Here is a 53,871-nt window from a genome sequence, read left to right as displayed (position 1 = left end):
TTCCAGTCCCCTATAATGAAAAGGGCATCTTTTTGGGTGTTAGTTCTAGAAGATCTTGTAGGTCTTCATTAGAACTGTTCAACTTCAGCTTCTTCAGCATTACTAGTCAGGGCATAGACTTGGATTACTGATATTGAATGGTTTGTCTTGGAAATGAACAGAGATATAATATATATTTTAAGATGACAGGGTTAGTCAGAAGGTTCTCAAGAAGGAGAAATATGTCCACAAGCAGGATACATTGTTGTTATATTATCATTGGTACAGAGTTTAAGGCAGAACATATCCTTGAGCAAGATGAGTTGTTTTGTTGTGCAATCATCAGCTCTGGGCTTAAAGAACAAAATGTTTGTCCTTTTCTCCTCCTTGAGAACTCCAGACCCCTATCTCCTCCTCTGGGACCTCGGACTTCTTGTCAACCTACCTAGGAATTGATTCTCTCAGTTAGAGGGCTTAGGCCTCAGTGAGCTGAGGCATCTGGGGTAAAAGTTGTGGAAATGACCCTGAGCTGGGCCATGACGAGCTTGCCTGGGTATGAAAGACTGGAGCAGGGTCTGGCAGTTGAAAAGATGAGTGTGTATTGCCTTAGGTGAGCCTGTGGATGCAATTCGATGTCTGGAACACTGTAGCGTTGTTTATATTGATGGGATAGTTTCTGCAAATGTGAATCTCTGTTTCCTAGGCTTCCCTGGTGGCTCAGCTGGTAAAGAATCTCCCTGCAATGTGGGAGACCTGGGTTCGATCCCTGGGTTGGGAAGATCCCCTGGAGAAGGGAATGGCTACCCACTCCAGTATTCTTGCCTGGAGAATTCCATGGACTGTATACTCCATGGGGTCGCAAAGAGTTGGACACAACTGAGCAACTTTCACTTTCAAGGCAGTTTGTATTAAAGATTATATGCCACTGTTGGGAAGCAACAATAAATGGTCATGAATGGATGTGACCATGGGGACCTGTGAGAAGAACAGAGACTTGAGGTCTGTGTCTTTGTGTATTTCTATTAATGTCAGTAACTGAACATGACAGTATTTGTGAGATGTTTTTTCTGATAGGTTTTTCTTTTGTGTGTGTACCATGGTGATTGTGAAAATGGGACACTGTCCAGCTGGAATTGAAAAACAGTACAATGTTATCTAACTTGGCATGTTAGTTTTTTAGTTTGATTATCTACCAACCACTATATGTGCCTGGGAAATTATGACTGTGTGTTTTGATAGTGAATGACGTGACTGAGCAGGACAATAATCCAGTTTCATTACCTCGAAAATAGAATAGTGTCATTTCATCTTGTTGGAGAATCAAATTTAATATGCAGAAAAAGACTTGAAATTTATCTGCCAAAAGATTTGGGTATTTTATAATGAATCAAAGATGTTTTATGGGAAAGAATGCAAATCAGCATAACCTTGAAAAATAAAAAAGAAATCAAAGTAACAGCCAGTCACGGAATGGCTGAGGTAGGCTTCCACTCTTCTATGATGTTAAGGAAACTTGAGCAAATGATTTTGAAAACCATGGACTAAAGAAATAAATTCCCACTGGTAGGGGCAGGTAGATTTCAGCAGAGCCCAGAATTAGAGAATCAGATGTCCTATCTTATGGGTCAGATAAGAGATGGAATCTGTTTGAGACGATGTAATTAGTCAGTCAGAAAACTACTTGTTTTATTTCCAAAAATGATCATTGCATTTTAAAATATTCTAAATATACAAAATCTAGTTTCATTTCTTAGACAGGACCTATGCCAGTTGCAATGCTGAACCAAAATATATATAGTTTCTTCTGTCAGACTTTTTTTTCTTATCTGAAATGGTAGATAAAAATAGATGAACAGTTAATGGGTATAGTATTAGGGGAGAAGATAAAATTTCTCTCTTATTGTAATTCAGAATAAATGTCTAAGCATTCCTAAAAAAAAAAAAAAGTATTTTCTTTTCTGACCTTTTTTTGTTGGTTGGTGTGTTTCTCTTCCAAAACTCTCTCTTTTGCTTCACCCTAATTGGTTTCCTGGGTGTTCACTGGAAGGACTGATGCTAAAGCTGAAACTCCAATACTTTGGCCACCTCATGCGAAGAGTTGACTCATTGGAAAAGACTCTGATGCTGGGAGGGATTGGGGGCAGGAGGAGAAGGGGACGACAGAGGATGAGATGGCTGGATGGCATCACTGACTCGATGGACATGAGTTTGAGTAAACTCCGGGAGTTGGTGATGGACAGGGAGGCCTGGTGTGCTGCAATTCATGGGGTCGCAAAGAGTCGGACATGACTGAGCAACTGAACTGAACTGAACTGAATTGGTTTCATCAAAATTTTCACTGTCATCAAAATCAGCAGCATTGATTTCACTACATTGCTTTCACTGTTTTCATTTCACTGCAATGACAAATCCAGAAATGAAATATGCCCATTAGAAGAGGAATAGTTATGGAGTACCTATACAGCGGGAGAGAGCACAGCAGTGAAAATTACTGAATTTAACAAATATGATGAGCAAAGAGTTATATATATACAATATAATTTCATTCATAAAACTTTAAAAAGAGGCTAAACAAGTGATATTTTGTGCATAAGTGGTACATAATAAAAAACAAACATGATAAATTCAGGAATGTGGAAACTACAGGAAGACAGGAAGATGAAGAGATAAGTTGATAAAAGGTTTAAAGTTACTTTGTGTTTTCTATTTCTTGGGTTGTACTTACACAATTATATACTTTTAAAATATATTCATTAGTTATAAAGAATTTATGTGTGCTGAAATTTTAAACTTTCTGATATAGAAATTGAAGGCAACTGTGTTTGTATGGAGAAGGCAATGGCACCCCACTCCAGTACTCTTGCCTGGAAAATCCCATGGACGGAGGAGCCTGGTAGGCTGCAGTCCATGGGGTCACTAAGAGTTGGGCACGACAGAGCGACTTCACTTTCACTTTTCACTTTCATGCATTGGAGAAGGAAATGGCAACCGACTCCTGTGTTCTTGCCTGGAGAATCCCAGGGACGGGGGAGCCTGGTGGGCTGCTGTCTATGGGGTCGCACAGAGTCGGACATGACTGAAGCGACTTAGCAGCAGCAGTGTTTGTATATGTATGAGTGTATGAACAAGGGCAAAGTTATGTATGCCAGGTTTTTAACAATATTCTATGCCTGTTAAAAATGTCAAATACAGGACTTCCCTGGTGGGTAGTGGATAAGAATCTGCCTGCCAATGCAGGGTACATGGGTTCAATACTTGGTCCAAGAACAATCCACATGCTGTGGAGCAATTAAGCCTGCGCACCACAACTACTGTGCCTGAGTGCCCTAGAGCCTGTGCACCACAACAAGAGAAGCCATTGCAATGAGAAGCCAGTGCACCACAGGAGAGAAGCCCCTCCTCTCCACAACTAGAGAAAGCCCATGCAAAGCAACAAAGACCGAGCACAGCCAAAAATTAAAAAATAATTTAATAAAAATTTTTTAAATGTAAAATACATACATACACCTCCTACACCTCTTATTTACATGTATATGTGTCAGAAGAGACTGAGAGCTACTAAGAATCATTATAACAAGGCAATAGATGTCCAGGTGTTTTCACTTGATATTTTTATGCCCTACTTGAATTTTGGACAAAATCTATTTTAGGTAATTAAAGTATTGCCACCCATGCTTTGGGTCTTCCCTGGTGGCTCAGCCATAAAGAATCCCCCTGCCAATGCAGGAGATGTGGGTTCGATCCCTGGTCAGGAAGATCCCCTGGAGAAGGAGATGGCATCTCATGAACACAGGAACCTGGCAGGCTAGAGTCCATGAGGTTGCAAAGAGTTGGACACAACTTAGTGAGTAAACAACACCCATGCTTTCATTTTTAATTTGCATGGTATGTCTTTTTCCATACTTTCAGCCTCTCTGTGTCTAAATTTAAATTAAATCTCTTGTAGATAAAATATAGTTGGATCTTTTTTGTTTATTCTTTCAACAACTCTGTCTTTTGATAGGGAGGTTTAATCCATTGTTATCTAAAGTAATAATTAACAGGGAAGGACTTACTATTGTCATTTTGTTCATTGTTTTCTGTTTGTCTTACAGCTTTTTTGTCACTTTTCCCTTCTTGCTGTCTTCCTTTCTGTTTCATTGATTTGTGTGTGTGTGTGTAGCAATGTGGTCTGCTGTCTTTCTCATTTTCTTTTGTGTATCTTCTATATGCATATTCTTTCAGGTTACCATGATCTCACTGTGGATTACTTTGGATTCATCCTATTTTGAGTCTATATGGCTTCTTGAATCTTGATGTCATTTATTTTCCTGGATTTGGGAAGTTTGGGGTCATTATTTTTTTCTTTCTTTTTTTTTTAAATCCAGGTAACATTGGTTTATAACATTATGTTTCATGTGTATAACATTATATTTCTGTTTCTGTATGCACTTAGGCCTCCTTACCACCAAAAATTTAGCTTCCATCCATGACTTTACCATTGACCGCCTTTGGGGAAGTGAAGATATTGAGTAATAGTCTCTGAACTGAGAAGAAACTTTGAGACTGGAATATTAAGCAGGCCACTACATAAAGTGCAATTTTACATAAAGTTCATTGTGGTTAACTTACATACAGGCAGGAAAGATCTGGTGGATGGATGATCCAGAAGCATTCACAGCCACACTCCATGTCATCAAAAAGGGTGTGGGGTAATTTAAAGGAGTCAAAGCTAAAAATAGAATTTGACTACCAAGTAAAAAGTACACCCACACTGACAGGAATGGGAGATTTTTTTCCTCTCTCTGATGGGTCTCATGACCACTGACCATCGGCACCAGCAAAGCATTCATCTATTTGCCTACTAGATGAAGGCAAGGGTAAAAATTGATAGAGAACTTATCTGGCTTGGGTGCATTCCTTGTGAGGAGGCTAAAGTTCAGTCACTCAGAAGGGGAAGAGGGTAGGACTGTGAGTCTGAGAATGAGCTGACAAAATGGAGTCAGTGTGGTCAAGCCAGACACCCCTTTTAACCACTTCACCTTCTCCTACCCACCAACCTACTCCTTCCCCTCTGGCAACCACCACTCTGCTCTCTATGTCTACACATTTAGTTTGATTTGGCTTGTTCATTTGTTTTTTGATTCTTTTTTTTAATATCCCACAATATGCATGAAGCCATATGTTATTTGTCTTTCTCTGTCTGATTTATTTCACTTGGCATAATTCCCTCAAGGTCCATCCATGCAGTCTCAAAGGGCAGGATTTCACCTTTTTATGGCTCAATACTATTCCTGTGTATCTATGAATCTCCCACATCTTTGTCCATTCATCCATTAATAGGCACGTAGGTTGTTTCCATAATACTAAGATGAACATAGGGGTGCATATATCATTTCTGTTTCTTTTCTAAGGTTTCTAATGTTCTTATCCCTTCTTCCAGGGGGAAGGAGGAGAAGGGGACGACAGAGGATGAGATGGCTGGATGGCATCACCGACTCAATGGACGTGAGTTTGGGTGAACTCCTGGAGTTGGTGATGGACAAGGAGGCCTGGCGTGCTGCAATTCATGGGGTCGAAAAGAATCGGACATGGCTGAGAGACTGAACTGAACTGAACTGAATGTTCTTATCCCTTCATCCAATTTCCTAGAGGTTCCTCCATTTTAATTTCCTACCACCCTACTGAATACTTCACCTCTTCTGTCATGTTTCTAAGTCCCAGTAGTCTTTTTGGTCTTCTATCATTCTTTTGATAGCATACTACCCTTGCCTTATGCATGTAATAGAGTTTCATATCTCACCAACAATATTGCTCACAAATTGTAAAATTTTAGCTTACTTCTTTAATATCCTTTTTCTTCCATGTTATTTTTCCCTATCTGTTTGTCTTTGTCTTTGTTTCAGGATAGAATGCTTCTTCAAGTGCTTGCTGGTCCTCAGCTGATCCATTTTAAGGATGAGGCCTTAAAAAGCTAAATCAAGTTATATGTAGTAGGGCAAGAATAGTATCAAGTAGGTCTTCCACTGGAATTATTAATAGTTCCCTGTCATAGAGGACAATGCCAAGTGTCAACAGAAGTGATCCCTTTTTTCTTGGGTAGAGGAAAACATATTGGCTGCATTGAAAGACAATATGCAAAGAGAAAATACAAAGGCATATAGAAAATTAAACTAAATCACAAATCACATTGAAAAATAATACATTTTAGATGAGTCTACAGTTAAACTCAGTCACCGAATATTGAGTGCTTAAAAAGTGTTGAATGAGTGGTAGCTATTTGTAAAAGGACTATTTGGAGATTTTTATTTTACCACAAATAACAAGGCAGGTTCTGAAGATTTGAGTATCACAGCTGATGAGCACAAAGGGGCTGAAAGCTGGAAAACAAGCAGCCAGGAATGCACTGACATTCACTAGTTGCAAGTTGGGGTTGACAAAGCAAGTCATATAAAGTGATAAGATGGAGGAGAGAGAATAAAAGGAAACAAATGAGCTCACCAGAAGCAGGACACTGCGAATGGCAAAAGCCTCCTGGGATGCTCTGGGAGAGAGACTATTGTGGTAAATATACCGGACTCTCTGCTTATGTCTTTGCAGGAAGAGCACTATGGACCCACTGGCCCAACCCATGTTTACCAAAAACAACATATCAAGGAAAGGAAACAGGAATGCATAGATTGAGGTCAAAAATGAATCAGGCATTTTTGCAGAACACAATCCAAAACTTTGATTTTCTGTTATATTTGCAGTAATTATCTGGTGAGTCAGTTTCATGGGCACAACAACATTTATCAGGAGATGAACAATCCAACAGAGGAAACAGGCAGGTTTAACAAATTTTGGAGCTTCAAGTTTGAGTTTCACCCACTTGGAATTACTAGGGCTGATTGTGATAGCCTGGAAGCCACTCAAGAGGCAGGTGGTACAGAGGGAAACCCCCCGGGCCACTCTGTGAGTATAAAAGCTAACCTTACATTCAGCTTCTCCCAGGAAATGTTTCAAACCAAAAGCATCCAGTGTCTGAGGGATTCCCCTAGAGAAAAGGACCAGGGAGTTGGCTAAGGTCAATTGGTTGAGAATTACATTTGTGGGCCTCTGACTGTGTTTTGTGAACAAGGTCAACATATAAAAATAAAGGAGTGAAAAATTCCCTAACAGCCCAACTCCAGTCTGGAAGAGAAAGAGAATCCCCAATACCAACTCACCAGGAGCCATAATGTCAACATCCAGCAGCTTATTTTATTCAAAGCCAGATGGTCTAGAGGGAAAGATAAGATGTGTATTATTTTTCCTTCATGTGGCAAATTTTACCTTGATTCGTATTTTTAAAATCCTACTTCAGATTTGGGTATACATATATTGATTAAAACTATCTTGAAAGAATAAACTAGCTATTTTCCAAGTTGTAAATGATTTGCTACCATTTTATGTAGGGTATGTGGTTTTTCCAGTAGTCATGAACAGATGTGAGAGTTGGACCATAAAGAAGGCTGAGCACCAAAGAATTGATGCTTTCAGACTGTGGTGTCGGAGAAGACTCTTGAGAGTCCCTTGGACTGCAAGGAGATCAAACCAGTCCATCCTAAAGGAAATCAACCCTAAATAGTCATTGGAAGGATTGCTGCTGAAGCTGAAGCTCCAATACTTTGGTCACCTGATGTGAAGAGCTGACTCACTGGAAAAGACCCTGATGCTAGGAAAAGTTGAAGGCAAAAGAATGGGGCAGCAGAGGGTGAGATGATTGGATGACATCATTGACTCAATGGACAGCAGTTTCAGCAAATTCTGGGAGATAGTGAAGGACGGGGAAGCCTGGAGTGCTGCAGTCCATGGCATTGCAGAGTCTCACACAACTTAGCAATTGAAGAACAGCAATGTGGATATGTATTTATGAATGATGTTTGTCTAAACATAGGCTACACAGTGGCAGAAAATGGGCAGTTATGGCACCAATATGTCTCTTCTTTTTCCCATTCTGTGGTTTATAAATTTTAGATTAAATGCCAACTTCTGAACAATCTAGATTTTTTTTTTTTGGTTTCTTTTAAAAAATTAGAAAATGCTATAGTCATGGCCAGTGTTTTCCCATGAAAAATGGTAAATGGAGCTAGGTAATTTCACCTCTATTGACTGGAAAGGCATCCTCTAATTCATTGTAGCCTCCATGAAACAGACTTTATTTATTCATGTTAATGGCTTAACCTTGTAGGATTTTTTTTTTTTTCCACATCGTGCAGCATGTGGTATCTTAGTTCCCCAACTGGGGATCAAACCTGTTGCCCCTGCATTGGAAGCAAAGAGTCTTAACCACTAGACCACCAAGAAATTCCCTTAACCCTGTAGGATTTCAAACTGACAATTTCCTTTTTATAGTAAAAGGCTTTAGGAAATAGAACGACACAAGATGCAGTTTAACAGATATCTATCTGAAGAATGTCACTGAGTTCCCAAAATAAACAAAATATAGAGAATTTGAGTAACATGCTCAGCCTGCCTGATTTGATAGATTTAAAGGAATAATTTTAAACTGTGAAAAAAATATTTAATTAACTTATGTATTTTGCTTAATTTTGCTTAGGACAGTAGAGGGAACATAGCATGAAGATAAAAAAATAAATTAATAAAATAGAAATATAAGTAACTATACTTGATAAAAGTAGAAAAGATGTAAACAAGACTAATATTGGTAAATGTGGTCAAGAAAGATGATAATTTTAGAGAGAGACCTTTGATATTCTACACTGGTTGCTCCCTGTATAGTATTTCAAGGATATATATTGACCCAATATCCATAATATTAGATAATAATATCCTAGGTGGGGATTTCCCTGGTGGTCCAATGAGTGGCTAAGACTCTAGCTTCCAATGTAGGGGGCCCAGTTTCCATCCTTGGTCAGGAAACAACATCTCACATGCCAAAAGTAATTAAGAGTTCATATGTCACAGTTAAAAGATCCTGCATGCACTGTTTACAATAGCTAGGACATGGACGCAACCTAGATGTCCATCAGCAGATGAATGGATAAGAAAGTTGTGGTACATATACACAATGGAACATTACTCAGCTGTTAAAAAGAATGCATTTGAGTCAGTTCGAATGGGGTGGATGAAACTGGAGCCTATTATACAGAGTGAAGTAAGTCAGAAAGAAAAATACCAATATAGTATATTAACAAATATTTATGGAATTTAGAAAGATGGTAACGATGACCCTATATGAGAGACAGCAAAAGAGACACAGATGTAAAGAACAGTCTTTGGGACTCTGTGAGAGAAAGCGAGGGTGGGATGATTTGAGAACATAGCATTTAAAACATGTATATTACCATACGTGAAATAGATGACAAGTCCAAGTTCGATGCATGAAATAGGGCACTAAAAGCCAGTGCACTGGGACAACCCAGAGGGATGGAATGGGGAGGGAGGTGGGAGGGGAGTTCAGGACAGGGCGACACATGTACATGGCTGATTCATGTCAATGTATGGCAAAAACCACCACAATATTGTAAAGTAATTAGCCTCCAATTATAATAAATAAATTAATTTTAAAAATAAATAAAATAAAACATAAAAAAGAAAAAAAGATCCTGTATACCATAAGACCCAGTGCAGCCAAATAAATAATAACATAAATTGTTGTTGTTTAGTTGCTAAGTTGAGTCTGATTCTTTTGTGACTCCATGTAAGCCCTCCAGGTTTCTCTGTCCCTGGGATTTCCCAGGCAAGAATACTGGAGCAGGTTGCCATTTCTTACTCCAGGGGAATCTTCCTGACCCAGGAATTGAACCCATGTCTCCTGCATTGCCAGGCAGATTCTTTACCATTGAGTCACCATGGAAGGCAAATCAAATAAATAATTTTTTTTTAATCCCAAGTGACGTGACTTTGGAGGGGTTGATCCAGGAAAATTAAAAGCCTTGCTGAATTGAGAAAATTATGAAAACAGATGTAGGTTACCAACTCTGCCCAGATACTCACTCCTTTCTTTCTCCACCAAACCCCAGGGTGGCAGATGATGGAAGAAATCTCCCTACCAAGTTCTGCTTCTTTAGGTTTTAAAGTGGAGTCCCTGGCAGGGAATTGGCAATCAATAGAGTGATCCATGGGCTTTCCTGGTGGCTTAGTGGGTAAGGAACCTGCCTGCAATACAGGGGACCTGAGTTCTATCCCTGGGTCAGGAAGATCCCCTGGAGAAGTTAATGGCAACCCACTCCTGTATTCTTGCCTGGGAAATCCTTGGACAGAGAAGCCTGGTGGGCTACAGTCCATGGGGTTGCAAGAGTTGGACAGGACATAGTGACTAAACTACTACCACCACCAGAGTGATCCACAGTCATTCTGTGGAACTTGAGGCCTTCCAGTCTACAGCCCTTCCCCTCTCCTCTGCCTACACTCAACAAGGGCACAAACCGGAGCCTTGTTGTGACCTTTCCACAAGGGAGATTACCAGTCAGGAATGGAAAATAGATGCTCACAGACTAAAAGAGTTATGGGAGGGAATGACACTTCTCTAATTAAAAAAAAAAATGTACATACTTTGACTTTTTTAAAAACATGTTTAAAACGTTCTACATTTTCCAAGAATAAAATAAAATCAGAAAGGATGGGAAAGGATTTAAAAAAAAACTAAAATTGAAACCAATGAACCCAATTGGACTTCAATGACTACGATAACCGCACTGAGGAAAGAACGAAAAGAAAACAAGACAATATTTGAATAGACACCCTCAGTCTTGGGTGAGGTAGGTGGTGGAAGAGAACAGCAAATTAACTGCAAACAAATCTGGAACTCCGTTTAGTAGGTGTGTTTTCTGTGGTTGAAGCAATTCTGAAACTATATTTTGCTGCACCAAAAATGTGAATAAATGTGTTGATGCTGGGAGCCAGTGTTCTCATTGAGGTAGAAAAGACACATTCAGTAGCAATTCAATAGGAATATTGCAAGAAGAAAGGCAAAAATGCACCCCTGGAGTTTGATTAGAGCCCCTTTTCATTCTAAACCTTTCTGGCTTGGAAAATTGTTTGTTCATGCTAAGCATAAACTCTGGAAGTCATGGAGGGGGAGGTATGACTGACTCAAACGTGTGTGTCGAGTACATAAAAACAGGGGAAGATGGCAATGTTCTAAGTATAGTACTTCGTGTAATACTTTAACTTACTAATTTCTCTTTTAAAATGGGCTTCCCTGATAACTCAGCTGGGAAAGAATCTGCCTGCAATGCAGAAGACCCTGGTTTGATTCCTGGGTCATGAAGATTCCCTGGAGAAGGGAATGGCTACCCACTCCAGTATCCTTGCCTGGAGAATTAAACCAAGGGAGGAAGGCAATGTTCCAAGTATAGTACTTTATGTAATAGTGTAACTTACTAATTTCTCTTTAAAAATAAATGTTGGGATTTTCCTGGCAGTCCAGTGGTTAAGACTCCGTCTTTCCACTGCAGGGAGCATGGGTTTGATCACTGGTCGGGAAACTAAGGTCCTTCAAGCTGTATGGTGGGGAATAAAGAAATAAAAGAGGTGTTATTATCATCATCTGTTACAGATGAGAAAAACTTAATAAATTACCTAAAATTACAGGACAGTGATGTAGGAACCTTTGAACCCAAACATGGCTTCTCCGTGTCTCCTACTCTCAACTCCTACTTTACAGGTAAGCACAAAACCTTCTCAGAAAAGGAGGAATTAAACAGCGTCTTACTTTCAAAGGCTCAGGTACATGCCTTTTGTAGTTCTGAGGAAGGAGCTGCTGTATTTGAAGGGGGCGGGGGGGGGGGGGCGCTATAGATTAGCAGTATGACCTTAAAGTCCATTTTTACTATGTTGCCGGGAGCCAGCACGGGAGTTCCCACCCATGACAAAGGTCACGCGGAGAGGCCTGATATGCAAAGGCGAGTCAGGGCTCAAGGGGCCCCCCGGACCTGCCCGAGCATCTACCCCAAAACCAAAATCTGTCTGTTTTACTATTTTACGACTTTCACCAACTCTTCTGACATTAACAGGGAGTTATCCCCGACCACCTTTCTCTGTAAGAAAATCAATTTAGAGCTCTAGTTAATAAGTCTCCTGGGCATAATAGGAGTGTTTCAATTCAAACCCCCTGATGACTTTCTAGCTTGCCTGACAGGTTTGTTCAGATTCACAGCCTCCCAACCAAGAGAGACACAGGAAGCTTAAGGTATTCTAACAATGCAGAGCTTCTCAGAGTTAAAATTGTTAGAATAGAGCTAGTAGAGGATTTCTTTGTTGAGCTAATGCTTGCTGCCAAATTTCCATATCCCTTACCTACTGTCTCCCTGGGAGTGTATTGATTAATATAGTTGGTGTATAGAAATGTAAGTAGTAGCTTTAATGTTTGTAACCTTGGACCCTTGAGTTAATTCTTTTCTTGTTATAGCCCACCACACTTTTGCCCTATAGGAATGCAACTTTATCTAATGCTTTCGGAGGGTGGCGCCTGACTTTAGAATAATCACCTTGAGAGAATAATAAGTTTTCTGAAGAAAGGGTCATAAAATGTTAACAGAACTCCTGGCCAGAAGATGATGTAAATCACCTAAAACTTTTGCATATGATAAATTTGCAGAAAGAAAGCCTGGCTTCGATAAGGATCAAGGACTGCTGACCTTGCATGACTCTACCCCTTCCCCCATTATCCTCTATGCACAACTTAAGGTATAAAAACTACTTTGGGGAAAAAAAAAAAAAACTACTTTGGAAAATAAAGTGCGGGCCTTGCTCACTGAAGCTCGGTTTCCCCGTGTCGTCCTTTCTTGTTTTCTTTTCCTCCTTTTCTCTTCTGATCTTCCTTCAGGACATTTAATTGGAGCGTGGGGGTCCTCTGGGACTACTTATTTGTCTGGGCTTCTAAGACCCACTCGAGAAGGCGCCCAAGGTGGGGCACCTTCCTCTATTTGAGAGAGCGCCTGCGGCCTCCGTAGTCAGAGCAAGTTTGGTGCTACGAACTTGATTGATTTCCCGCGTAAACGAGTTATAATGAGCCTCTAATAAATCTCTCAGCCTTCGCTATTCTAATCGCCAACGCCGTCCTCCCGAGGGAATCCCTGGCTCCTACCGGGGCTGGACCCCGGTACTATGTTATGGTAAAGGGCAAAAAAAAAAAAAAAGGAAAAGAAGGGAGGGAGGAGGAACGGAGGAAGGAGGAGAGATGTCATTTTCAATGATTCCCGTCAATCAATTTCCAAATATCCAAGAATAATGGCCCATGGGAAGACCTCCATGCCATTTCCGGTTTCCAGTGCCAAGCACATGATGCTGAAGGGACGCCCCCCCACCCCCCACCCCCCCCACACACACACTCCATCTCAGAAATGTCTTTGATAACTGGAACATCAGTCCTTAGCGGCTCGGATTTGGGGTCTCGTGCCTTTAAGCTAAGCCTCTTGTTCATTACGAAGCAGGATAATCAGCATTTTAGGTCAGGTTCCCATGGAGCAGAGGCTGTGATGGAGAAGTTGTCAAGCTGCTTAACTGAGAGCACTCTCAGGAGAGAGGGAGGGAGGTAGGCAGGTGCGGCAGGAGAGAGGCCAAGCAAGCCTGTTCCCACAAGGGGGCCCTGGTACACACACTGTTCAGTTAAGTTCAGTCGCTCAGTCATGTCTGACTCTTTGCGACCCCATGGACTGCAGCACACCAGGCTTCCCTGTCCATCACCAACTCCCGGAGCTTACTCAAACTCAGGTCCATTGAGTCGGTGATGCCATCCAACCATCTCATCCTCTGTCATCCCCTTCTCCTGTCTTCAATCTTTCCCAGCATCAGAGCCTTTTCCAAGGAATCCGTTCTTCACATCAGGTGGCCAAAGTATTGGAGTTTCAGCTTCAGCATCAGCCCTTCCAATGAATATTCAGAATTAATGTCCTTTAGGATGGACTGGTTGGATCTCCTTGCAGTCCCAGGGACTGTAGCACACTGTAGCACAGAGTTAACTCCTCCCTGAGACCATAGGCTGGGTTTACAGACCCCACTCCTGTCAATCATTGATCGCTAGCCATTCAGGTGATAGCCTCGTAGGTCAGGCTGCTCTTTAATGAAGGGCAAAACTCCTGAGAGATATACAGGTAAGAAGCTTTAGTAGCCAACATACACAGCAACTGGGGACCAGCCCGATTTAAGGGAGTTCCCCACACACACACTTCAATCTGCCTTGGAGGAGTACAGAGCCATGAACACCAGGGCAGATTCTGTGATAATTCCGCAGAATCCCATGTGTTGTGGTGAGTGAACACAGGTCATTAGGAACAAGTACAATGTAGAGAGGGGCTTCCAGGTTGCTCAGTGGTAAAAAAGAATCCACCTGCCAATGCAGGAGATGTGGGTTTGATCCCTGGGTTGAGAAGATGCCCTGGAAGAGGAGATCACAACCCACTCTGGTAATCTTGCCTGGAGAATTCCATGGACAGTGGAGCCTGGTGGGCTACAGTCCATGGGGTTACAAAGAGTCGGACATGACTTAGCGACTAAACAACAACACATGTGGAGACGGGAAACTAGACATGAGATAACGAGAACTAAAAATGTGGAATAAGAACACAGACATCCAGGGACTTTCCTGGTGGTCCAGAGGTTAGGACCAGAGGTTAGTTCCAATGCGGGGGGCTCGGGTTCAATATCTGGCTGAGGAACCGAGATCCCTCAAGCCAAGCAGCATGCCGAGAAAAAAACAGACATCCAGATATTTTGGAGTGAGCTTTCCTTTGTCAAAAAACAGCATTACATATAAGGGAAAGAAAGGAGGAGTAAGTTCAAGCAGGTGGTCACATACTCAGACAGAAAAGACAGTCCCCAGGTAAGAAGGGTAATCAATTTAGATTTTCCCTTCTTCAGGCGTTGGCCTTCAGCCAGCTGGGGAGAAGCAAGGTGGCAACCTTCTCCCTGCGGGCACCAATGACTAATGTTAAAAATAATGGCATGTTCAAATCTAGAGTGGATGTATGTATATGTATAACAATCACTTTGCTCTATGCCTGAAGTTAATGCAACATTTTTGTTAAGGTAACATTGTAAATCAATTAGACTCCAATAAAAAAATTTTTTTAAATAATAAATAAAATAGTCAAATTCAGAACAATAAATAAAATTGTTAGAAAAACCTTTTAAAAATAAAGAAGTCTGTTTGGTTTCTTTTCTTTCTTTTTTTTTTTTTTTTTTACTTTATCTTGATATTCTGAGAGTTTGGGGGCACTGCAGGGAAACCAGGTGGAGAATGAGATCCATATATTGAGAATGACAGAAGGCAAAGATTCAAAAACATCTGGGCCCTGATAACATCATGGAGCCGCTTTAAATAACAAGGCACATAGCCTCCCTACCTTCTGGACTTGTTACATGTTATAATAAATCCACTTTGCTTCAGCCAAAAAATAATCATGCCATCACTCCTCATTCAATGGGCTCTTTGCCAGGCCCTGCCCTGGCATGTTTCATTTCCTCTCCAGCACCGAGGGCAGGGTGGTGTCATATCTGGGCATGTGAGAGGGAGCCATCCTGAATTAGAGCCCCAAACTCAGGCTTTCCTGTCCTAAAGTCATGGCTCATTTTATGACTCGGGCTCAGTGCTGACAATGTGGTCCATGAGTGGCTTTATATCTATGCTTGGCTCTGGGAAATAAATTCAGGAGTACATCTCTCCTTGGACTTCCCGGGTGGCAGGTGCAATGAATAAGAACCCACTTGCCAACACAGGGGACGTGGGTTTGATCCCTAGTCCGGGAAGATTCCACATGCCTCTGGACAACTAAGCTTGTGTACGTGCTTGCTAAGTCCATGTGCCTAGAGCCCTGCTCTACAACAAGAGAAGCCACCATAATGAGAAGCCCATGAACTGCAATGAAGAGTAGCCCCTGCTTTCAGCAACTAGAGAAAGCAAGCATGCAGCAGCAAAAACCAAGTGCAACCAAAAATAAAAATAACAAATAAATATATATTTTTTAAAAAAGGAATACATCTCTCCTTATAAGACTCAGAGTCAACAGTTACATCTCTTCCCTGTGGTCTAAGAAGAACTTGAAAAGAATAGGCTTTATGCCTTTTCCTCACACCACCCAAGGGGATAGCTCTTTATGGTTGTTTTTCTAAAGCTGATCTTGACCCCAGAGAAAACAAGAAAAAAAAAAAGAACCCACATTTTCTGTGTCAAAGCCAGACATTTATATAATTATATTTATTCTTCAAAATATTCCTACAATGGAGGTCCTGTGGTCCCCAGTTTTAAAGAAAAGTTTTAAAAGGTTGGAAGGAAAGGAAAATTCTAGCAAGTCTAATATTGAGAAAGTATGGACAAAAGAGGTCTCAGGAAGCCAAGAACAAAAAAGAAAAGAAGATGGGGACTCTTAACCCGCTCTCAGTGTCTATGCTGAGGGCTTTGTACTTTCCTCCTCTCTAATAAATCCTATTCTCTTGCTTAAAAAAAAAAAAAAAAAAGAAGAGAAGAGTAACACAGTAAATGCCATAAAATGGCAAGAGCTGGGACTTCCTTGACCATCCAGTGGCTAAGATGTCACCTCCCAATATCGGAGGTCTCGGGTTCAATTCCTGGTTGGGGAGCTAAGATCCCACATACCTTGGGGCCATAAAACCAAAACATAAAACAGAAGGAATATCATAACAAATTCAATAAAGACTTTTTAAATGGCCCACATTTTTAAAAAAAAATCTAAAAAAACCTGCAAGCGCTAGTAGAGTCCTCATGAAGGTCATAGATTTCACTGTAAACTTCAGATTTAAGGTGACACACCACTTCTTCCCAAATAAGAAAGCATAGTAGGACTCCAAGATAAAGTTCCAACACCAAAAGTCACTCTGGGGGACTTTTTCTAACAGGAGAGAAAAGAAAAACATACTCACCAAGCAGCCCTCTGATATGTGCCTGGTGAGCCTGTCTCTGCCAAGGTTCATGTCTCAGGGTGTAAGAAAGCACCCCAGTTATAGGTTAGAGACACCATGACCTCATTTCCCACTAGTGCAGTCATTATAATGTCACTGGTAGCAGTGACATTGTCTGCCAGGAGAATTGATAATACCTCTGAGAAATGGTTGACTTTGGTTAAAAAAAAATAATAACATGATCAATTACTAACGCTTGATGAGAAAAATCCAGGAAGACCAATGCACCATGCAGAGAAACTTTCCTGTGATGCAAGGAGACAGACACATCCCTAGGGTGGAGCAGAGGGGACTTGCATGACTTGCGTGCAGTGACTTGCATGACTGTGCAGCGACAGACTCAATGACAAACTCCCATGTCCCCATGCTTACACTTCCATCTATGTTGATTGTCTCTACATCCGACTCCACAGTCTTCTCCCTTCAGCCCTCCAACTGAGCTGCTCTGGGTCCACTGCCTACCAGCTGGTGAGGCAAACCTGACTTTTCAGCACCGAGGAATCCCCTTTGCCTAATTGAAGCCTCTTGTTTTCCCACTGTTGGAAGAAAGTGATTGCTTTTAAAAATCAAACTGTAAGTCACCTATACTCTAATAAAATTTTTAAAACCAGATAAACAAAGGGCTTCCCTGGTGGCTCAGTGGTAAAGAATCCACCTGCCAATGCAGGGGACACAGGTTTAATCCCTGGTCCAGGAAGATTCCACATGCCTTGGAGCAACTAAGCCCGAGAGCCCCAACTACCGAGCCTGCGTGCTGCAACTACTGTGGCCCTCATGCCTCGAACCCAGGGGTCCTCAATAAGAGAAGCCACCGCAAGGAGAAGCCCGCACGTGGCAACTAGAGAGTAGCCCCTGGCTGCCACAACTAGAGAAAGCCCGCGCAAAGCAACAAAAACCCACAGCAGCCAAAAATAAATCAATAAAATTATAAAAATTTTAAAAAAGAAATAAAATTCTAGCTCTTGAGGTAAATGCCCGATATCTAAGTGATACACTGAATGTGGACAAATAAACCCCACTATCTGTCAGGTATTTGTCTCTGTGCTGACTATAGAGCAGGAATTGGCACATTTATCCCATAAAGGACCAGACAGTAAGTGTTCAAGACAGGGTGTCTGTTCAACTACTTGATGTGGCCACTACGGTGGGACGGCAGTCATAGACAAGGTCCAAACAAACAGCAGAGCTGTGTTCCCATCACACTTGATTTAAAGACAGTGAAGTTCAAATCATAATAATTTTCAACTCGTCACAAATACTGTTTATCTCTCTTTAAAAAAAAAGTGACAACCATTTTTTTTTCTTAGCTCATTAGCTGTACAAAACGGGTGGTGGGTCTGACTTGACCCAGGGTTGTTGTTTTTGTTTTGTTTTGTTTTTAAGTTTTTTTGCCATCCCACCTGGTTTGTGGGAATCTTAGCTCTCCAATCAGGGACTGAACACACACCCCTGGCATTGGAAGCATAGAATCTTAACCACTGGACCGCCAAGGAAGTCCTGGGACCATAGTTTTCTGACCCTTGCTATCAATGAATATGGAGAAGGAAATGGCAGCCCACCCCAGTATTCTTGTCTGGAGAATCCCATGGACAGAGGAGCTTGGTGGGCTACAGTCCATAGGGTTGCAAAGAGTCAGACACGACTGAGCAACTAACACACATCAGTGAATAATCAAAGAGTCACAATGTCTGACCTAATGGACACTTTATTTGACCAAAGAACACAGACATAGAATAATCCAAATATAAAGAAACATAAAATCACACATTGTGATGAGTTGTAAGAACAAAAAGAAAAGGATTTTTGGAGAACTTGTGATGGATAATCATGATGTATATGTGAGTGTAGGGAAGGCCTGAAAGAGAAATTAGTGATTAAGCTGCTGTTCCAAAGATGAGAAAGAGTGTTTCAGGTGAAGATATGGAGGAGAGAATTTCTGGCATTGCAAAGACTTTGCGAGGGTAAAGTGCTTTGAGATTTTGAGAGGAACTGAAAGGTCAGAGGTGTGTGGGGGCACCACTTCTGGGTGTGCCCCTCATCTATCCTTCCATGAAAATTTGGTTCTAATGTAAGTGTCGTTTGGCTGGATATCCTCCCTGAACAGGCTTCCCAGGTGGCTCAGTGGTAAAGAATCTGCCTGCTAAACAGGAGAGACAGGAGACACAGGTTCGATTCCTAGGTCAAGAAGATCCCCTGGAGAAGGGAATGGCAACCAACTCCAGAATTCTCGTCTGGAGAATCCCATGGACAGAGGAGCCTGGTGGGCTATAGTCCATGGAGTTACAAAAAGTCAGACACAACTGATCATGCGTGTAAGTATCTCCCTGAAGGGTTCCCACCAACAGTTTAGCTGGCTGACATCATTGCTGAGCTCCTCCACGACTAAAATTATCTTTCTTTACTTTCATTGTGAAGGATATTTTGCCCAGTATGGCAGTCAACAGTGATGTGCTGTCCAATAACCATTTCCTTTTTTGATGACAGAATTGCAGTTTTGTTTTGTTTGGTTCGGTTGTTGTTATTACTACTGGTTTTATTTTTGTTTTGGCCATGCCAAGCAGCATGCTGAATATTGTTTCCCGACCAGGAACCCGTGCCTCCTGCAGTGGAAGTGTGGAGTCCTAAAACCAGCGGACTGCCAGGGAATTCCCAAGTCCTGTTTTGAGTCATTAAGTTTTGGGGTGATTTCCTATTGTTGTTCAGTCGCTCAGTCATGTCTGACTCTCTGTGACCTCATGGACTGCAGCATGCCAGGCTTTCCTGCCCTTCATCATCTCCCTGAGCTTGCACAAACTCATGTCCATTGAGTCGGTAATGCCATCCAACCATCTTATCCTCTGTCATCCCCTTCTCCTCCTGCCTTCAATCTTTCCCAGCATCAGGATCTTTTCCAATGAGTCAGTTCTTCGAATCAGATGGCCAAAGTATCAGAGCCTCAGCTTCTTCAGCATCAGTCCTTCCAATGAATATTCAGGACTGATTTCCTCTAGGATTGACTGGTTTGACCTCCTTGCAGTCCAAGGGACTCTCAAGAGTCTTCTCCAACATCATAGTTCAAAAGCATCAATTTTTTTGATGTTCAGTCTTCTTTGTGGTCCAACTCTCACATCCATACATGACTACTGGAAAAGCCATTAACTTTTACTATACAGACCTTGATTGGCAAAGTAATGTCTCTGCTTTTTAATATGTTGTCTAGATTTGTCATAGCTTTTCTTCCACGGAGCAAGCATCTTTTAATTTCAAGGCTTCAGTCACTGTCTGCAATGATTTTGGAGCCCAAGAAAATAAAGTCTCTCACTGTTTCCATTGTTATCCCTTCTATTTGCCATGAAGTGATAGGACCAGATGCCATGATCTTAGTTTTTTGAATGCTGAGTTTTAAGCCAGCTTTTTCACTGGCTTAAAAGCGTTCTCTTTTTTTATATATATTTCCTATGTATCAAAAAAACTGAAACTTTCTCTCAGATGTATAATTGTCTGTGTGCATGCCTGTGTGCTCAATTGCTCAGTCATGTCCAACTCTGTGCAACCCTATGGACTGTAGCCCACCAGGCCCCTCTGTCCTTACATATCCCCTCTATATCCTAGCACTCCCTACCCAGAAAAAAAGACTGAGGAAGCCGCCATATTGGATAGAAGTTTGGGAACCTTGTGTTGCAGGAGGACGGGGTGGATCAACGCTCCCTAGAGCTACTATCCCTACTCATCGCTCCTTAGGCACAGCTTCCTCTGGGACTGAAGACTTGCACCTGCTTCTAAATCTGAGCACCCCTGGGTGAATCCTGCAGCTATCTCTGGGGAAATGATTCCATGACATAGTCTTGTCAAAATCATGGATTTGGTCCACGTTGTTAAGAAATGATAATTCAGAGCACCCATTTTTCAGGTCTTTTATTTCTTTATTTTGACATAGTCTTCCTTGTCCTGTCATCTGGGATTGGTTGTTGGGAAACAGGAACAACTAAAACGTCCAACGTTAAGGAATTTGTTGGTACAGTTTTAACATCCAAACAACGATACATTGTTTAATAAAGTACTGAAGTACAAAACATTTGAATGATGGGGGAAAGCCTGTGAATTTGATAAATATTAGGTTCATCGTATATGACCTGGGACTCTCTACTGCAGAGTGATGACAGTATTGGTGCTTGGCTCAGTGGAACAAAGGGTATTTTTCCTGTTATTTTATTTGTATTGTCTTCTCATTTTAATGAGCAGACATTGCTTTTGTCATTACAAAATAAAAAGAAATACATTTTACGAAAATATTTATTGTTGTGGTTTTATTTATTTGTGGCCATGCTGGGGCTTCGTCGCCGCATGCAGGCGTTCTCTGGTTGCGGCGCACAGCCTTCTGGTTGCAGTGGCTTCTCTTGTGGTGGAGCACAGGCTCAGTAGTTGTGGTGCATGGGTTTAGTTGCCCTGCAGCATGTGGAATCTTCCCAGATTAGGGCTTGAACCCATGGCCCCAGCACTGGCAGATGGATTCTTTACCACTGGACCACCAGGGAAGCCCATTGGGATTTTAAACTGATCTCACAAATTTCACATTTTCTGATGCCACAATTCTTCGCTGTTTGACTTTTTAAGTCAATTCCTTTTACTAATGCTTTTCAGTGAGGAGATAAAACAGTAAGGAGTGAAGTCTTTCAGATGAGTGCTTGAGTATATCAAGAAAGAGTAAGCATCTGAGAGAGTAGAAATCAGCATAAAATCTCTCAAAACAAGGAAAAATATGCATTTGGACTTAGTAATATTGAGTTGATTTTAGTTTTTAAATATTCAAACAACAGAGTCCATGGTGTCGCAGAGTCGAACATGACTGAGAAACTAATGCTTTCAACGTTTCCAATACAGTAACTGGTAGTCACACTGACTAACAAGCATTTGAAACGTGACTGGTTTGACCAAGGAACTGAATATTAAATCTTATTTAATTTTAATAACTTTATTTTTTTAATGACTTTAAAAAGCCACAAATGGTTATCATGTTGTTCAGCACAGACTAACATTTCCTCAAAGGATTAACCAGAGGCTAATTTGGCATTACAGGCATGGCTTCATTAAGCTTTACTGTATTCACATCTTCTTTCAAGTCAGAATTTTTGTAAACTAGACTATGTAAAAATGCTGGTTTATTAGGGGTTTGCTTTCAGGCATTGTAATAATTATATCCAGATGAATTGCAAAAAGACTGTAGTCATTACCTATGAGAGTTCTCATTCCCCCACATTCTCAATAATACTGTATACTACATTTGTTTTTGAAATTTGTTAAGAGACATCATTTTGCCACCAAAGGTCTGTACAGTCAAAGCTACGGTTTTTCCAGTGGTCATGTATGGATATGAGAGTTGGGCCATAAAGAAGGCTGAGTGCCAAAGAATTGATGCTTTTGAATTGTGGTCCTGCAGAAGACTCTTGAGAGTTCATTTGACTGCAAGGAGATCAAACCAGTCAATCCTAAAGGAAATCAACCCTGAATAGTTATTGGAAAGACTGATGCTGAAGCTGAGGCTCCAATACTTTGGCCACCTGGTGCGAAGAGCTGACTCATTGGAAAAGACCTTATTGCTGGGAAAGATTGAAGGCAAAAGGAGAAGAGGGTGGCAGAGGATGAGATGGTTAGATAGCATCACCGACTCAACGGACATGAATTTGAGCAAACTCTGAGAAATAGCAGAGGAGGACAGAGGAGCCTGGCATGCTGCAGTCCATAGAGCTGCAAAGAGTCAGACATGACTTAGCAGGTAAACACCAACAAGTGAAGACATGGTAAGTCATTTGTTCCCGTTATTAAATAATTGCCTCAGCTCGCAATGGTAAGCTTAACCAAAAGAGGGCACTAGAAGGACATTGCAGGTGGAGGAGGTAGGACTCTGGAAAGCTCCCTCATCCCCAGACCAACAAAACAATACATCAAGTCCTCATTTGTAGTAATTACCAATTCCATGGTGTTAAGTGTCTTGTGATGGTCAATTTCTAGCTACCAATTCACTGAAGGTGGAGTTGGAAAGAGATGTCCAGTGAACACCATGATACAGTTATTTCCACCCTACAGACACAACAGACATAATCTCAAGAGCATAGATAATAGTTAGGAAGTGATGTGTTGAGTATTTATTACCTTAGTTTTCTAAACATATTTCTTTTAAGTCTATGTAACTTTTAAATATAATCAGCCCTCCATTGGAGAAGGCAATGGCACCCCACTCCAGTACTCTTGCCTGGAAAATCCCATGGATGGAGGAGCCTGGTAGGCTGCAGTCCATGGGGTCGCTAAGAGTCAGGCACAACTGAGCGACTTCCCTTTCACTTTTCACTTTCACGAATTGGAGAAGGAAATGGCAACCCACTCCAGTGTTCTTGCCTGGAGAATCCCAGGGACGGGGGAGCCTGGTAGGCTGCCGTCTATAGGGTCGAACAGAGTCGGACATGACTGAAGCGACTTAGCAGCAGCAGCAGCAGCAGCAGCCCGCCATATCATAGGTTTAGCATTCATGAATTTAACTAAGCATTAATTAAAAAAATTTTTTTTAATTCCAAAAAGTTCCAAAAAGCAAAACTTGGATTTGCTTTGTTGTTGTTATGTGGTCACTAAGTCATGTCAGACCTTTTTAAACCCCATGGATTGTAGCCAGCCAGGCTCCTCTACCCACAGGATTTTCCAGGCAAGAATACTGAAGTGGGCTGCCATTTCCTTCTCCAGAGGATCGCCCGGACCCAGGGATCAAAACTGTGTCATTAGTTATTAGGTAAATAATATCTAATACAAGTAATCCACAGATGACAATGTGTAGGGAAGGATATGCATAGGCCACATGCAAATACTATGCCATTTTATAAAAGGGACTTCAGCATCCTCAGCACTATCCACAGCGGGTCCCCAGCAGATACTGAGGGTCTACTGTAATGGTGAGGCAGGAGGTAGATGGGCCTCCCTCTGGTAGATACTTCAAAACAAGAATGGCAGGATAGAGAGAGGAGGCTGGGCCCTGCCCAGAGAGAAGATAAGAGACCACATATTTCTCATTCTCCAAGTCAGGAGACCGCCCCAACTACACATGCACAGAGAGGCTCCTTGGCGGTCAAAAGGGGAATACTGCTGCTGCTGCTGCTAAGTCGCTTCAGTCGTGTCTGACTCTGTGCAACCGCATAGACGGCAGCCCACCAGGCTCCCCCGTGCCTGGGATTGTCCAGGCAATGATGCTAAGTGATGTTAACTAACCATAGGCCTCTTCACTGGAATCCATCTTGGCTAAGAGATGCACAGAGGGGAGGATCCTGAGATATACCAAATACGGGCTCTGAACCAGACAAATCAAAATGGTTAGCCAAGGAAAACTGCCGGGGTCCAGCCCCGGCTGATCCAGGGTATTCGAAGGGGAGACGGCGTCAGCGACCTATTTATTTATTTATTCATCAAAGATATAAAGAATAATAGAATGAGGATAGCTCAGTAGGAAAATTCAGTGGAGAAAAGAGGCTGAGTAGCTTGGTTTACGTGGAAAATCAATATAACCTGTGACACCAGGTTAGCTCCGACCACGGAGGCCGCAGGCGCCCTCTCAAATAGCGGAAGGTGCCCCACCTTAGACACCTTCTCGAGTGGATCTTAGAAGCCCAGGCAAATAAATGGTCGCAGAGGATTTCCGTGCTCCAGATGGAGACTCAGCTGGAAATTGAGGGGAAGAATGACATGGGGAGACCAAGCTTTGGTGAGCAAGGCCCGTAGCTTTATTTTCAACAGGGGCTTATATACCCTAAGTTACACATAGAGGATAATAGGGGATGCAAAATCAGCAGTCTTTGATCCTTATCAAAAACTAGGGTTTCTTTCCTGCAAATTTATCGTATACAAATGGTTTAGGTGATTTACATCATCTTCTGGCCAGAAGGCCTATTAACATTTTATGACTCTTGACAAAGGTTTATCAACCATAAGACTTATTTTCTCCATGAGTAATTATTTTAAGGTTCGGCGTCATCTTCCGAAGGTGTTAGATAAAATTGCATTCCTATAGGGCAGAGGCATAATGGGTTTACAACAAAGGAAAGAATTTATTACCTTAAGGGTCTAAAGTTGCTAACAGCAAGGCTACTACTTATTTTTCTACATACCAACTAAATTAATACACATTCAAGGATACAACACAGGGGATGTGAAAACTTGGCAACAAGCATTGGCTCATCAATGAAATCTTTTACTAGTTTTATTCTGACAGTTTCTAACTCTCTGAGAGGCTCTAAGCTATTTGAATATCTTAAGCTTCCTGTGCCTCTCAAGGCTGGGAGACTGTAAACAATCGTATGCATAGCTGTAGGAGTCCGGGTAAACTTGTCAGATGAGTTAGAGAGCTATCTGAGGGGTTTGGATTTAAACACTCCTAATTGCCCAGGAACTTTATTAATTGGAGCTGTAAGTTAACTCTTTGACAAAGAGAGCGAGATGGTGGGGGACAGCCCCTGGTAAAGTCAGAGGTGAGAGCACAAAGCAATAAAGTAGGCAGATTCTGGTTTTTTGGGGGTAGATGCTCGAAAATATCCAGGGGGACTCCTGAGGCTCGATCCCGCCTTTCGTATGCCAAGCCTCCTTCCTCATGACCTTTGTCTCGAGTGGAATGCCTCACCGGCTCCCGGCAGAAAACCAGAAGAAATGCTCCATATAAGTAATTCAAACTTCCATGAAGGGGAGACTCAGCAACTGAGTCTGCCCACATGTCTATCCACGTATATTGTACTCTTTTTTTCCTCCTAATAAATACTTTGTTACACTACTTTCCATCATTGTGAGAATTCTTTTTCTGCAAAGCTTAAGGGCCAGGGCCTTGTCACTGTCCATTAGCCTAGTGGCTGGGATTCAGTGCTCTCACCTCCTGGACTGGACCTTGCTCTCTGGCCAGGAACCGAAGCCTTGCTTCAAGCCAGTGCAGGACGAGGCACTCCAGATCAATGGTTGTGTTAACACGTTTCAATTTTTCTGAGCATCTGACTGTAGGAACCAGCTCCAGAACACTGCCACACCCATCCAAAGCCATTCAATCTATCCCTCACCTGTCACAGCAACCCAGAGTCAACACACACACACACTCCTGCTGGGACTCCAGAAGCTGGCGCGCCTGAAGGGACCTTCAGCCTACACTGGGCCTTCCGGAGCGCAAAGGTGCACAGGCACTCATATCGTCCAGCACCTGCTGGCCTTGGAATGCTCACCCTTGGTACCCAAGGCCAAGGAGGGCCAGATTCGGCGCCTGCGCACTATGAGCCCCGACTACAACTCCCAGAAAACTCCGCGGCGAGGATGCCCCAAGGCCCTTAGGCTTCCGGTGTCTTCTGCTTTCCCGGCTCTGGACTACATTTCCCACAGGTCACAGGACGCGAATGACTAGAGCGGTCTTGTGGTCCTTGGGCTCCGGTTGTGAGCCGGTCCAGTGGAAACAGAAATCGATGTAGGGCGTGAAAGGGAGGACTTTGCTAACTCGGACCCCAGCCGGCGCCGGGGGTGAGAGGAGGGTAGCTGTCCAGGTGAACGCAAGTTGCGAGGGAGGTGATGATGTGACAGACAAGAAGGGAGGGGTGGTCAAAACAGGTGAGGGTGTTTCCTGGTTGCGTGTGATGCAGTCAGGTATGGGACGACGTCGGAGTGTGCTTCCGTGACCGTGAGGGACAGGTGTGGTGTAAGAGCTGTGTGTGAACACTGTGCACGTAGTAGGGCCAAAAGTGTGTCACACTGTATGAAAGTGATGTTGTATTTGCATGACTGTGCACACGACAGGGCTGAGATGTCCTGTGACAGCTGGAATTGGGTGTGTGGGTGTGTGTAAGCAGGCACCTGTGCCTACGAAGTGGCCAGTTTGTTTTTGTAGCTGCATGTAAAATACATTGTATGAGCTTCAATTAAGCTCAGTCGCTCAGTCGTGTCCGGCTCTTTGCAACCCCACAGACTGTGGCACTCCAGGCTTCCCTGTCCTTCACCAACCCCCGGAGTCTGCTCAAACTTATGTCTGTCAAGTTGGTGATGCCATCCAACCATCTCATCCTCTGTCATCCCCTTCTCCTCCTGCCTTCAATCTTTCCCAGCATCTGGGTCTTTTCTAATGAGTCAGTTATTCACATCAGGTGGCCAAAGTATTGGATCTTCAGCTTCAGCATCAGTCCTTCCAATGAATATTCAAGACTGATTTCCTTTAGGATGGACTGGTTGGATCTCCTTGCAGTCCAAAGAGCTCTCAGTCTTCTCCAATACCACAGTTCAAAAATATCAATTCTTTGTCACTCAGCTTTCTTTATGACCCAACTTTCACATCCATACATGACTACTGGAAAAACCATAGCTTTGACAAGACGGACCTTTGTCGGCCATGTCTCTGCCTTTTAAGATGCCGTCTAGGTTGGTCATAGCTTTTCTTCCAAGGAGGAAGCGTCTTTTAATTTCATGGCTGCAGTCACCATCTGCAGTGATTTTGGAGCCCAAGAAAATAAAGTCTCTCACTGTTTCCATTGTTATCCCTTCTATTTGCCATGAAGTGATGGGCCTGGATGCCATAACTTTAGTTTTTTGAATGTTGAGTTTTAAGCCAACATCCATAAACTTTGTATGAGCTTATCTGTTGCTTATGATGGAGCTGGAGTGTTTTCTATGACCATGTGACAAGGCCATATGTGTGCGCCAGAGAGAAGGGACAGGATGACAGGATTGGGATGAATCTGTGACTGTGGTGAAAGTGTGTGTGTGTTTGTGTGTAGCATGACAGGGCTAGAGTGTGACTATTGTGTGGTGGTGACAGGCCTGCGGCGTATCTGTCATTCTGTGTCATGTGTGTATGTATGCCCATCTATGCATGTAACATGTCAGCATATATCTCTGACTATGTGTGATGGGCATTGTGTATGTTTGCTGAGTGGGTTGTTTGTTGGGTGGGTTATTTAATATGATGTTTGCTCTAACTTCTTTTTAAAAAACACACACTCTTAATTCAAAGAAATAAGTTCATTTCAATTATTAGTTTGCTAAAAAAACTTCATAATTATTATTATAATTTTCTGTTTTTTTTTTAATCAGATGTCTTTTCTGTGTCTACTAATACGACCATAAAATTTTTCTTCTTTATTTTGATAACATGGTAGCATACATTGATTTTTTAAATGTTAAACCAACCTTCCTTTTTTGGAATAAGCCAAGGGAGGGCATGATATAAGATCCTTTGTGTAAATTGCTGTGTAAGTGAAAGTGTTAGTCGATCAGCTGTATTTGACTCTTTGCAATCCCATGGACTATAGCCCACCAGGTTCCTTTGTCCATGGAATTCCCCAGGCAAGAATAGCGGAGTGGGCTGCCATTCCCTTCTCCAGGGGATCTTCCCAACCCAGGGATGAAATCTGTGTCTCCTGCTTTGCAGGCAGCAGATTCTTTACTGTCTGAGCCACCAGGGGACCCCAAATTACTGTCTACCTCTCTTAGTATTTTGTTAGTACCTTGATTTATATTGCTAGCATGTTCTGGGAAATTCAGGCTGAGAAATTAGTATAAAATTGATCCTGGGCTTGGAGTGCCAGGGTGTTTGGAAAAATCATCAAGGAAATTCTCTGGAGGATTGTAACTTCCATTCATACTTTGAAGAGCTTTTATAGACAGCCCCAAATTTAATGTAAGGGAACAAGCCACTATGCATTACAGTGGCAAAAACAACAAACAACATAAGTAGAACACCAAGAAAATTAGGTATTAAACTTAGTACATAAGTTCAAAACAGAATACCAGAATGAGTAACAGAAATTGGAGCAAAGCAAGTGAATTAGTGAAGCATGAGCTAATTAAGTAGAAAGCACTGAAAGGAAGGAAGGAAGGGACTTCCCTGGTGTTCTAGTGGCTAAGCTTCCACACTCCCAATGCGGGGGGGTGGGTTTGATCACTGATCAGGGAACAAGATCCCACAGGTGGCAACCAAGACCTGTTGCAGCCAAATAAATAGTTTTTTTAAAGGGGGGTGGGGAGAAAGGGAACAGATGACATAACAAATTCCTAGAAAGATACAACTTAAAGAATCGACAAGAACAAATAGAAACTTGTAATAGATAGTTAATCACTAATGATAATAGTGTCAGTAGTTTAGGAGCTAAACTCTAATCATCACCAGGCTCAGGTAATTGTGTAGAAGAGTTTAATTAGGGGAGCGTTCAGTCAGGTCTTAGGTGCTACTTCATTCATAGCCTCTCAGCCTCACCTGTGCCTGGGGCCTTGGGAAACTTGTTTCTCTTGATTCCCTGCTGTGGCAACCGTCCCTGCATGAATTCTGGTCAATTCTACATGGGCACAACCCACGGTAGTGCCCGACCTCATGCCTGACCTCATGCCTGCACTGGGTACCTCTTGCCTCAAGGCATCTGGGCCTGTCTGGTTGGACTTTGATCTTGATCACACAAATCAAATAGATTCTCCAAAGGGTTTTAATGGATATTGTGCCGCAAACCTATAACTTTTTGTGGGCAAAAGTTCATGTTTGTGAATATTTCTCTTCGTTGGCCCTTCATTATTATTGCAGTTATTGTGTGAATGGGAGATAGATGACTGAGTTTCAAATCATTTAGCTCTTTAAAAATAGCCTGCAGAACCTAAGTGTCCAACAGATGAATAGACAAGATGTGGTATAAAATGAACTTATTTACAAAACAGAAATGGGGTCACATACTTAGAGACCAAACTTATGGTTACCAGGGGGAAGGGTAGGAGGAAGGGATAGTTAGGGAATTTTAGGATTGATATGTACACACTGCTATATTTAAAATGGATAACCAAGGAACTTTCTTGATGGTCCAGTGGCTAAGACTCTGCACTGCCCATTCAGGAGGCCCAGATTCGATCCCTGGTCAGGGGACTAGATCCCATGTGCCACAACTAAAAATCCCACATGCTGTAACTAAGATCTGGTGCAGCCAAATAAATAATTAATAAACATTTAAAAAATAATAATAAAATTGATAACTGACAAGGACTGACTGCATAGCACAGGGAACTTTGCTCAATATTATGTGGCAGCCTGGATGGGAGGGGAGTCTGGGGGAGAATGGATGCGTGAATATGTGTGGCTGAGTTGCTTTGCTGCACACTTGAAAGTATCACAACACTGTTAACTGAATTAACTGCAATATAAAATAAAAAGTTTTTTTTTAATGTTTTAAAAAAGAAGATGTGGGGTGTGTATATATACATATACACACACACATATGTATGTATATATGAAAGTGAAAGTGAAGTCCCTCAGTCATGTCCGACTCTTTGTGACCCCATGGAGCTTACCAGGCTCCTCCGTCCATGGAATTTCCAGGCAAGAGTACTGGAGTGGGTTGCCATTTCCTTCTCCAGTATATATATACACACACACACACAATGTAATCTTAAACATAAGAAAGAATGAAATAATGCCACTTGCAACAACACAGATGGACCTAGAGATGATCATACTAAGAGCAGTAAGTCAGAGAGAGACAGGTATCTTATGATATCACATATATAGAATCTAAAAAAAAGATACAAATGAACTTATTTACAAAACAGAAATGGACTCACAAACATGGAAACAAACTTATGGTTACCAAAGGGAAAAGAGAAAAAAGCAGGGGTTTGGGATTAAAGGATACACACTAATATGCATAAAGTAGATAAACAACAAGGACCTACCGTATAGCACAGGGAACTATATTCAATATCTTGTAATAACCTATAGTGGAAAAGAATCCAAATCAGAATATGTATGTGTTTGTATAACAGAATCACTTTGCTAAAAAACTGAAACTAACAAAACATTGTGAATCAACGATACTTCAATTTAAAAAGATAGCCTTCAGAGAGGGAGATGGAGAGTCATACTTGGAAAAGATCATTGCCTACTCCAGGATTTATATTTAGAAGTTAAGCAAAATGATATCTGCCACTTGCTTTTACTGGTTCAACAGTAGTAGGTAAATAGAGCAAAAGTGCCAGCAAATGTGGAAAACTCAGCAGTGGCCACAGGACCAGAAAAGGTCAGTTTTCATTCCAATCCCAAAGAAAGGCAATGCCAAAGAATGCTCAACCTACTGCACAATTGCACTCATCTCACACGCTAGTAAAGTAATGCTCAAAATTCTCCAAGCCAGGCTTCAGCAATATGTGAACCGTGAACTTCCAGATGTTCAAGCTGGCTTTAGAAAAGGCAGAGGAACCAGAGATCAAATTGCCAACATCCACTGGATCATGGAAAAAGCAAGAGAGTTCCAGAAAAACATCTATTTCTGCTTTATTGACTATGTCAAAGCCTTTGACTGTGTGGATCACAATAAACTGTGGAAAATTCTGAAAGAGATGGGAACACCAGACCACCTGCCCTGCCTCTTGAGAAACCTATATGCAGGTCAGGAAGCAACAGTTAGAACTGGACATGGAACAACAGACTGGTTCCAAATAGGAAAAGGAGTACGTCAAGGCTGTATATTGTCATCCTGCTTATTTAACTTATACGCAGAGTACATCATGAGAAACACTGGACTGGAAGAAGCACAAGCTGGAATCAAGATTGCCGGGAGAAATATCAATAACCTCAGATATGCAGATGACATCACCCTTATGGCAGAAAGTGAAGAGGAACTAAAAAGCCTCTTGATGAAAGTGAAAGTAGAGAGTGAAAAAGTTGGCTTAAAGTTCAACATTCAGAAAACGAAGATCATGGCATCTGGTCCCATCACTTCATGAGAAATACATGGGGAAACAGTGGAAACAGTGTCAGACTTTATTTTTTAGGGCTCCAAAATCACTGCAAATGGTGATTGCAGCCATGAAATTAAAAGTCGCTTAGTCCTTGGAAGGAAAGTTATGACCAACCTAGATAGCATATTCAAAAGCAGAGACATTACTTTGCCAACAAAGGTCTGTCTAGTCAAGGCTATGGTTTTTCCAGTGGTCATGTATGGATGTGAGAGTTGGACTGTGAAGAAAGCTGAGCACCGAAGAATTGATACTTTTGAACTGTAGTATTGGAGAAGACTCTTGAGAGTCCCTTGGACTGCATGGAGATCCAACCAGTCCATTCTAAAGGAGATCAGTAGTTCTTTGGAAGGAATGATGCTAAAGCTGAAACTCCAGTACTTTGGCCAACTCATGCGAAGAGTTGACTCACTGGAAAAAGACTCTGATGCTGGGAGGGATTGGGGGCAGGAGGAAAAGGGGATGACAAAGGATGAGATGGCTGTATGGCATCACCGACTTGATGAACGTGAGTTTGAGTGAACTCCGGGAGTTGGTGATGGACAAGGAGGCCTGGCATGCTGCAATTCATGGGGTCGCAAAGAGTCAGACACGACTGAGTGACTGAATTGAACTGAACTGAACTGAACCATAAATTGGTCTTCTCCAGTGGCTCAGGGGTAAAGAATCCACCTGCAATGCAGGAGACACAGGTTCGATCCCTGGGTCAGAAAGATCCGCTGGAATAGGAAATGGCAACCCACTCCAGTATTCTTGCCTAGGAAATCCCATGGACAAACAGGCCCATGGGGTTGTAAGGAGTCAGACATGACTGAGCACAGCACGCGCGCTCGCACACAGAGACACACAAAACATCTTTTTAAAAAATCCCTATTGGTATCTGTGCTTTGGCCACATTCAGTGTTTCATATTGCAATTCATAGTTTCTGCTAATTATTTACTATACCAGACTAGAAATACTGAATTCCAAATTTAAACCCATATATGCTTTCACTTGGCCTAAATCACTATATAATAACTAACATTTGATTAGGGTGTTCAGTTCAGTTCAGTCGCTCAGTCGTGTCCGACTCTTTGTAACCCCATGAATCGCAGCACGCCAGGCCTCCCTGTCCATCACCAATTCCCGGAGTTCACTGAGACTCATGTCCATCGAGTCAGTGATGCCATCCAGCCATCTCATCCTCTGTTGTCCCCTCTTCCTCCTGTCCCCAATCCCTCCCAGCATCAGAGTCTTTTCCAATGAGTCAACTCTTTGCATGAGGTGGCCAAAGTACTGGAGTTTCAGCTTTAACATCATTCCTTCCAAAGAAATCCCAGGGCTGATCTCCTTCAGAATGCACTGGTGGATCTCCTTGCAGTCCAAGGGACTCTCAAGAGTCTTCTCCAACACCACAGTTCAAAAGCATCAATTCTTCGGTGCTCAGCCTTCTTCACAGTCCAACTCTCACATCCATACATGACCACAGGAAAAAACATAGCCTTGACTAGACAGACCTTTGTTGGCAAAGCAATGTCTCTGCTTTTGAATATGCTATCTAGGTTGGTCATAACTTTCCTTCCAAAGAGTAAGCGACTTTTAATTTCATGGCCGCAGAAATCATCTGCAGTGATTTTGGAGCCCCAAAAAATAAAGTCTAACACTGTTTCCCCATCTATTTCCCATGAAGTGATGGGACCAGATGCCATGATCTTCGTTTTCTGAATGTTGAGCTTTAAGCCAACTTTTTCACTCTCTACTTTCACTTTCATCAAGAGGCTTTTTAGTTCCTCTTCACTTTCTGCCATAAGGGTGATGTCATCTGCATATCTGAGGTTATTGATATTTCTCCCAGCAATCTTGATTCCAGCTTGTGCTTCTTCCAGTCCAGCGTTTCTCATGATGTACTCTGCGTATAAGTTAAATAAGCAGGATGACAATATACAGCCTTGACGTACTCCTTTTCCTATTTGGAACCAGTCTGTTGTTCCATGTCCAGTTCTAACTGTTGCTTCCTGACCTGCATATAGGTTTCTCAAGAGGCAGGGCAGGTGGTCTGGTGTTCCCATCTCTTTCAGAATTTTCCACAGTTTATTGTGATCCACACAGTCAAAGGCTTTGACATAGTCAATAAAGCAGAAATAGATGTTTTTTCTGGAACTCTCTTGCTTTTTTGATGATCCAGTGGATGTTGGCAATTTGATCTCTGGTTCCTCTGCCTTTTCTAAAGCCAGCTTGAACATCTGCAAGTTCACGGTTCACATATTGCTGAAGCCTGGCTTGGAGAATTTTAAGCATTACTTTACTAGCGTGTGAGATGAGCGCAATTGTGCAGTAGTTTGAGCATTCTTTGGCATTGCCTTTCTTTGGGATTGGAATGAAAACTGACCTTTTCCGGTCCTGTGGCCACTGCTGAGTTTTCCAAATTTGCTGGCATATTGAGTGCAGCACTTTCACAGCATCATCTTTCAGGATTTGGAATAGCTCAACTGGAATGCCATCACCTCCACTAGCTTTGTTCCTAGTGATGCTTTCTAAGGCCCACTTGACTTCACATTCCAGGATGTCGGGCTTTAGGTCAGTGATCACATCATCGTGATTATCTGGGTTGTGAAGATCTTTTTTGTACAGTTCTTCTGTGTATTCTTGCCACCTCTTCTTAATATCTTCTGCTTCTGTTAGGTCCATACCATTTCTGTCCTTTATTGAGCCCATCTTTGCATGAAGTGTTCCCTTGGTATCTCTAATTTTCTTGAAGAGATCTCTAGTCTTTCCCATTCTGTTGTTTTCCTCCTATTTCTTTGCATTGATCGCTGAGGAAGGCTTTCTTATCTCTTCTTGCTATTCTTTGGAACTCTGCATTCAGATGCTTATATCTTTCCTTTTCTCCTTTGCTTTTCGCTTCTCTTCTTTTCACAGCTACTTGTAAGGCCTCCCCAGACAGCCATTTTGCTTTTTTGCATTTCTTTTCCATGGGGATGGTCTTGATCCCTGTCTCCTGTACAATGTCACAAACCTCATTCCATAGTTCATCAGGCACTCTTGATTAGGGTGTTAGTAATCCACAAAGAATGTAGGTGGGTGGAAATGAAAGAGTATTACACAATAGTCTGTTAACTATATTATTACAGTAGTTGCTAATTATTGCCTTATAAATTTCATCAGCATAAAAACTATTCGAAAAATTAATTACTTGTTATGTACATGTTGTTTTAAGGTGTTAAAATTTTTAAAAAATTAATCCTATCTGACATCTATCAAGAAGGAAACACAGGGAATTCCTTGGCAGTCCAGTGGTTAGGACTCGGTGCTTTCACTGCTGTAGCCCCAGGTTCAAACTGGTCAGGGAACTAAAACCCTGAAAAGTCAAAAAAAGAAAAATAATCAGGGCCAGAACATGGAAAGCTATTACAAAACTAATTGGATCACTGAATACATTTTTGTGAAAAATAAGGTGGTGGGTTGGAGGGACTGTCCCAGGTGTTACTTCAGGTGAACATAGATGAATCCAGATCCATTAATTATTGGTCTGAATTTATCTTCTACCTCCATTTAAACTATGAAGGAAAAATGTCAAGAAATAACTAGAAGAGAAGGAAAACGAAGAATCCTTTCATCTAACTTTTTTTTGCATTCTTAATTCAACCCATGGACCTAGCCATGTAATTTGAATATGGGACTCAAATCTAAACTCTAGAAACTTGAATGTTTGGATATTAAACGCAAATTTAAATTCTTAAAAATTATTCGCTTTAAGTAGGAACATTGGGACTTCCCTGGTAAATTCACCTTGCAAGGCTGGAGATGACAGTTCGATCCCTGGCCGGGGAACTAAGATCCTATGTGCCTCAGAGCAATTAAGCTCACTTGCAGCAACTACTGAGCCCTCAAGCCACAACTAGAGAGCCTGTGTGCTGTAAGGAAAGATCCTGAATGATACAGCGATGATCCTGCATGCTGCAGTTAAGACCCAACACAGCTAAATAAATTAATTAAAATAATGTCATTTAATTAATTAAGATAAGGATGTTTAACTTCCAAAAGGCAGAAATGTTGTTTCACCAAATCCTTCCCACTGAGGAATCAATGATCAGATTCAGGTGAATTTATTTCATCTCAAACATTCTTAAAATTTATCTTTATTTCAAGCTCTGGAGATGGAAAAAAAAAATACACTAAAAAGAGAATGAGTAGAGGATGGTAGTTGCTGTGATTTATCACTAAGATCTTTTTAGGGATGAAGAACTTGCTTTTCATCTTAGCAGGTTCATGAAGAAGCTGCTAAGAACCCACACACTAGAGCTTCCCCAAGGTGGCCTGAGCCCTTCGTGGGGCTGAACCACAGCCCAGCTTTTCCCCCTGCCCAGCTCTGCCCCCTTGGCTTCCCTTCCACAGCTGTAGAGTCCCACAGTCTTGAGCACTTGCCTCTCAAGGAGTCACACAGAAATTGACAGACAGCCTGGATCACGTATTTGAAAACAAGAAAGTGAGGGGAACAATCCACAACGGTTTGCAATATTCAAAGTTAGGATCGGACTTAGTATAAATACCAAAGAATTGAAAGAAAGGTCCCCAACTGATGTTTGTACACCCATATTCATTGCAGCTGCATTCACAACAGCCAATAAGCGGAAGCAATCTATGTGCACGTCGACGGATGGATGAATAAACAAAATGAAATAGATAAATACAATGGGCTGTTACTCATCCTTAAAAAGAAAGGAAATTCTGACACATGCTACAACATGCATGAGCCTTGAGAACTACGTGAAATAACAAGTGTAACAAGATAAACACTGTTTGACTTCACTCATACAAAGTAGTCAGATTCATAGAAACACAAAGTTAAATGGCAAATGCCAGAGTTTGGGAGGAGAGGGTAGAGAAGATACTGTTTAATGCGTCTGAATTTTCAGTTTTGCAGGATAAAAAGGGTCTAGAGATTGGTTGCACAACGATGTAAATATGTTTAACACTACTGAACTGTTTAAAAAAATTAAGGTCTGATCTGAAAAAGAAATAGTGATGTAGCAGAGTCTATGTGAAGTAAGAAAATACTGGCACACAGTATGCACAGTTCAGCTTTGGGTAAGGCTGTGACTAAAGTCCCAGAAGAAAACTCCACAGTTGTGATAATGTATGTGAAGAACATTTATGCAGAATATGAAAACTGGCAGGGACTTCCCTGGTGGTCCAGTGGCTAAGACTCTGTGCTCCCAAAGCAGAGAGACTGAACTCAGTTCCACTGAAATAAAATGAGAGAGGGGTTTTCAGCGCTGGACAAACTAGTGGGAAAGTGCCGGAGAACAGAGGGGAGGTTGGTCCAAGGGATGGCCCAGCACAATGACTTACTCCTGTGTTTGCAGTGTTCTTTGCTGTGATCAGGCATCTGCTGTTGCTAATTTGGCTCCTGCCCCACCATACACAGAGCCTGGGGGACAGGGGTACTATCTTCCTTAATGATGACATTTTGAAGGGATGGCTCCCAGGTCCCTGAGAAAGATATTCCTGGGCTGTAAAACTGGCAAGCAGCTGGGAGAGGATCTACCTACATTTCAAAGGGACAGGGAAAGAATCGGCAATGACAAGTTTTCTAAAGTAAATGCTCTAAGAAAAGGGAGGCTGGGGTTTCCTGTAGTCAGGAAAAAACCCCGTGTCGAGTTATAGTCAAGCTTAGGAAACCATTAAGGCTGTCCTGGTCACTGCCTCTGCCCGTCCATCTGTGGGCTTATGACTCTAGGTCTCTGCATCTGCCTGGTGCCCACCCCATATAGCACAGTGAGTGGGTATGACCCCAGCAAGCAGTGTCTTCAAGCAGTGAGAAGCAAGGTGGATCAGGCGGTGAGGACCTGGGGTCTCTGTCACAGGCCCCACTGCCCATCTGGAAGTCCCCATCTGCCCAATGTCTGAGCGTCCACGTGGGTGTGTCCGCATCCTTGGGCAACAGTGTATGTCTCCAATCATCTGACTGTGTCTGTCCCCTCCAGTGTTTTTAAATTTATTCATTTAACAATCTAGGGACTTCCCTGGTGGTCCACTGACTAAGACTCCACTCTCTTGCAGGGCCTGGGTTGGATCCCTGGTCAGGGAATTAGACCCCATATGCAGCCATTAAAGATCCCGTGTGCCACAACTAAGACCCAGCACAGCCAAATTAGGGGGAAAAAAAAAAAAAAGAATCTGACTTGCAATTCAGGGGACATGGGTTCGATCCCTGGCCAGGAACTAAGATCCCACATCCCACAGAGCAGTTGTGCCATGACTGGAGAGTCCATGCGCCACAACCAAAGGTCCCACGTGATGCAACTAAGATCCAACACTGCCAAATAAATAAAACATTTAAAACAATCTAATAAAAATCTATCAAATACCTTCTGTGGGCATGTCTGGCTCATCAGGTCTGGGTTGATTTGTCTGTCTAGATTTGCATCAGTTCACACCAGGTGTGTCTGTTTTTCTGCATCGCATGAGTAACTGCCTCTCTGGGAGGCTCTATCTCCCTGTCAGTTTGTCAGGCCTTTGATTCACTCATTCCTGCTGCTGCTGCTGCTGCTAAGTCACTTCAGTCGTGTCCGACTCTGTGCGACCCCATAGACGGCAGCCCACCAGGCTCCCCCGTCCCTGGGATTCTCCAGGCAAGAACACTCATTCCTACATCATCACAAACATCCCCTGAGGCCCCTGAGGAATTCACAGCCTGATGGAGGAGACAGACGTTAGCCTAACCCAGAGTGACCAAGGCTGGGAGACAGGGAGGTGCTTGAGGCCGAGGGTGAGGGGATGATGGTTGGGGCAGGGGTGCAGGTCAGGGAAGGCTTCAGGGAGGAGGTGATGTTTGCTTCTCTGGGTCAGGAGGCATGGTCCCCTACTGGTGGCATGTATCAGGGTAAAGGAAAAGAAGTTGGAGGCCACGTGTGCCCAGTTCAGACTAGAACACAGTGCTGGGGGAGTGGGGGGTAGACAGTCCCCAAAACACAAGTCCCCCAAAATGAAGGGTTACAAGGCCCCAGCCCCTCCTCCCTCAGACCCAGGAGTCCAGGCCCCCAGCCCCTCCTCCCCCAGACCCAGTGTCCAGGTCCCCATCATGATTATCTAGGAGGAGACTAGCCCAAGAAGGGGAGGGCGGGGGTGGAGGAATGCCAGCCTGCCTGGGTAGCCAGGATGCCTGGGGCTTGGCTTGGAGAACCAGCCAGGCAGAAGTCAGAGCAGGAGGAGCTGTCCTCCGTGTCTCCACTCAGGTCCACAACATGGCAGTGGGAGTCGCCAGAGTCATCCTGCTGGGCCTCTTTGGGCCTGTCCTCTGCCTGACCGATGTCCAGACTCCTGAGTCCAGTGGTAAGAAGGGCAGCTGGGTGGGCGGAAGCAGGACTCTTCTAGGTCCCAGGGAGCCAAGAGAGTGGGGGCCAGATTCCAGGGACACAGGGAAAAGTGAACTGGAGGCCCTGACTCCTGGTCTGAGGGAGGAGGGGCTGGGGGGCCTGGACCCCTGGGTCTGAGGGAGCAGGGGCTGGGGGTCTGGACCCCTGGGTCTGGGGGAGGAGGGCCTGGGGGCCGGGACCCCTGGGTCTGAGGGAGAAGGGGCTGGGGGCCTAGACCCCTGGGTCTGGGGGAGGAGGGGCTGGGGGCCTGGACGCCTGGGGCTGGGGGAGAAGGGGCTGGGGGCCTAGACCCCTGGGTCTGGGGGAGGAGGGGCTGGGGGCCTGGACTTCTGGGTCTGGGGGAGGAGGGGCTGGGGGCCTGGACCCCTGGGTCTGGGGGAGGAGGGGCTGGGGGCCTGGACCCCTGGGTCTGGGGGAGGAGGGACTGGGGGCCTGGACCCCTGGGTCTGGGGGAGGAGGGGCTGGGGGCCTGGACCCCTGGGTCTGCGGGAGCAGGGGCTGGGGGCCTGGACCCCTGGGTCTGGGGGAGGAGGGGCTGGGGGCCTGGACCCCTGGGTCTGGGGGAGGAGGGGCTGGGGGCCTGGACCCCTGGGTCTGGGGGAGGAGGGGCTGGGGGCCTGGACCCCTGGGTCTGGGGGAGGAGGGACTGGGGGCCTGGACCCCTGGGTCTTGGTCAGAGAGACTGTGTCCTCTCCCTTCTCTTCCCCTCCTCTGGTCTTCCCACACCACTCACTTGCTCCACTATCTCTGGTTCACTACTCCAGCCTTTCTCATCCTCTTTGCCCATGTCCCCATTCATTCAAAGGTACTTCTGGGGAGGCATGGGGGCTCTTTTTAGAACTGGCAGGAAACCTTGACTCAGGCAACCTCTTCCCCTACAGGGACACAGTCATATCAGGATTGAAGTGGCTACAAATTTGAGATATTTGAGAGATGGGAAGGGGGTTATGCTTGCACACAACTTTGTGTGTGTACGTGTGCTCATCCACAGAAAGAAGAGAGTACTATTTCTGTGCGTGTCCATGAGTCAACATGTGCTGTGGGTCTCTGTGCTTGTGTGTGTGTACATCTATAGCAGGTTTTAGTGTCTGGGTATTTGAACAAATATTTTCATGGGTCTGTTCATCTTTGATCCTCACTTTTCTTTGCGAAAGAGATGTGAGTACAATTTTGCATCTCTGCTTCTCTTTGTGCATCTCTATGACAGGTAGGCCTGTATTTCTCCCTGTGTATGTGTGTTTGGGTATTATGACGCGTGTCTGTCTCTCTGTGTGTCTCTTGTGTGTCTCTATGAATCTTGTATCTGAATATGATTTTAAGTTGCCTGATTTTGTAGGTCTCTTTTTTTGTATGTCTCTATCTTCGCCTAATTGTAGGCTCTGATTTTCTTTGTGATTCTTGGGTCTGTATTTTTCTCTCTCTGGGTATGAGTTCCTGTGTTCCTGGGTCTGTGTGTTGTGACTGTTTCTGTATCCACACATATTTCTGTCTGAGAGTCTGAATTTTGTATGTATGAGATACCTTGGTTTAGAGAGTTTCTATCGGAGGGTCTGGGTGGTACTTGTGTGTGAATGTAGAACTCTACATGAACGCATACAGGGTACTCTGTGTACATTTCTGAGATTGGCATGAGCCTGTGTCAATTTTGTTATTTTGCGTTTACAGCAGTGTTTCTGTGTTCTGTCCAGGTACTGCAGGGACTGGCTGTGTGTGTGTATTTGTGTGCATCCCGGTACTTGTACTAGAGTGCTTGTTTTCCATCAGCAGCCTTTTAGTACTACTGGATATTGTGCGTTTTGTTGGGAGAGGGGAAGGCCGAGCAGGAGTGAATTGCTTCCTCCTTTATCAAAATCTTAGAGGACTTCCTGGAAGAGGGTGGAAATTTGGAACAGCCTGGGGGGAAAAACTGGACTGGCAGGTGCAGAGGCCAATACCCTTGCCAAGAGTCAGGCATAGTCATGAGCAGCCACACCAGCAGACCCTGCTTCTCTCAAGGCAACAAGGCCTGTCACCTCTCAGAGCAGAAGGGCCTGGTTGTCATCTTTAGGACGGAGCCCCAAGTGCCTGGCCCAAGCTCATCGCGGGCCTGTTCCTCTCACCGTATCCCTGCTCTCCCCAGGCTCCCAGGCCCAGCAATGCTACAGCTTCCAACACATCTACTTCGGGCCCTTTGACCTCAGTAATGTGAACTTCAGCAATGTCTCCTGTCCGCAGGGATGCTCTGAGGCTGTCTTGTCCCTGAACACTGGTGAGGGGCAGGAAACGCAGGATAAGAAAGGGAAGGGGGACAGGGCACGGGGACGGGGGTGAAACATCAGCCAGGTGGGGTGGGAAAAGGGGGATGCAGTAGGAGACAAAGGATGGGGAGGAACTGGGTAGAAGAGGAGAGGAAAGACGGCGGTAGAGGTGGGGAGGTGGAGGGAAGAGGAAGCGGGAGAGAATGAAGGAGTGGGAGGTGGGAGGAGGGAGGAGTGGTGGAGTGAAGGGGTGGGAGGTGGGAGGAGGAGACCGTGCGGAGCCAGGAAGGGGCGACAGAGAGCAGACAGGAGAGAGAGAAAAGGAGGAGAAAAGGGCTGGTGGTGTGGGGCGGAGGGCGGGGGGCGCGGCGGGGAAGGGACGTAGGGAGAGCGGAGTTTGACAGAGAAGCGAGGGAGGAAGAGAAGGGCAGGGCAGCAGGGAGAAGAGAAGCCAGGCTGAGAGGAGAGTGGAGGAGGAGAGGAGACCGGAGGAAGAGACTTGAGACTACAGGGAGAGGAATGGGTGTGGGAGAGGAGGGCGGGCTGGAGAAGCAGTGCCCCAGACTCCATCCCCTCGCCCCCAGGGTACCGCTCCTCAGTGACCTTGGTACAGAAGGGCTGCTGGAGAGGCCCGCTTACGGGCCAGATGCTGTCGGATGACAAGTCGCTGCCGCCTGACTACTCGGTGGTGCGCCGCTGTGCCACCGACTTGTGCAACGCGAACCTCCAGACCCACGACTCCCTCCCCAATCTGAGCCCGGGTAGGCGAGAGGGCGGGGCTGGGCGTGGGGCGGGACGGCCCTCCGCGGCGTGCGGGGGCGTGGCCTCCGCTGGGCTCCTCCTCCCCGGCGCGCAGGCATTCCAGCCTTCCAGTCGAGCAAGGTGGGCTGCCTGGCGCAGAGCGCGCGCCCCACGCCCGGACGGCGGACGGTGGGTGACCTGACTGTGCCTCCACGCTCTCTTGGCAGCGCCCAACCCGCCGACGCTCAGCGGCACCGAATGCTACGCCTGCGTGGGGATCCACCCAGAGGACTGCACCCCGGAGAAGTCCCGGCGGGTCCAGTGTCACCAGGACCAGAGCGTCTGCTTCCAGGGCAATGGACGAATGACCCTTGGTGAGGTGCTGGGAGGGCCTGAGCAAGGGGCGTGGAGGCAGGGCAGGACTGACTGAGACACGGCCCTGGTCTGAGGAAGGAGGCTTGGCCCTGGCCTGGGGGAGGAGGCATGGCCCTGGTCTGAAGAAGGAGGCATGGCCCTGGTCTAAGGAGGGGACTGGAAGGAAGTCCGAGGACCCAGTCATGGCCTTGGCCTCTGAGGTGGAGGTTCAGGTGTGGCTGCCTCCCTCGGTCCTGACCCCTCCTCACCACCCCTTTCCCAGGCAATTTCTCAGCCCCTGTGTACATTCGAACCTGCCAGCGGCCCTCCTGCACCATCAAAGGCACCACCAGCCCCTGGACAAACATCGACTTGCAGGGCTCCTGCTGTGAGGGGGACCTCTGCAACAGGGACTCCCTGACCCAGCCCTTCACCAGCGCCTCGGACACTGCCGCTCCCCGGGTGCCCCATGTCACAGTCCTGCTCCTTGTGGTCTCCCTGCTGGGTGGTGCTCTGGGAGGACCCCTCGGGCTCTCCTCATAGTCAGTCCCTCCAGCCTCTTCCTGAGTGGGATGCTGGGGGCAGGGGACACACATCCACTTCTGATTGCTTCACTCCCTGGAATGTGGAAAATCAGAGTTACACACCTGTCTCTCTCTCTCCCTCCCTCCCTCCTGCTTCCCTACTGATGCCTAGCCCTTACCTGGTCAGCAGGCCTGGAAGAAACTGGGCAAGGTCCCCAGAACCCCAGGGTGGGGAGAAATGGCCACATTCCACATAAAGAGCAAATCTGATCCCGTGCTGAGCACCAAACAGGCCCAGCCTCCCCGCAGCCCATTTCCTGTTGTGGGTTTCCTGGTCTGAGGCTCTCCCAGAACCTAACCAGCTCCAGCAGGGACCTACAAGGATGTCTTTACTAGTACCATCATGGGAGACTTGAAAGGCACTATAACCAGCATATCCTAGACATTAGGAGCCCAGACCCTGAAGCCAGGCTACATGGGTTCAAATCCCACCTCTACTGTTTAGCCTGTGGGTGACCTTGGGTGGTTACTTAACCTCACTGAGACTGTGTTTCCTCACCTGTTGGGCAGAGGTGAAAATAAAGCCTACAATAAAGACAAGACCTACTTCACCGTGGTTGTGGGCAGAATTTAACGAGATGAACGTGGAGTACCAAGGACAAAACTGCCACCCACTGTCATGGTCCTCACGTCACAGACGAGCAGATGTGATGCTTCCAAAGGCACTTGACTGACCTCGTGTATCGCATGAGTGGGGAGCGTGACTCCAAGCCCTGTGAACCCCTAGGCAACTCTGCCTCACAAACATATGAATGTTGATTGACTTGATAGAAAAACACTTGAGACCCCGCAATCCCACTCCTGGGCACATACCCTGAGGAAACCATAACTGAAAAAGATCTGTACCCCGGTGTTCACTGCAGCGCTATTTACAGTAGCCAAGATGTGGAAGCAACCTAAGTGTTCTTTACAGATGAATAGATAAAGAAGATGTGGCACATCTTTATCACTCATTCATAAAAAGGAACAAAATTGGGTCATTTGTAGTGACGTGGATTTGGGCTTCCCAGGTGGCGCCAATGGTAAAGAACCAGCCTGCCAATTCAGGAGACTTAAGACACACAGGTTCAATCCCTGCATAGGGAAGATCCCCTGGAGGAGGGCTTGGCAACCCACTCTGGTATTCTTGCATGGGGAATCCCATGGATGGAGGAGCCTGGCAGGCTATGGCCCTTAGGGTCTCAAAGAGTCAGACACAACTGAAGCGACTTAGCACGAATGAAGAGTCTTAGCACGACTCTAGCTGACCTAGAGTCTGTCATTCAGAGTGAAGTAAATCAGAAAGAGAAAAAAAAATCATATATTAACACATATATATAGAATGTAGAAAAATGGTGCTGATGAACCTGTTTGCAGGGCAGGAATAGAGACAAAGATGTAGAGAATGGGCTTGTAGACACAGGGCAGGGAAGGGGAGGGTGGGACGAATTGAGAGAGTAGCATTAAGTAGTGTCCATGTGTAAAACATATAGCTACTGGGAAGCTACTGTATAGCACAGGGAGTTCAGCTTGTGCTCCGTGATGACTTAAGAGGGGTGGGGTGGGAGATGGGGTGGGAGGGAGGCTCTAGAGGGAAAGGATATATGTATACATGTGGCTGATTCACTTTGTTAAACAGCAGAAACCAACACAACATTGTAAAGCAATTCTACTCCGATGAAAAAAAAAAATCAAAATTTAAAAAAGAAAGAAAGAAAAACACTTGAAGCAAAGCCGAACCAGGCAAAACTGTCTAACCTATGGGGATCAGGGAAGATATCCTGAAGGAAGTAAACCTTAGGCAAACTCATAAAGGATAAAGCGTGCGAGCTCAGTCGTGTCTGACTCTGGGATCCCATGGACTGTAGCCTGCCAGGCTCCTCTGTCCATGGGATTTCCCAGGCGAGAATACTGGAGTGGGTTTCCATTTCCTTCTCCAGGGGTTCTTCCTGACCCAGGGATCCAACCCATGTCTCCTGCGTTGCAGGAGGAGTCTTTACCACTGAGCCACCAGGGAAGCCCAAAAGATAAAGAGGAACTGGCAAAGTAGGAGGAAGGGCATTCTAGGAGGAGGAGATAGCCTGGACAGATCTGGAGGTAGCAAGGGACTCAGGGTGTGTGGGACATTTACACAAGCTCGTGAACTTCATAGAAATGGAACCCTCCAGCACATCTGTTTGCACACAGGTTTTACAAAGTCCCTTCACATCATTTCCCCACAAACTGAATCCTCCCAATGACCCAACGAGGAAGCAAAAAAAGGGAACCGCATGCCCATTTTGCAGAGAACTTGCCCAAGGCACAATGAGAATAATTTTCAGAGTAAGTGATGTAGCAAGAATGTATCCTCGTATCTTCAACTTCACCCCAACAGGCAGCCTTGTGGGGAGGTGGGCGTCTCAGAAACGCTCCTACACTCCTCTGAGGTCATGGGGAGAAGGGCTCTCAATGCCTGTACATCCTGACTTAGGCAGGGAAGCTGAATGTCATTATCTATTCATTCGTCTCCTTTACTGAGCACCTTCTGTGTGCCACCTGATGTGAATAGTGACTCACTGGAAAAGACCTCGATGCTGGGAAAGATTGAGGGCAGGAGGAGAAGCGGGTGACAGAGGATGAGATGGTTGGATGGCATCACCCACTCAATGGACATGAGTTTGAGCAAACTCAGAGAGACAGTAAAAGACAAGGAAGCCTGGTGTGCTATAGTCCATGAGGTCGCAGAGTCGGATACGACTGAGCAACTGAACTGAACTGAACTGTGTGCCAGGCACCATTCTCGCTGCTGGACATACAGCAGTGAACAAAACAGGCAAACATCTCTACCTTCAAGGTAATGATTTTTCTCGTGGGGGGTGCAGAATTGGAATTTTATTACAAATGTGGTTTAAACCTGGGCTGGTTCAGTCTGATGCGGACTTGGCTAGGCTAGGCTACAGTACCAGTTAGTCATTCAAATGCTAATCTCAGTGCTGCCTGGGAGGTATTTTTTAGATGTGATTAAAGTCTGTGATCAGTTGACTTTAACTTCAGTAGATTACCCTAAAATCATCTGGCTGGGCCTGATTCAATCAGTTCAAAGGCATCAAAAGCAGAGGTAAGGCTTCCCTGCAAAAGAAATCTACCTAGGTGAGACTTCCCTGGTGGCTCAGTGGTTCAGAACCCGCCTGCCAATGCAGGGGACATGGTTCAATCCCTGGTCCAGGAAGATCCCACATTTGGCAGAGCAACTAAACCCATGCACTGCAATTTACTGAGCCCGTGCTCTAGAGCCCTCATCCCACAACTACTGAAGCCTTCATGCTTAAAGCCCATGCTCTGCAACAGGAGAAACCACTGCAATGAGAGAACTGTGGGCGAAAACTAGAGAGTAACCTCGGCTGGCTGCAACTACAGAAAGCCCATGCACAGCAATAAAGATTCAGCATGACCAAAAATAATAAATAAGTAAATTAAAATGTTTAAAAATTTAAAAAGCACACAGAAAGATTCTGGGGAGTGGTGGCATTCTCTCTATGTGTGTGGTGATTTCCTGGGGGTCCACAAATGTAATTTTTTTCAATGAATTTAATTGGAGGAAAATTACAATATTGTGATGGTTTTTGCCACACATCAACATGAATTGGCCACAGGTATACATGTGTCTCCACCATCCTGAACCCCCCGCACACCTCCCCCATGAATGTAATTTGTCCAGTGTGCTTAGTCGCTCAGTCATGTCTGGCTCTTTCCAACTCCATGGACTGTAGCCCGCCAGGCTTCTCTGTCTATAGGATTCTCCAGGCAAGAACACTGGAGTGGGTAGACATGCCCTCCTCCAGGGGATCTTCCCAACCCAGGGATCGAACTCAGGTCTCCAGCATTGCAGGCCGATTCTTTCTGTAAAGAATCTGAGTCACCAGGGAAGCCCAAGAATACTGGAATGGGTAGTCGATCCCTTCTCTAGGGGATCTTCCCAACCCAGGAATCAAACCAGGGTTGCCTGCATTGCAGATGGATTCTTTGCCAGATGAGCGAGCAGGGAAGCTCCTATTTGCCCAATATATATCTCTATATTGTATGCATTTATGCATGTGTGGTATACTGCAAAAAAATACTAATGACAACAGTAAAGTCAGACCTAGAGCCTAAGACCCCCACATTGTGGCTCTTCAATCTTTAGTGACAGAGGTCAGGATACTGGCTGTCTCTGGTGCATCAGGTGGAAGAGGGGACAGGAGAACCTCTTGAGATAATGGAATTGCTCTATGACTAGCTTGAGGTGACAGTCATACATGTCTACACACAGGTAGAACTGCATCAGTCCGGACACTTAAGATGTGTGACCTTTGCAATGCGTAAGCCATACCTCCACAAAAGGAAACTTAAAAGTATGACATATAATTAAATGATCTCATGTCTGGGATTTGCATGAAAATAATATAGGAAGTGAGGAAATGGGTGGAGGCACTGATGAAATGCAATTAACCATGAGTTGGTATTTGTTAGACGGGTACGTGGAGGCTTATTATACTCTTCTGTTCACTTCTGTTTGTTTGAAGTTTTCCATAATAATATACATGTCTCTGTGTGTGTATACATGAACTGATAGATGGACAGAACAACTACCATTTGAGCCCAGTGACCCAGGCACACCCTCCCTTCAGAACTCAGATGCCTGCCTCCTCTCAATGGTCTACATGGTCCAGTGTCTGGATCCTGCTCACATCGATCGCCCTTCTCCTGTGAGTCCCTTGCCCTCCCCAGGTTAATGCAAATGGAGCTTAGGTCAGCACCAAGGATAGATCCACACACTGGGTCTCAGAACCACAGACAGCAACTCAACTAATAAGTGGGACAAAGGACAGGGCAATGAGGAAATGACATCCTTCCCACTTCCAGGGCAGTGTGGAACAGGGTGAGAGGGCAGAGTCAAAGCACAGCCAATCAGTACTATTGAATAAGAGCAGTCCTTCAACCAATAGCCACTGAGCATATCCTGTGCCCACCACTGTTCTAAACATTCGGGATGGCAAAATCCCTGTCCTGAACAACTTGAAAGAGAAGAAAACAGGATCATTTAATAATCCTAAGGGCCATGATAAAGACATAGTAGTGAGATGTGATATAGAGTTATTTATGGGGCAGGAGAGAACCATTTCTGGGTTGTATTTTGTTTTCTGGTATTTTTGTGGCAGGGAGGAGGCCCTGTGGAATCCTAGTTCCCTGACCATGCCACTTGCATTGGAAGCTTGAAGTCTTAGTCACTGGACCACCTGGTAAGTCCCAAAGGGAAGTGGATCTTTTTTTTAGGTTGCACTGGACAGCATGCTGAACTTCCCCGACCAGGAATCAAACCCACCCGAATCAAACCCTTGCAGTGGAAGCACAGAATCTTAACCACTGGACTACCAGGAAGTCCAAGGACCATTTCTGAAGAAGTGGTCAAGGAAGAGACTATATTGAACAGAGAACCGGATGAAGTAAAGAAATGATCCAAGAGGAGACTGAAGATAAAAGCATTCAGGCAGAGAAAAGTAAGCACCAAGATGTTGAGGCAGGAAACAGCATGGCATGTTTGAAGATCAGCAAGAAGGTCAATGTGGGGGAGCAAAGTGGAAGGGACAGTGGCCAGAGGAGTTGTTAGTAAGATAGACAAGATAGGAATAGACATACAGAGAGAAAAAGATAAAGAGAGACAGGAAAATAGGAAAGACAAGCAGAGCCTGAAAGAATAAAAAAAGACCCAGAGGCAAAAAGAAATTAAGGACTTCTCTGGTGGTCCAGTGGTTAAGACTCTGCATTTGCAATGCAGGGGGCACAGGATGGATCCTTGGTAGGGGAACTAAGATCCCACATGTTGCACAGTGTTGCCAAAAAATAAAAATAAGTTTTAAAAAAGAGAGAAGTAAAATAACACTATTCTATTATCTATTGTATTACCTATTCACATATACATATTTATGGGCTTCCCTTGTGGCTCAGGTTCAGTCCCTGGGTTGGGAAGATCCCCTGGAGGAGGGCATGGCAACCCACTCCAGTATTGCTGCCTGGAGAATCCCCATGAACAGAGAAGCCTGGCAGGCTACAGTCCATGGGGTTGCAAAGAGTGAGCATCACATGACTGAGTGACTAAGCACAGCACACAGCATATTCATATATACATACTTTTTATGATGAAAAACTTCAAACAGAAAAGTGAACAGAAAAGTGTAATATTGTTTATTGTATAACGAACCACTTCAAAATTTAGTGTCTTCTTTCTGATAATTCATTGTATTTTTATTATTGTATCTTCTATTTAAAAAACTTATTTATTTTTAAATGGAGGATAATTGTTTTAATGTTGGTTTCTGCCATATATCAACAGGATTCAGCCATAGGTGTACATATGTTCACTCCCTCTAGAAAGATGGTACTAATGAGCCTATCTGAATCTATGCTATGTGTGACCCCATAGACGGTAGCCTACCAGGCTCGCCCGTCCCTGGGATTCTCCAGGCAAGAACACTGGAGTGGGTTGCCATTTCCTTCTCCAATGCATGAAAGTGAAAAGTGAAAGTGAAGTCGCTCGGTCGTGTCCGACTCTTAGGGACCCCATGGACTGCAGCCTACCAGGCTCCTCCATCCGTTGGATTTTCCAGGCAAGAGTACAGGAGTGGGGTGCCATTGCCTTCTCCGTATCCGAATCTGCAGGGCAGCAATGAAGATGCAGACATATTTGTGGACACAGCTGGGGGGAAAGGGGAGGGGGTGGAATGAATTGAGAGAGTACCAACATTTAGTGCCGTAAAACAAAAAAGTTACTTCTCATGATTCTGGGGGTTGACAAGGCAATCCTGCTGATTTCTCTGGAATTTACTCATGCAACTGCAACAGATGGGGCGGGACTGGGACTTGTGGCCAGGGTGCTTTGTTTCTCCTCTGCGTGGCCACTCCATGTGACAAGCTTGGGCTTCCTTTCAGCATGGAGTCTTAGAGTTCCAGCCTTTAGTTCTCTTAAGAACTGGACCTGGATCTGGCCCAGCATCATTTCTGCTACATTGCCATGAGTCAAAGCAAGTCACAAGCCAGCCAGATGGAAACAGAAAGGACGCAGAGTCTACCTGTTGGAGGGAGAAGCCACCTGCCAGCACAAAGGAGGAGGAATTACTGGAGCCAGCTTGGGAGACAAAGTGCCACAAGGGCTTAACATATGCCAGGCCCTTTGTATGTGTGTGTGTGTGTGTGTGTGTGTGTAATTAGTCGCTCAGTTGTGTCTGACTCTTTGTGACCCCATTGACTATATAATCTGCCAGGCTCCATACATTTCCCAGGCAAGAATACTGGAGTGGGTTGCCATTTCCTTCTCCAGGGGATCTTCCCAACCCAGGGATCAAACCTGCATCTATGTCTTGCACTGGTAGGCAGACTCTTTACCACTGAGCCATGGGGCACTGCACCTAATCCTCAAGCAACCTTATGACACAGGGTATCAGTTCAGTTCAGTTCAGTCGCTCAGTCGTGTCCGACTCTTTGCAACCCCATGAATCGCAGCACGCCAGGCGTCCCTGTCCAGCACCATCTCCCAGAGTTCACTCAAACTCACATCCATCGAGTCGGTGATGCCACCCAGCCATCTCATCCTCTGTTGTCCCCTCTTCCTCCTGCCCCCAATCCCTCCCAGCATCAGAGTCTTTTCCAATGAGTCAACTCTTCGCGTGAGGTGGCCAAAGTACTGGAGTTTCGGCTTTAGCATCATTCTTTCCAAAGAACACCCAGGACTGATCTCCTTTAGAATGGACTGGTTGGATCTCCTTGCAGTCCAAGGGACTCTCAAGAGTCTTCTCCAACACCACAGTTCAAAAGTATCAATTCTTCGGCGCTCAGCCTTCTTCACAGTCCAACTCTCACATCCATACATGACTACTGGAAAAACCATAGCCTTGATTAGACGGACCTTTGTCGGCAAAGTAATGTCTCTGCTTTTGAATATGCTGTCTAGGTTGGTCATAACTCTTCTTCCAAGGAGTAAGCATCTTTTAATTTCATGGCTGGAGTCACCATCTGCAGTGATTTTGGAGCCCCAAAAAATAAAGTCTGACACTGTTTCCACTGTTTCCCCATCTACTTCTCATGAAGTGATGGGACCAGATGCCATGATCTTAGTTTTCTGAATGTTGAGCTTTAAGCCAACTTTTTCACTCTCTTCTTTTACTTTCATCAACAGGCTTTTTACTTCCTTCTCACTTTCTGCCATAAGGGTGGTGTCATCTACATATCTGAGGTTATTGATATTTCTCCTGGCAACCTTGATTCCAGCTTGTGCTTCTTCCAGCCCAGCGTTTCTCATGATGTACTCTGCATATAAGTTTAATAAGCAGGGTGACAATATACAGCCTTGACGTACTCCTTTTCCTATTTGGAACCAGTCTGTTGTTCCATGTCCAGTTCTAACTGTTGCCTCCTGACCTGCATATAGGTTTCTCAAGAGTCAGGGCAGGTGGTCTGGTATGCCCATCTCTTTCAGAATTTTCCACAGTTTATTGTGATCCACACAGTCAAAGGCTTTGACATAGTCAATAAAGCAGAAATAGATACTTTTCTGGAATTCTCTTGCTTTTTTGATGATCCAGCAGATGTTGGCAATTTGATCTCTGGTTCCTCTGCCTTTTGTAAAACCAGCTTGAACATCTGGAAGTTCACGATTCACGTATTGCTGAAGCCTGGCTTGGAGAATTTTGAGCATTACTTTACTAGCGTGTGAGATGAGTGCAATTGTGTGGTAGTTTGAGCATTCTTTGGCATTGCCTTTCTTTGGGATTGTGACACAGGGTATAATCATCCTAATTTCACAGGTCTCACAGCACAAACAGCTAGGGACAGCAGAGCTGGACATGAACTTGGGTCTGTCTCTAAACCAGGCCGTATATGTGTTACGTTATTATGTTCCACCCAAAAAAGTCAGTAACGGTGGCCATGTCAAGATTTAACCCAACTGACCCAAAGTCTCTAGACACCAATATTGTGAGACTGATAGTTTAGTTGTTAAGTCCTGTCTGATTCTTTGCGGCTTCTTTTGGACTCTAGCCTGCCAGGCTCCTCTTCCCATGGGATTTCCCAGGCAAGAATACCGGAGTGGGTTGCCACTTCCTTTTCCAGGGGATCTTTCTGACCCAGAGATCGAACCCTGGTCTGCTGCTTTGCAGGCGGATTCTTTATATATACATATACATGACTTAATAAAACAAATTGTTTTTAATTGGTAGAGAACACAGAAATACAAAGGATAGAATAAAAACAGAGAGGCATGCATTTGGCGACAAATACCAGGAGACAGAAACTCAGAAGCAAGGCCAGTGAGTACAGAGAGAGAGAAGCAGATTCACACAGACAAGGCAAAAACAAGAGAGAGGTTGACAGAACCACAGGGTCTCCCTCCTTTAGCCAGGGATCCCTAGGGCAGGGATTTTGTCTGTGTTGTTATTACTGTACCCCGAATGCTTACAGCAGTATCTGACACTCAGTAGGTACTCAATAGATGGATTGTTTAGTCAAGTCGTGTCTGACTCTTTTGTGACCCCATGGACTCTAGCCCGCCAGGCTCCTCTGTCCATGGGATTTCCTAGGCAAGAGTGGAGTGGGTTGCCATTTCCTTCTCCAGGGCATCTTCCTGACCCAAGGATCAAACTCTCCTCTCCTGCATTCCAGGCAGGTTCTTTCCCTGGTGGCTCAGATCATAAAGAATCCGCCTGCAATGTAGGAGACCCAGGTTCCATCCCTGGACGATCCTCTGGAGAAGGGGATGGCTACCCACTCCGGTATTCTTGTCTGGAGAATTCCATGGATAGAGGAACCTGGCGGGCTACAGCCCATGGGGTTACAAAGAGTCGGACATGACAGAGCAACTAACACTTTTTTTTTTTCCCTTTACCATCTGAGCCAATAGGCAAGCCCAACAGATGAACATTATACTGGAAATGAGTTCGGGTAAACTCCAGGAGTTGGTGATGGACAGGGAGGCCTGGCGTGCTGCAGTCCATGGGGTCGCAAAGAGTCGGACGCGACTGAGCGACTGAACTGAACTGAGACTGAAGAAACAGAGAGCATGCAGTTCCCCCAAAATACCACCAGGTGGCAGGATCCCAAGGCCCTGACGCCTCCTAATGCGTAAATCCAAAAGACAGCGGTTGGAGGATTTGACGCTACAGGCCTCGGACTTTCAGGATGTCTTCCCCCCGGGCTGAGCCCCGCCTTTCCCTGCACGAGCCCTGGGCGACGAGTGACCTTTCCGTCTGAGACAACCTCTTTACCCGCTCCGCCGAGTTAAACACCTCTTTGTCTTGGCCCCTTCCGGCTGGGCCCCAAGGCATGTGGGTCCTTTCCAGGCCCGGAGATGGGGCTGGGATGAAGGTGGGGCAGCTGGGAGGAGGCCAAGTGAAAGTCCTAAGGACTTGCAAATAAGTTCTAGTCTTCCCGGACCGGCGCTGTGGGATTCAGGCCCGCTCCTCCCTCAGACCCAGGGGTCCAGACCCCCAGCCCCTCCTCCCTCAGACCCAGGGGTCCAGACCCCCAGCCCTTCCTCCCCCAGACCCAGGGGTCCAGACCCCCAACCCCTCCTCGCTCAGACCCAGGGGTCCAGACCCCCAGCCCCTCCTCCCTCAGACCCAGGGGTCCAGGCCCCAGCCCCTCCTCCCTCAGACCCAGGGGTCCAGGCCCCAGCCCCTCCCCTCAAAGTCCCAGGCCGCTGCCCCACCCCTCCTCCGGGCAGAGACCTCCTCTGGGGCTCCCCCTCCCACTCTCTTCAGAGACCCCTCTCCCTCTGCACTCCCCCCTCCAGGCTTGAGAACAAGGCTGAGTCACAGGAAGCGCCGGGGCCCTGAGTCACCAACCCCCTCTCCGGGCTGCAGGGAGCTGGCTCTGGAGCCGCGTGTCCTACCAGCTGACCCCCACAGCCCAGAACTTCCCTGTGGAGGCAGGTGCCCTTCCCACTGAACCTCGCCGCCCACCCTGGCATCTCCCCCGCCTGCGTCTCTCCACTTTTCTCTTTTGGC

At 44.9% G+C, this 53,871-nt stretch overlaps 1 protein-coding gene across 1 annotated transcript; it reads left to right on the top strand.

Moving 5' to 3' along the window:
* Positions 1-38,784: 38,784 nt before the first annotated feature.
* On the top strand, positions 38,785-43,429 carry LYPD5 (LY6/PLAUR domain containing 5). Its single transcript, NM_001105024.1, has 5 exons — positions 38,785-38,920; positions 41,084-41,212; positions 41,786-41,962; positions 42,170-42,316; positions 42,580-43,429. Exons 1-5 carry the CDS (start codon positions 38,833-38,835, stop codon positions 42,837-42,839), a joined length of 801 nt encoding a protein of 266 aa, NP_001098494.1. The 5' UTR covers positions 38,785-38,832; the 3' UTR covers positions 42,840-43,429.
* Positions 43,430-53,871: the final 10,442 nt, after the last annotated feature.

Source organism: Bos taurus, chromosome 18 (assembly GCF_002263795.3).
Source record: "Bos taurus isolate L1 Dominette 01449 registration number 42190680 breed Hereford chromosome 18, ARS-UCD2.0, whole genome shotgun sequence".
Classification (NCBI taxonomy): domain Eukaryota; kingdom Metazoa; phylum Chordata; class Mammalia; order Artiodactyla; family Bovidae; genus Bos; species Bos taurus.
Note: the sequence above shows the minus strand (reverse complement) of the source record. Positions and strands in the feature narration are given on the sequence as shown.

What these genes read in the sequence shown, in the direction of transcription:
- LYPD5 (NM_001105024.1), top strand. Translation starts at nt 38,833, where the DNA reads ATGGCAGTGGGAGTCGCCAGAGTCATCCTGCTGGGCCTCTTTGGGCCT. An exon ending in CCTCCCCAATCTGAGCCCGG is followed by an intron (nt 41,963 to 42,169) that starts GTAGGCGAGAGG and finishes CTCTCTTGGCAG; the next exon opens with CGCCCAACCCGCCGACGCTC. An exon ending in CAATGGACGAATGACCCTTG is followed by an intron (nt 42,317 to 42,579) that starts GTGAGGTGCTGG and finishes CCCCTTTCCCAG; the next exon opens with GCAATTTCTCAGCCCCTGTG.